The 55,580-nt window shown below is 37.3% G+C and overlaps 1 protein-coding gene, 1 long non-coding RNA gene and 1 other non-coding gene across 3 annotated transcripts; 2 read left to right on the plus strand and 1 right to left on the minus strand.

Annotated features, from left to right (window-relative positions):
• Positions 1–2,882: 2,882 nt before the first annotated feature.
• On the minus strand, positions 2,883–15,634 carry LOC124512597 (uncharacterized). Its single transcript, XR_006962166.1, has 3 exons — positions 15,529–15,634; positions 12,773–12,986; positions 2,883–3,025 (listed from the first exon to the last, which is right to left on the minus strand). It is a non-coding gene; the product is annotated as an uncharacterized LOC124512597 (long non-coding RNA).
• On the plus strand, positions 14,128–54,898 carry GTF2A1 (general transcription factor IIA subunit 1). The gene is made up of 9 exons (XM_047080282.1): positions 14,128–14,580; positions 18,507–18,608; positions 28,720–28,924; positions 30,682–30,746; positions 34,674–34,749; positions 35,906–36,039; positions 38,943–39,263; positions 44,787–44,876; positions 53,706–54,898. The coding sequence occupies exons 1-9, from the start codon at positions 14,551–14,553 to the stop codon at positions 53,811–53,813; spliced, it is 1,131 nt and encodes a 376-aa protein (XP_046936238.1). The 5' UTR covers positions 14,128–14,550; the 3' UTR covers positions 53,814–54,898.
• Positions 29,979–30,121, plus strand: LOC124512714 (small nucleolar RNA SNORA79). The gene has a single exon (XR_006962229.1). It is a non-coding gene; the product is annotated as a small nucleolar RNA SNORA79 (small nucleolar RNA).
• Positions 54,899–55,580: the final 682 nt, after the last annotated feature.

The following is a 55,580-nucleotide window of genomic DNA, read 5'->3' on the forward strand; positions in this document are numbered from 1 at the left end:
AGCCCCACATCAGGCTCAGCACAGAGCCTGCCTGGGATTCTGTCTTCCTCTCTCTGTGCCCCTCCCCCACTCTCATGCATCTGCTCTCTCACTCTCTCTCAAAATAAACCTAGTTTAAAAATATGATGAATCTTTCTTTTAAAAAAAAAAAAACTTTATTATTTTGAGAGAGAGACAGACAGAGCACCCAAGTGGGGGAGGGGCAGAGAGAGAGAATCCCAAACAGGCTCCACTCTGTCAGCACAGAGCTCAATGCAGGGCTCGATCTCAGGAACCCTGAAAATATGACCTGACATGAAGTCAAGAGTTGGAGGCTTAACCAACTGAGCCACCCAGGTGCCCCTATGATGAACCTTTCTTACCTCCACTCTACTCACCTGGATTTCTACAAATGCCTAATGTATAACATTTTACTTATTTATCTTGTCTATTGTCTATTTCATCAGTCTCATGAGCTTCATAATGGAAGGGGATTTGGTTTGTTTTCTCTTACACTAGTGCCCTCATAGCCTAGAATAGGGCCTGATTCTCAGTGAATATTTTTGAGTGATTGGAAGAAAAGTCTAGTGGGACTCAGACATGCAAAACTGAATCATAATACATTCTTTTAAATGGGAGTGTGTACAAAATTTAGAAAGGGGAATATTTGGAGATCTTGGGAATTAGACACAACTTCAGTCTTTCTTTTTGGATGAAAGAAAAATAAGCCAAGAACAAAGAACATTGTGAAAACATTTGTCTTACTTTTCCTTTTAGAATGTATGTTGAAGCAAGAAATTGTATCAAATATGATCACTTCCCAAATAATTTACAAAAATAAATATAGAGAAACAATGATGGGGGAAATAATGGAAGGAATTAAAGCTTCCAGGAGCTGGATTTTTCCAGAAAGGAAAAAAGGTAAGTGGAGAAAGACATTGTAAGTGTGCAATGTGAAGAAAGATATAGAAACAAATTTTTAAAAATTCCTTTTCCTGGAGGAATGAGAAAGGAATTGGTCTCAAGTTTACAGGACAGCTATGTGGGACCTTTATAGAGTCAGAGAGCTAGTGGGGACAACCCGTCCATGGATGGCTTGTGACTATCGACTAGTATTTAACTTGTAGAAATCCCAAGATCAGTCAACTTCATTTCTAAGACTCTATCCTACAAAGATAATTGCAAAAGTATATAAAGGTACCTTCACAAGGACATTGTTGTAGCAAAATTTAAAATAGCACAAAAGGAAATAGTCTATTCCTTTATGCACCTACAGAGGTGACTTAAAGTCACCTGAGACAGCATAACATTTACTGGTCTAGAAAGAGGTCTGTGATATACTGGGTATATGAAAAAGCAAATCGTATATAAAATTAAAGGCATGATTTCTTTTTTGTAAAAAACAAAGTGTAGTCATGTTTATCTACATATATATATATCCAGAGATGCTTTGTGGAAATAGGAAAAACATGTGATTGAGAGATATGATTGGAAAGACAGAAATACATAGATTTCATCTTTTATATCTTTATTTGATGGATTTGGGTAATCTAATTTTCTTGTTTTGTTGTGTTTTTTTCCTTCCAAATATTTTTTTAATGTCATGATTGCTTAAGGATAAAATTAAGAGGGCTAAATATGGAGACTAAGAACATACTGAGATTTTGAAAATGGTCTGTATTTGATAATCATTATCCATTTTTAAAAAGTCAGACAGATTTTGATTTGATTTTTTAAGCCAATAATGGAAGGATGAAAATACATGAAGGGCATTGAAAAAAGGCTATGTTTGGTATTCTGTAACTACTGTATTAAAGAAGAAGAAAAGGGGCAACTTGGTGGCTCAGTTGGTTAGGCGTCTGATTCTTGATTTTGGCTCAGGTCATCATTTCATGATTGTGAGATCAAGCCCCACATTGGGCTCATGCTGGACGTGGGGCCTGCTTAGGATTCTCTCTCTCTCTTTCTCTCTCTCTCTGCACCTCCCCTGCTCATGCATGCACATGTGTGCTCACTCTCTCAATAATAATAATGATAATAATAAGTAAAAAGGAAAGCAAAGGGACAAATGGAGACAATGAGGAGGCAAGAGGGAGGGAGGAAGGAAAGTAAACGAAGGGAAAGGGGGAGACAGAAAGAAGGGATTTGAAATTGTGTTGTTCACCAAAATCAGAGAAAAATTAAGAAGCAATTATATAATGAGTTCTATCGTTTGAAAATAAGACCATGGGGTACTTGGGTGGCTCTGTCAGTTAAGCGTCCAACTTCAGCTTAGGTCAAGATCTTGCAGTTCATGAGTTTGAGCTGTGCATCGGTCTCTGTCCTGACAGCTCAGAGCCTGGAACCTGTCTTCAGGTTCTGTGTCTCCCTTGCTCTCTGCCCCTCCCCCACTTACGCTCTGTCTCTCTCTCTCAAAAACAAATAAACATTTTAAAAAATAATAAAGAAAAGAAGACCATAGTTATTTATTACTAAGGAGGCTACAAAATCTATGAAGAAATGGAACACCACTCTAAGGGACTGTGGTTTCCTGGTTCTACGTTCTATCTGGGCTCAGGTGTATTTTGTCATCCTGTGTCCAAATAGCAGTATTGATTGTCTTTTATCACACACTACAGTATATCTGAGGGCTGAAAAATCTATCATTTCAATTTAACATTTATTGAGGAATGGTAATGCATTCTACACTTGACAAATGAGCAACTGTATCTCTTGGCTAGAGATTTATATAAGGCTTCTAGTTTTAAACAGTCTGAGTCATTTCAGGAAGTAGATGATTTTCAACTGATGTAGAAACAGAAATCAGTTATTCAAATGATTTAACCTCAATGAAACCGGTGAAAAATTTACTACTTTAGAGTGTAGTATGTGTTTCATCTCAAACTTGGAATTGCTTCCTTCTTTGATTCTAATTTTATAGACGGGGAAAGAAAAAAATAAAAAACCTTACATGTGCAGAAGATATATACAGCTTTGCTTTATTGGTGAACTCAGTTCAGAAATATGTTCTAATTTCTATTTGTTCCGCTCCACTGTTCAACATGATCTAGACAAAGACAAAATGGAACCCATTTAATTTTCTGTACCATCAATATTATTATTGTTGCTACGGTCTTCAATATTTACTAAGGACCTACTTTATGCCAGTTATTGTGCTAAGGGGCTGCACGTGAATCATTTCTTAATCCTCACATAATTATCTAAAGTAGGTAATATTACTAACCTGCCACTCTACAGATGAGGTCACTTGCCCATGGTCAGAGCAAGAACAAGCATGTTGGTCTACCTGACACCCGAGGTCACATGCTTGGATACTTGCTAGACCAGTATAGCTATCGATATATACTACCTCTTCTAATTTATTGTGCCATGACATTAGCACATGCTTAATTTACTTTTTTTATCTACTTATTTAGAGTTATGCCACTGGCTTATTAGATAAAATAGAAAGAATTCCCCTTCCTAATGTTCTACCTCTAAAAATGGTCATCCTTTATTTTCTTGTCTTATGAAAGCATTTAAAATGTAAGGATAAAGCTAGACATAAATGTTTTGATTATAGACAATCTTGCTAGAAAATGGCTGTTCTTGACAAATTCAAGAATTGAATTGAGTCATTCAACTGAAATGAGTAACTGAGTAGGTGCTATTTAAAATGGAAAATGGATGATTTTCAAGTGATGTAAAAACAGAGGAATTGATTATTTAAATTATTTAATAAATGCTTCTTGATGACACTTTTATGAAGGCAATTATATTTAATCAGGGCAAAGTCTTGGTTTCAGGGCTCAATGTTGCATAGAGTTTCTTGTCTCCCAAATGAAGTTTAACACATTATATAATTAACATATACTTGACAAACTTAAGGAGCGACATGATTCGATTCAAAACCGTTGCATTCTCCTGGATTGACAGCTTCTTATTTCTAAGACAGGTGGAAAGAGCCCTGAACTTGTACCTCTAAAATTTCACAAGTAAACAGCAATATGACCTTGGGCAAGTCACTGTTGAAGGTAAGTCTCAGTTTCCTAATCATAATAAAGGCATAATATTACTTATCTCATTGGACTGTTACAAGCTTTAAATGAGGTACTGTGTGATTAAAACTTTTACAATAAATCCATTGTTGTTGTTGTTGTTGTTGTTTCTTAGCTTGGCAGGAACACAAAGTGGCAAATTCCTCATCTTTTTTTTTTTTATTTCCATTTTTCCTGCTTAAGCATCTATTATTTTTTGCCCACTGGCTATCTCATTACTTTGAAGAAACAACCAATAACATTAACCCAGAGCTTTGTTTTCAACAAGTTATTTGAACTACACCCCTTGATTTTTCTCACAGAAACCCATTAAAAGGAAGACTAGCCCTCAGTAGTTAAGCCAATTCCTTACTTCCACTCTGGTCTGGAATCTATGATAATCTTTCTGCCACCTCCCCTTTTACAATCTCTACCACCTCTGCTACCAGAGGAAGGTAGATTCAGGAGAAGAACTGAAATGGATCCATCTAGTTCCAGTTACAGTAATAATTCTCTAAGATATAGTTTACAGATAAACTGCAGATTTATCTTCTATAATGTATTATTTTAAGCTTATTTATTTATTTGAGAAAGACAGAGAGAGAGAAAGTAAGACAGAGAGAGAGAGTGTACATACAGGTGGGGTAGGGACAGAAAGAGCAGGAGAGAGAATCCCAAGCAGGGTCCATGTTGTCAGCAGAGAGCCAGAACCCAACTGGAAGCTCGAACTCACAAGACTGAGCCCTGTGATGTATTTTATTATAAAGTTATCTATGTAGGGGTACCTGGCTGGCTCAGTCGATAGAGCATCTGACTCTTGATCTCAGGGTCATGAGTTCAAGCCCCACGCTGGGCATGGAGCCTACTTAAAAAAAAATAACAACAACAACAACAACAATAATAATAATAATAAAGAGGAGTGCCTGGGTGGCTCAGTTGTTTAAGTGTTCAACTCTTGATTTTGGCTCAGGTCATGATTTCACAGTAATGGGATCAAGCCCCCTCTTGGCTCCTGGTGTGGAGTCTGCTCAAGATTCTCTCTTGTCCTCTGTCCCTCCCCTGCTAGTATGTGTGCATGCTCTCTCCCTCTGTCTCTCAGAAAGAAAGAAAGAAAGGGAAAAAAAGGAAAGAAGCTTATCTATGTAGAATTACCTGTCATATCAGGAGGCTCTATCTGGATGAAGGTATATGAAGAAGATAAAGTTGGCATGTAAATCAAAGATAATTTCTCCACTAGAAGAATACTTACATAAAAACATCAGAGCACATTTTCAACATTTTTAATTGTCCTAAGGCACAGCTGTTCAACTTGTGAATCAAGATAAGGCACATGTAGGGCACCTGGTTGGCTCAGTTGTTAAGCATCTGACTTTGGCTCAGGTCATGATCTCATGGTTCATGAGTTCAAGTCCCACATCAAGTTGGGCATGAACCCCACATCAGGAGAGCCTCACTTTCTCTCTCTTTCTCTCTACTTCTCTCTCTCTCTCTCTCTCTCTCCCTCTGCCCCTTCTGGGATTCTCTTTGCACCTCGCTCACTTGTGCCCCCCCCCCAAAAAAAAGGCATATGTGGCTGAGGTGCAAAAAACAGAGAAAGAGAAAAACCTATGTAATTAAAGTGTTTAATATTAATTACATTTGTAACAATACCAGGCCTTCTTGGGAATATCAACTGTCTTTCGACAGAAAGACAAGTTGTCTGGATAAAGAATCATCACTGATTGTAAAATAAAGCTTCATTGGCTTATTTTTAATATTTTACATGAACAATTTCATTTAATTCAGTAACTCTTTAATTTCATCAAATATCCAATAAGTTCAAATTTCAAATTGTGTCATAATTGTCATTTCTTTTACAGTTTATTTGCATTGGGATCCAAATAAGTTCCATACATTGTGATTAATTGATAGGTCTCTTAAGTGCCTTCTAAAAAATTTATTTATTTATTTATTCATTCATTCATTCATTTATTTAGAGAGAGACACAGAGACAGGACAAGCAGGGTAGGGGCAGAGAGAGAGGGGGACAGAGGATCCAAAGCAGGCTCTGTGCAGACAGCAGAAAGCCTGATGAGGGGCTCAGCCTCACAAACCATGAGATCAAGACCTGAGCTGAAGTCAGACACTTAACGGACTGAGCCACGCAGGCGTCCCTCGTAAGTGTCTTTTAATCTGTAGGTTCCTCTCTCCCTGAATTTATTTGTTGAAGAAATTGGACCATTTGTACTATAGCTTCCCAGGGCTTGGCTTTTGCTGATTGCATTCCTGATATATAGTTTGATATGTCCTTGAACCCTCTGTATTTTTTGTGAATTGCTAGTTGGGTCTACAAACTTAGATTCTGGGTTTATATTTTTCGGTGGTAGTCATGAAGGTAAGACTACCTTATAGGTCGTGGCATGTTATCAGGAAGGCATATACCTCTGGTTGTTTCCCTTTTTGTAATGTTGGCAGATGTCAGTGCTTAACGCCTCCATCTCTCAATTCATTAGAGGTTGCCCAATGGTGATATTTTATCATTCTTTATTCGGTTATTGGCTGGAACACTTCTCTTTTTTTATGTTTATTTATTTATTTTGAAAGAGAGAGAGAACAAGTCGGGGAGGGGCAAAAAGGGAGAGGAGAGAGAGAATTCCAAGCAGGCTCCCCATTGACGCTGACCCAGTGGAGTTCAAAGGGGGGGCTCAATCTCACAAACCATGAGATCATGACCTGAGATGAAATCAAGAGTCGGATGCTTAGCTGACTGAGCCACCCAGGTGCCCCTAGATGGAATACTTCTTTAATGAGAAACTTCTTTTCATCTACTGTATTAGTTTCCTAAGGCTGTTGTAAGAAATAAGCATGAACTTGGTGGCTCAACACCAACAGAAATTTATTCTCTTGCAGTTGTGGAGGCCAGAAGTCTAAAATAAATGTATTTCCAGGACCACACTCCCCCAAGAGGCTCTAGGGAAGAATCTGTTCTTTGCTTCTTCCAACTTCTGGGGGCTACACATTACCTGTGGGTGCATTGTTACAATTTCTACCACTGTGGTTACATTTCCCTTTCCTCTTCTTTTTACTCACTTCTATGTATCTTTTTAAAAAATTTTTAAACATTTATTTATTTTTGAGAGAGGGAGAGAGAGAGGCAGAGCATGAGTAGGGGAGGGGCAGAGAAAGAGGAAGACACAGAATCTGGAGCAGGCTCCAGGCCAGAAGTGGGACTGGAACTCACGAACCATGAGATCATGACCTGAGCCGAAGTCGGATGCTCAACTGACTAATCCACCCAGGCACCCCTGTGTATCTCCTATAAGAACACTCACCATAGGATTTAGGGCCTATCAGGGTAATCCAGGATAATCTCATCACAAAACCCTTGACATAATTACACCTGTAGAGACCCCTTTCAAGTAAGATAACATTCATAGGTTTTGAGGATTAGGACATGGTCATTTTCTTTTGGGGGCCACCATTCAACCCACTGCATCTACTATTTGGTACTTGGTGGTACAGTTCATGTAGGGAAGGTTAGATAAATGCTTATTTTTCTCCATTTATCAATCTTCAAAATAATGAATTAATCCCTAGCATCCTCCAATAGTGACCAATTAGAATTTTCATATTTTGTTTTGTAGCGATATTATAAATTAATGGAAAGTGTCTCATCTTTGTCCAGTGGGAGCCTCTTCATGTTGGCTCCTAAATTCTTTTGACATGACAGTAGGAGTCTTTGATATCTTCTCTCATGGGCTGAATTGTGTCCTCCAAAAAAGAGATGTTGAAATCCTAACCCCAGTACTTCAGAAAGTGGCCTTATTTGGAAACAGGGTCTTTACAGAGGGTGTCAAGTTAGAATGTGGTCATTAGAATAAGCCCTAATCCAATATGACTGACATCTTTACAAAAAGGGGGACTTTGGACACAGAGACAGACAGGCGCAAAGGGAAAACAATGTGAAGACACAGGGAGAATGCCATGTACAGATGGAGGCAGAGATTGGAGTGATGTGACCTTAAGCCAAAGACAGGAAGGACTGCTGGCCACCACCAGCAACTGAGAAGAGGCAAGGAAGGAGTCTACTCAGAGTGTCAGGGAGAGCATGGTCCTGCTGACACCTTGATTTCAGACTTCTAGCTCCCAGGACTGTAAGAGCATGAATTTCCGTTATCTTAAGCCACCCAGTTTGTGGCACTTTGTCACCACTGCCCCAGCAAACTAATACATCTTCCTTGCTATCTGTATGAAAATATATTCTAGATTCAGTTTGTATTAGGTCAGGCAATAATTGGCAATTTCATTTGGTTCAAACTGATATTTTTCTTGCTCTAGTTCTGGAGTCAGCAATATCTGCAAGGAGCCTTGATTCCTTTCAGTGGAAAATGGTATTTCAAGATCATAATCTGGGAGCTAGAGATGCTCACAGTTACTAGATTGGTCACTGTGTTTAGGCTCTTTCAGAGCTATGTGTCTTTCATAGGCTAAAATATATTGGGTCTGGGTTTTTATTATTTAAAAAAAAAAAGACATTTCTTGTTCCTGATGTGGATCAGAATAAGACATTTATCCAAGGAGTGCTGCTCTTGAAAGGCCATAATCTATGTACTAGGTATACTCACTGCCACTGGGTTAGTTATTTCTAGGCTTCTTCAGAGGCAGGGGAAAAAATAAGACAAAATGCATCATGATACTTAAAAAAATTTTTTTTCAATGTTTATTTATTCTTGAGAGAGAGAGAGAGAGAGAGAGAGCGAGCACAAGCGGGGAAGGGGCAGAGAGAGAGAGAGAGGGAGACACAGAATCTGAAGCAGGCTCCAGGCTCCGAGCTGTCAGCACAGAGCCTGATGCAGGGCTCAAATCCACGAACCATGAGATCATGACCTGAGCTGAAGTCGGAGGCTTAACCTAATGAGCCACCCAGGTGCCCCTGCACCATGATACTTCTAATTCAGATTCAGGACTACAGAATTTTTACTCTTCCCGCTTCTATCTTATATCTGTATTTCCTTTCCCCCATGTTGGGAATCTCAGTTTTTAAGAATAATTGAGATAATGTAATTAGAACATCACATAATTACTCATTTTATTTATCCCACATGCCATTAAAAAAACAGGATATACAAACATTATCATCAACAATACAGAGAAGAGCAAATATTTTTTTTCACATTTGTTTTTAGAAAATATCTCACTAAAGATGCAGACTCAAATTACTGTGTTTTAAAGTCACTTGAAAAGGTTCCTTCCTCTCTGTGTGTTATGAAATACTGTTAGCTTTACTTGCTTTATTGTCTTTCAGTTTTGAGACTAATTAAAATTAATTTTATTTTATAAGTAATTTTATTTTATAATTAAATGAACGTTTCCAGAGTAAAATATAAAAATATATTTTCTATTTTCTATTCCTGTCATCATATTATTTTCTCCTTGTCTTCATAGGTAACCTTCCTTAAAAAAAATTATGGCTTATCTTTCTTTTTATTTTTTTTAACATAAACAAGTATGTATGTATGTACACACATTTTTATAGTTCCTCTTTTCTTAAACGGTAATATACAAACACTTATCCCTACTTGTTTTTTTCACATAACACACTATACTGAAAATTAGTCTAGGGTGCCTGGGTGGCTCAGTCAGTTGAGCGTCTGACTTCGGCTCAGGTCAGGATCTCACAGTTTGTGAGTTCGAGCCCCGTGTCGGGCTCTGTGCTGACAGCTCAGAGCCTGGAGCCTGTTTCAGATTCTGTGTCTCCCTCTCTCTGCCCCTTCCCCACTCATGCTCTGTCTCTCTCTGTCTCTCAAAAATGAATAAATGTTAAAAAAAATTAGAAAAAAGAGAAAATTAGTCTACAGTGGTAAATAGAGATATTTCTCATTCCTTGTTATAGCTGCATAGTATTTCACTGTGTGCAAATACCGTGGTTTATTCAACCTTATAAAGACATATAAGGGTGTTTCCTTTTTTTGGGTGTTATAAGCAGTCCCATAATGAATAGTCTTGGGCATACACTTTTCATATTTTTGCTACTATATCTGTGAGATAGAGTCCTAGAATTGGCGTTGCTGGGTCAATGGATAAATTCATCTGTAATTTGCTAGATATAACTGTACATGTGTGTAACCAAGCAACCTGATTAATTCCAATGATAAATCAACATTTTGCTTAAGGAATCTTATCTCATGACAGCATATATTATATTTATATACAAAAGTTACGCTATATACTAGCCACTTAAGGTATCAAAATTTAGCCAAAGGTAAATTAAGTAACGAAATTAAAGTAACAAAAAAAATTAAGGTAACAAATTTATTTTGTGAATAAATTCATCATCAACCACGGCATAATTATTAAAATCTCATACTAGTGTTCTACAAAGTGAGTTAAAAAGACCTTCCCCCTACGTTGATGTAGCTGTTAATACACTTACCATTAATAATAAATACATCCACCCAATACTTATCAAAACACTTTCTAGTACCCTTGATCTTCCTAACAATCATAGGTGGTGGTTACTATTTCATCTTATCAGCACAGAGAGGTTTAGTTACTGCAGAAGGTCTCACAGTAAAGTAATCGCACTGTCAAACTTGATTGCACAGACTCTGCACTAAGTTATTTTTGCTAAGCCGCCACTAACTGACTTATATTTCCATATACAAAAAAGAATTGCAAGTTAGTTGCTGTTTTAAGATATGGAGTAGCAATTTTAAACTGCAAGTTACAAGGGAGGGAGAGAACATTAAAAAAAAAAGATTTAAAAAATCTCCACCTCATGTGTATAAAAGTAATTTGTGTGAACAGTAATTTCTTTTTATATACTACATCAAACATCACTGCATATGGAAACCAACAGGTTTTTTGTTGTTGTTGTTGTTGTCTTGCAAAAGCCTAAAAAATAGGTGAACTCTGAATATTATTTTTTTGGTAGGACTGAAATACATCAGGGCTTCTAAGATCTTGAATAAATGCTGTAACTATGCACTAACTTTACAATAGGGGCTTTCATTAGGATTGGTAAGCTTGAGCAACAAGATCTTTCCTCTTCACTTCTATATTCTCCACAAGCGCCCAAAATTATTGAGCATATAAGGGCCGTGTGATGCCTAAATATGACAGAATTAGCTTTACCGATCTATTATTTTAAGAACATGGAGACTGCAGGTAAGTTATATAATGAGATTTTAATGCAATCTAAATTTCCAGGCGCAATCTTTTTAGATTTTTTTCTTTCTTGGCATTGTTGTTAAAATAGTCATGTGGACAGTAAAACATTTTAATGTTTGGACATACAAGGTTTGGTGTCATTTTGTTTAATATTAAAATTCATGCACTACATTTTTCCTTTGCTTTTGTTGTTTGGCAGTTATCCAGTGGTTTAGGCAGAATATTAACATTAAAAGAAGTAACTTTTTCTCATCCAGTAAATTTTGAAAAAAAAAAGATTCATCACAAAGAAAGAGAGCACTATTATGTATCTGTTTAAGTATATAGTTGTTACAAAGTATGAGTTTGCAAACTGATAATCCAGTATAAATACTTCATATATGGTACAAGAAGTACTAAAATTAGAAAAGATATTTAAGCTCTGCTCCTCCCCAAAAAGTTCATATAAAAACAATTTAAAAATAATGCTAAATCTAGTCTTACGTGAGAAGAGATTTCTGTTCACAGATTTCCAGTTTTGTGAATTAAATGGCTGTGGCCTTCAAATTATTCACACCGACTATTTTGGTGCAAGATCAGGTAATATCTCTTCCTGAAATTAAGCTGGCTGGCACACATATATAGTGATTGGAGGCATATTACAACTAAATGAGCATTTGGAAAACAGTAAACTGGAACGGAATACATGGTGGTTACTTAGGTGCCGCACACTGGAGGGAAAGGGAAGAGTTCTAGGTAAATATTAGCCAAGTGCTTTTAAAATGTGTGAAAGAGGCCATCTCAGAGCCTCTAGGAAGTATGAAGGTCTTAAGGAGTGCAAGGCTGGGTTTTCTGCCTTTTTAATCCAAAAACTATATTTTGTTACTTCATAGATGAGACTCAATCAGAATATAACTGTCACTAATACCCCTGGGAATAAGTCCATGGAGAGTAAATCTAGATTCTAACCCACGTTCTGTATACAGTGGTCTTAATCTTAACTGATGGCAAAACATCTTATCATTTAGTTAATACCAAATGGTTAGGGAAGAAAATGAGGTGGAAGGAGAGGGATTCCATGTGCAAATTACTCGGTAGTATGTACACATAATGAGGTAAAAAGGAGTCCTCTTAAAATAATAAGCGGTAAGGGGCGCCTGGGTGGCGCAGTCGGTTAAGCGTCCGACTTCAGCCAGGTCACGATCTCGCGGTCCGTGAGTTCGAGCCCCGCGTCGGGCTCTGGGCTGATGGCTCAGAGCCTGGAGCCTGTTTCCCATTCTGTGTCTCCCTCTCTCTCTGGCCCTCCCCCGTTCATGCTCTGTCTCTCTCTCTGTCCCAAAAATAAATAAACGTTGAAAAAAAAAAAATAATAAGCGGTAAAATTTACCAGGGTCTGTACTGTTTAGAATACCTTGTCGGGCTAATGTTCACCTGAATATTAAATGAATTACAAATATTGATGGAACCCCATTTTTATGTATCAAGAGCACTGTTTTCCTACGACTTTTTTCTTTAAGTTTCCTCAACAAACAGGCAGCTGTTTAGGGAACTGAAATGCACCTGAGTGTTAAGGCAAGAATTTAGGGTCAGGAGGTTTTAAAAGAAATCTCAAAATTATTTGATATTCTCTCTGCCCATCACAAACATACCGACAACTTCCCATTTTCTGAGTATTAATGGCTCTGCTTTCTCTAAGTTCTTCCTTCAGGTCCTGGCAGGTCGCATATTTTCCTCTCTGGTAAGCTGCCTTTGATATTCTCCAAATCTGCATTCAGAGGCATATAACTGTGACATTTCGTTTTGCTTTATGAGGATAAACTCCTTCACTTGTCCAGACTACATTCCGCGTGTCTCTCAAAATTCCTACGGACAAGAGAATTAGGTACTGTGAGTTCTGCCTTCCAAACAGAGCATTCTCTGTTCTGCGTGAAATGTTGCCATAAAGGCGTGATTTGCCTGAGCAGAGCAGGGCAAACGCCTATTTAATTACACTCCAAGACATGGACTTTTTCTGCCGGCTCTCTCACAGCGAGAGGCCACGAGAATTGGTGGGTCAAGGGCAAGTATTTTAGGTGTTAGTCACTGCACGCAGTCCACGTGGAATCACAGAATTTGGGCAGTATTAACAAAACAAAACAACGAAGGGGGGAACGTTATGGTGCTGTCATAATCCGATGGCTCATGTTTCATTGTTGTGTGTTTCTGGCATTTCCACTACCGCAACAAATCACTTAAAGTACACGGTCTACTAGGTGGACTAACCTTGAGGGAAATGAAACCCAGAGACTTTTAGCTGTACTGGGGGAGACAACTCAAACGGTTTCAGAGGTTACTAATTCTGCAATGTGTTAACAGTGGGCCCAAGCCAGCTTTCCTCCCCTTTAGGAACAGGCACACAATTTCGCAGGCCAAAGGCCCAACCTCCGCAAGTCGACCGAAAGCCTCTGCGCTCTAAGTACAAGACTAGCTCACTCCCTTGAGATGACTCCGCATTTAAAACTCTGCCCGGAGTCCGAGCGCCTCCGGGACCGGAAGTGGGGTCACGTGACTAGTCATCGGCCGCAGCCATTGCTAGCGAGGCAGCTTGCCAGTGCCCCTTCCATATTTCTTAGCTCCTCCAGCTCAGGGAGATGCAGAAACACGTGACAAGAGGGGTCCCAGGTAGCTTTGAACTCGACTGTCACCAGAACTCACGTCGTTTCCAGCAATACTTTAAAAGCCTCTTATCCCAAAAGAGCTGCCGGACACTTCCGCCTGTGGGGGCCACCACGTGATCACGCGAGACTTGGGAAACCTGCGGGGCGACTTCACTACTCCAGGCCACAAGGCTCCGCCCGCCCAGCGCTCTCCACGGCGCGTGACGACGCGGCCCAAGGTGGCCTCCGCCCCGGCGCGCCTGCGCACGCGGCTCTCGCGGTGTCTCGCGCTCAGCCCCGCCCACCTCTGCCCCCGCCCTTTCCGCCCCTCCCTCCCCCTCCGCCCTGTCTCTCGGCGGCAGCGGCGGCGGCGGCGGCTCGCGCAGCTCGTTGGCTCACTATATAAAGGGGAGAAGCGGGCGGACCGGACGGCTGGAGCTGCAGCCGGTGGCGGCAGCGGCGGCGCGGGGAGCGGCGACCGGTGGTGGTTTCCCTCCTTGGCGCGGGGTGGGGAGCGGGCAACGCCCCCCGGACCCCACGAGGGTCGTGGCTTTTTTCTTAAGGGCGATTCTCGAGGTTTTTTAGCTCCGGGAGGACTGCCCCCCTCCTCCTCCTCCTCTCACCGCTCCCCTCTACTCTTTCAGGATCCGATTTTGTTTGAAATTTTTACCCCCAGTCTTGCGGTGGCTTGGGCCACCCTCCGGGTGTTTTGGTTTTCTTTTTCTTTTTTGGTTTTGTTTTTATCTTGTTTTCTCGGGCTTGCCCCCCTCTTGTTTGTGTTGTGTGTGGAAATGGCGAACTCGGCAAATACAAACACCGTGGTAAGGACGTGGTTTGGTGGCCGGCGGGGGCTTCGTTCAGGCGGCAGCAACGGCCGGACCGGGCGGGGGCGGGGACGGCGGCGACTCCCGGCCTCTACTCTCCTCAGCCGCCCGCGCGGCCGCCGCCGCCACTTCCCGCCTCGGGCGGAGCGGGCCGGGGCGGCGGGCGCGGGGGGGCGCCTCGGGCTCGCGGCGGTGGCGGCGGCGGCGGCAGCGGCGGGGAGGGCGGGGGCGCCGGCGGGGCCTGGGGCCGCCGCGGGGCGGTCCGGGCCTCGAAGGCCGTTGGGCCGGGGCGAGCGCGCGGCCCTGGCCCCAGACCCCGGCCGCCGGGAGGGAGAGAGGGCGGGTGGGAAACCGCCGCTTCCCCCCGAGACGGGTCCGGCCACACTGGCTCGAGAAGGGCTCCCGGAGCAGCCTCAGAACAAAAACCGCGTCTGGGGAATTGGGCGAGTCCCCAATACCCACCGTGGTCCACTTCAATGCGGTGGAAGGTGAACGGCTACTTTGGGGGTTACTTGGGGTGTTTCTGGCGGTTGTGCTTAGGGAGCCTTCACTGGGGCCATTTTATATTTCTTTAAAAAAAAAAAAAAGGACGAAGGTTGAAAAGCACTTATCTCGGTTCCTTCCGAATCGGTAAAATGGCGAAGGGGAAGCAAAACCCCCATCGTATCTTCCACTAGCAAAAGCACCAAAGCAAACAAAAAAAAGCCTACAGTGGTCAAAGTGCCCCCGCTTTCGCCTTGAAATTTGCCTACTTCTCCCATTGACCCTTTTTGGTTACTTGCGATCACGTAGGTTTGCAAAAAGCAGTCACATAAATAACCTTTTCAGTCACGAACGCAATATGATCACTAGTCCACCCCACTCTTATTTTTATTCTGACAATAAAACACGTTTTTGCCCGGTCCCAAATGCCGCAGACAAGCCCGCGGCCGCCCGACTCCGTACCGTTGGCGACTCGGGTCGATCCATCATGGCTGCGGCCGCTTACCCTGCTTTTCAGTCCCTGAGCCTTGTGGTCCTCCTCCCTTTGGCTGCCCTGTTTATATAGAGCCATTGCCGCTCTCTAATATAGACTCTGCCAGGATGGGAAGGTGCTTTTCAGGCCTACGTCACCGCCTCTCCATTTAAACACTAGATCCGGCTTTAAATAGTGAGAGCTGCTGAGAGCGGGGCTGGGAGGTGCGTGCTCCCGAGGCGAGAGGCAGGAACGTACAGAGCTCAGTTTATTTCTAGGTCCTTTCCTTACCCTGTTATTTCGCACCCAACAGGGCCGCTCTCAGAGCCCCAAGTTTTTTATTGTTTTGGTGCAGTAGCTAGGATTTCCTGTCTTTGTTAGGGGAAGATAGAATTGGTGTCCATTCTTTTCATTTTTATTTTTGCTTTTAAAGAGAATTGTAGCTCAGATGTCAAATCGTTCTTGTATTGGAAAATAAGTGCGTTATTGACGGGGATTAAAAAAAATGCTTCCTACATTAACGGCTTCAGGGGACTTTGGTAGTGTTTTGATCATTAAGTATTCAGAAAATATGTTAGAAACAAAGCTTCTGATGTGTCATGTTTTTCTATTAAGTGTTGGAGACAAAAAGCTTTTCGAAGAAATAGTTAAGTGCCTAAAAGCTGCAACATAGGACCTTATGGCCACGGTACATTTACCTATAAGGGAATTGTAAATAGTAAGAGTGAAGAAGTTTAGTGCAAACCGGATTGAAAAAAATTAAAATTCTAAGTAGATAGTATTTTCTGTTTCATTGCATATCGATATCCCATACAGAAGTTAATCCAATTTATTTCCCAGTATTACCCCAGGAGACGAACACTTTTGAAAGGAACCTTCTAATTAATCATTGGGTACTGCCACTGTCTTGGCTCTTTCATTTACCAGTTTTTAAGTTTGGAATATCTGTGTTAAGAAAACCAGGACAAACCTAAATTACTTGGTATTTTGTAGAAGGCAAAAATTTTGGCTCAAGTAAGGTTTAGCATTTTAAATAGTAACTTGGAAATTGCTTGTTTCAAATAGTGTGTTTGTACCTCCATGCTTTTAAAAACATCAGTATTTTGAGGACTTATCAACTTATGAACAATAATGCTAAATTATTCTCTGTGTGTTTATACTTCATGAAGAATACACATTTCCTTTCAGCTACAGTGCTTTTAAGAATCCTTTAAATGGTCAGGTTGTGGGTGATTTTGCACATGAGCAAAATCCTAAAACAGAATGGTTTCATTAAATGGGGAGTACCTGAAGAAAACAAATTTTGTACTTGTAAATGCCTGGATCTCCAAGCTGGAGATTTTTAGGAGTGATTGACTTCAGAAAACACCAAAGTATCCAGTTGGCTGAAAAAATAATTTTCATCATCAATTTAAGATTCCGAGTACCGATTTAAAGTTTCACCACCTCTTTATAATGCTTTAAGGATCATTGCTGGCTTAAAATAAAACGGCTTTTTAAATGTTATTTTTGTAATTCAGTGGTTAAGTCACCATGGATAAGGTGATACCCATAGTCAGTTACACTTTCCTTATATGTAGAATCAATGTTAAACATAAGGAGGCCCTGTAGAGTTTTACATTTTGCATGTGAAAATTTAAAGTTCACAGAGGCAGATTTGGCAAAATAAAAGGTTAGTGAGTGGAATAGCAAAAGTGAGAACCCAGATATGTGAATTGTTTTTCTGGTTGTAATGAAGAGGAACGAATAATTTTTAATAGTTGAGGTAAATTGTACAGTGGAACTCATTATTTATATTTTGGGCATTGCAAGGACACATTTTCTTAGAGGGTTCTCCTGTGATAACCATGTTGTTGATAGAGATGCTAATGAAACATTTAAATTTGTTTGAGCTTTGGTTATGAGAGCAAACCCTTGGTTTTATTGGGTAACCAGTAATTTTTACTATAAGCAGGATATAAAACACAAATGACAAACATTAAAAGGAAAAGTCTGATAATCTTAACTGTGTGTGATAATGGGTAGGATTTATAATGAGGCACCACTAGTTTTGTCCCACTGACATGCAAACTTTTTGCCTAACATGTTAAAAATAGGATGTGGGTTGGGCAAATTACTGTCTATCACCTTTTGATTTTTAAAAAATACTTTATGCTTTTGAAAGTGCTTTCACATCTGTTTTCATTTTATTCTTCTGGCAACTTTCTAGAAGTCATCTTTCCCCCCAACCCTTCCCAAGAAATAGCAACAATAATAGTAATAATAATTTAAAAAACAAACATTGAGGCTGTCCATGATTCCATTTCATAATATCATTTGGGCAGTGGTTGAAGGAAAGAAATCTTGGGAAAGAGATCAGTGTGCCTTGTTTCTCTGGGACCCCTGAGACCTGTTAGTGTGGGTGTATGAACAGTATAATGGTGTAGCTTAAAGGCACAGACTGGTTAATAACAACAACAACAACAAAAAATTAGGTGATACTTAAATTTGAATGTTTTTTAGGTTGCAGATGTCACAAATAACTGTAGGATGAAGGTTCTCTAGTTTAAAGCTTAATGAGGAGGTTCTGAGATAGAAGAGGAGTCAAACAAAGGAAAGAATAATGGGAACCAGACATAGCAACCCATAAAGCTGTTATTGGATCACATTAGGTGCTTTGAGTATAACAACATAGGAAATTATAACTGGAAATTGTGTGGACCTTATATGTGTAAGTATCTTCCCTATACAAATTACATTAAGTAGTCTACGCCTTTTAAAAAAATATGCAGTCATGAAATAATTCATTTTAACTGAAGCAAATGAGGTTTGTTAAGATGGTGATATCTTTAAAGTTGTATCTTCTAAAATAAGTTTTAGATATTTGGAGAAATGATTATATTTAATTTGTTTTGAATTTGTGAAAACGTGTCATACATTTAATATGTAAAAAATGATCTTTTTCAAGTCTTTTATTTTTCCTTTAAAGCCTAAATTGTATAGATCTGTGATTGAAGATGTTATTAACGATGTGAGAGACATCTTTTTGGATGATGGAGTTGATGAGCAAGTTCTGATGGAACTGAAAACTGTGAGTTTGCCTCCCTCTTTTTGTTGTTGTTTTTAGTAGTCATACTTTTTCCTTCCTCCCTTAAAGTACTCTCTTCAATCCGCGACTGATCCCTAATTTTTCCATGGGATGAACGTTCAACTTTGCTGCAGGAGGCAGTATAAAGTTAGGTGAAGGGTGCTAGTTTTAAATACCAGCTCTACAGTCCATCCTCCCTCTGACTTTAGGCACATTGCTTATATTTCAGTTTCTTTGTATGTGATGTGGAAATTAGTAGGACTTACCTTTTTTTTTTTTTTTTAAGTTTATTTATTTTGAGTGAGAGAGGGAGAGAATCCCAAGCAGGTTCTGTGCTTTCAGTGCAGAGCCCAGTGTGGAGCTCGATCTCACAACTGTGAGATATAACCTGAGCCAAAATTGAGAGTCCGAGGCTTAAGCAACTGAGCTACCCAAGCGCCCCCTTATAGGTTTGTTTTAGTCCATTAATGGATGGTTATGGTCTAATTATTTGGCAGTTTTTTTTTTCTTCCTTATTTCTATGGTTTTAATGTACATATATTCTAAAATGTATTTATGTTGTAGAAATTAAGTGCTGGGTGAAAGAAATTCACGTTCTTAAGTTTTTTTTTTTTGTTTTTTTGTTTTTTTTTACATGGGCCAAATATTGGGTTTATAATCTATTTTACTTTGGAACTGGTTTTCTGTCTCTTGGATTTTTTTGGATTTAAGCGGAAGCAGTTCGATATTCTTATTTAGCATTTATGTTTTCTTGGTATTGTAATGACTCATGAAATAAATCATGCAATCTTTTTGCCATATTGCTCAGAACAGTGGTTCTCAAAATAAGGTCTGTGGAGTCCTGAGGTTTCCTCACAGATTGTTTCAGGGGGTCCATGAGGTTGGCCAAATGCCCAAGTCTGGAAATCATAGTTTGTCATATTTCCAGTAAAAGTTGTGTTCTGACAAGTGGCCAGTTAAAGTAGCTACTCAAATGCACAAGTGCTTTTCCTTGAGGTAACTGTTTCATATGCACAGTGCTTTATGTATGCATCCCATTTTGATGCAGTGAATATTAAAAAGATGTTTACTTAAGGGTCCAGAGGAGATCACTGTTACTATTAAGAAGTGCCATTATTTGATACTCTTTAATGAAATGTATTAACATTTGGAATATCTGCATAATTCAGTGAATTTGTATTTTCCAAATGACCAATGCATGATGTTGCAAAATCCTTTCAAAGTGAAAGATAAATTAATGGATTTTGTGTATGGTTTCAGATTCCACATTATAGCTAACTTTTAAGAAACCATAATTTAAAATACTTTTTCTTTTCCCAACTGCTTAGCTGTGGGAAGACAGATTTTCTTCTACTTCAACCAAAACAACAAAGTAGATGTAGAAGCAGATAGGAGAATCCAGCTATTTTTTTCTTTCAGCTACTTGTCAACTAAATTTGATCTGGAAAATATGGTTATTTTTTTTAAAGATATGTTATTTATGTTAACATGTAATGGATACATTGCTGTTTTTAAATGCATTCGTAAACATAAAAAAAAAAACAACTTAGTTATAATTTCATAAAAGCTTTTTGAGGTCCTCAGTAATTTTTGAAAGGAATAAAAGATCCTGAGACCAAAAAGGTTTAGAACTGCTGGCTTAGAAATTGGATATTGAGTTCCTTGAGGACAGTAATCACAATGCTAAGAACATTTGTTTTGGCATTATTTATCCATTCAGTGGAAGTGTGGAGGCTGCAGCTTAGCAACTTATTTTATTATTTTTTAATTTTTTTAATGTTTATTTTTGAGAGAAAGAGAGACAGAGCACAAGTTAGGGAGGGGCAGGGAAATGGGGAGACCCAGAAACCAAAGCAGGCTTCAGGCTCCGAGCTGCCAGCACAGAGCCTGACGGGGCTCGGACCCAGAAACTGTGAGATCATGACATGAGCCAAAGTCGGTTGCTTAACAGACTGAGCCACCCAGGTGCCCCTAGCAACTTACTTTAAATAAAGCAAACCTCATATTTATTATGGTGATAAAATGTATCTTAGGGTGTTTAGGCATCTGTGGGCAACTTCTGTAGAGTTTTTAACAAGAATCTGCCTGTGGGAGGAAGGAAAAATATATAGATTTAAGTGAAATGAGGAAATTTTTATTTACCTTGAGAGAAATGTAATGGTTACTAAAAGTAAAGAGTAAGTATCCAGAATTGCTAGTGAAAGGACACCAACTCTTGAGGCATGAGTTGGAAGAATAGCAATATGAACTACTGAAACAGCATAAAGTATCTCAGGGTATGAATAAGAAAAGAGTAAGATTAGTTTGATTCCTTTGTGTTCTGTGGAGCAAATACTTTGCTGTTTACATTACACTGGTATAATGGTTGACCTTAAAGTACTTTGAACTTATTTAGAAGATGCAACATTTTTAAATGTAGGAAATCAGCCCCAAAGACTTACCTTAAGTCATACTGGCAGTTAATCCAGGTTGTTGGTTATCTACTCTTGCTTTTCACAAAGTGTGGGGAATTGGTTTTTCTGAATGGTTCCAATAGAATCAAGGCATTCTCTCAAAGAGAATGAGTTGTCTTTGAGATTAAATAGCTCTACCTGTATTTTTATTATGTTTGGCTGTTTAAATATATATTAGTGTAATCTATACAATGGAGTATGTAATATATTGAATAATATATATATATTTTGCACCTTTTGTTTGTTTAGTGGCTAGTTTTTAATAACAAAAATTGTGAATTACTCATCTTTGAATCCCTAGCCTCTAACACAGTGCTTTCCATATGTGGTTGGTATTCAGTAAATATTTAATTAAATTGGTTAATAACAAACATGACTCCATAATCTAACTGAACAAAGTACTGTAATATTTTTACTGTTTTTCCAAATGGGACATACTCTTCTTTTCTAGATTGTCACTGGATTTAAAAATAAACTGTTAGACTAAACTGAGTTTATGTTATTTTAATTCTCTGTACTAAATTTCTTCAGAATCTCATTAGAATTTCCAGAATGTGCCCTGTCTGTGGTGATGAAAACATTCCATGTCTGTGTTCTCCAGTATAGTAGCCACTAGCAGCATATGGCTGTTAAGCACTGGAAATGTAGTTAGTGGAACTGAAGAACTGAGTTTTTAATTATAATTCCAATTTAAATCACCATGTGTATGTGGCTAGGGGATATTGTATTAGATTCTACAGGTTTAGACATTCTTGCTAATAAAGACTAACAATTGATTTTGTGTTTTATGTTTTACAAAGAACTTTGTCATTAGTTCTAGCCCCTCCTCTCCTCTTTTGGGCTATTTCACAAACTTTTATCAAAAATTTCCCTACTGCTGTGAAGGATACATGGTGAATAGATTTTGAATTAAGATGAGTTGTGACTGTGCATGTAATTTAAAGTTTAACTAGATAATGCTGGAAGGGAAGTGATGGGGAAAAAAAAATCAACCCGGGCACCAGGGTGGCTCAGTTGGTTAAGTATCCAACTCTTGGTTTCAGCTCAGGTCATGATCTCACAGTTCATGACTTTAAGCCCTGCATTGGGCTCCACACTGACAGTGCAGAGCCAGCTTGGGATTCTCTCTCTTCCTCTCTCTGTCTCTGCCCCTCCCCTGCTTGTGCATGCTCTCTCTCTCTCTCTCTCTGTCTCTCAAAATAAACTTAAAAAAAAATTCAACCCAATTTTCTAGGTTATCTCTTGAAACACTATAGGCCTACTTTAATGTATAAACTATGGGAAATTAAAAAAAAACACCACAGTCTTGATTTTTGATCTATCTATACATACATATTTTAAATATATGTATTTAAAAAATGTTTTTAATGTTTGTTTATATGAGAGAGAGAGAGAGAGAGACTGAGCGCAAGCCGGGGAGGGGTAGAGAGAGAGGGAGACAGAATCTGAAGCAGGCTCCAGGCTCTAAGCTGTCAGCACAGAGACTAGTGCTGGGCTCAAACTCAGGAGCCATGAGATTATGACCTGAACTGAAGTTGGATGTTTAACCAACTGAGCCACCCAGGCACCCCTTAAATATATTTTTTTACTGTTTATTTTTGAGAACTAGAGACACAGAGCACGAGTGGGGTTGGGGCAGAGGCAGAGGGAGAGGGAGACACAGAATCTGAAGCAGGTTCCAGGCTCTGAGCTATCAGCACAGAGCCCGACGCGAAACTCAAACCCATGAACCGCGAGACTGAGCCAAACTTGGACCCTTAAACAACTTAGCCACCCAGGCGCCCCATTTTTTAATCTCTATTTGAATGTAAGTTGTGATTTGGATTGGTGAGTGATTATGGATGGGAATGACAGTCTAGAAATCCTCTTTAAAGTGAATGATAAAATCATCTTTCTTTCTACACTGTCAGAGCTCCCCATATCTCAACAGCAAATACTATGGGAGATATAAAACATGGCCTCTCCTAAAGTTAACAACTCAGGAAACAGCAGATGTTGGCAAGGATGTGGAGAAAGAGGAACACTTTTGTACTGCTGGTGGGAATGCAACCTGACACAGTCTCTCTGGAAAACAGTACAGAGGTTACTCAAAAAATTAAAAATAGAACTCAGCAATACACTCAGCAATACACTAGTAGGTATTTATCCAAAGGTTACAAAAATGCTGATTTGAAGGGACACATGCACCCCAGTGTTTATAGCAACACTATCAACAATAGCCAAATTATGGAAGGAGTCCAAACGTCCCTCGACTGACGAATGGAAAAAGATGTGGTTTGTGCACGTGTGTGTATGTATGTTTATGTACACACACACACACATATATATAATATTCCACACAATGGATTATTACTCAGCAATCAAAAAAATGAGATCTTGCTGTTTCAACAACGTGGATGGAACTAGAGTGTATTATGCTAATAAGCGAAGTAAGTCAGGGAAAGGTAGATATCATGATTTCACTTATGTGGAATTTAAGAAAACAGATGAACATAATTGGATAAAAAGGGAGGCAGACCATAAGAGATTCTTAAATATAGAGAAGAAAGGAAGGGTTGCTGGAGGGGTGTTGGGTGGGGGATGGGCTAACTGCATAATGGGCATTAGGGAGGGCACTTGTTGGGATGAGCACTGGGTGTTACATGTAAGTGATGTATCACTAAATTCTACTCCTGAAACCATCATTACACTATATGTTAACTAACTTGGATTTAAATAAAAAACAAAAACCATGGCCTCTTTTCTCAATAAAACCGCGAGAAAAAATTTTCTCGATTGGAGACAAATCTGAAACTCACTTTGTCTCTAGATCAGGTTTCTCAACCTTGACACTTCTGTCATTTGTTAATTCTTTGTTGTAGAGGGCTGTCCTGTTCATTGTAGAATGTTAGCAGCATACCTGGCCTCTACCCACTAGATGCCAGTAGCACCCTTCATTTATGACAACCAAAAATGTGTCCATGCATTGCCAAATGTCCCTGGGGGCAAAACCACCCCTGATGGAGAACGATTATTCTAAATATATTCTAGTTATATATAAATACTTGGGTCATAACTTGAACAATAATCCATTATTCCACTTCATTTGTCCTTGTGGAAAACTCTGTTCCCCAACCCCAGTTCAAGAGAGCCCGTACGTAAATGAATTTGTCTTATGTTTTATTCAGGAGCTAGATATTTTGTGAAAGTAGAATCCTTCAGAATTTCTAGCCTAGCAGACTGCCAGGAAGCGGTAGATTAATAAAAATTTATAGGTCAAAAAATAGACTTGGAGAGAATATGCTTTGACGGGGTCATTTATCATGGGCTAGAGACTTGAACCTAGGCCTTTGTCTCCAGATGACGTTCAATACTTACCAGTAAAAAGAAGGTACCAGAGTTGTGACTAGGCCTGCTCTGATAACAGGAATATAGTGTAGAGTTTAGAAACTTGGACCAGAGCTGGGATTAGGGTGAGGCAAGCAGGTTGTCTAGTGTGCCTGCTCACTCTCAGAGTCCAGCCCTGACTGGAAACAGTGGAGTCAGGCTGCCTGGATTGTTCTTCATTTTTGCCTGCTTTTAGTTGGTGGTCTTGGATAAATTATATAACTTCTTGTTCCTTGGGTTCTTTTGCTGTAAAAAGGAGCTAGTAACAATGTCAGTGTTCTAGGATTTTGTAAAAATGAGTCTGTACCTATAAAGTACTCACAAAGTGCACAGTTAGAATACAGTATTAGTCTAGTTAACATGATACACAGGTGTATATCTGAGTCATTTGGGGAACAGAAAAAGAATTTTCTCCGTGTCTAATTTCAGAGACCTGGCAAAGGTGGCTGAAGTAGGATTGCCAGAAATAATAGCTACTGTGTTGGAGGGAAAATAGTATTATGAAAAGGAAGAAAAATAGTTCTTCCTATTTCCTTAGCAAAATAAATAAATAAATAAATATGTAACAATTCAGTATTCTTGGTTGTTGTTAGTATTAATGTTATCTCTGTTGATGAAAGTAGGTATTGTTTAGTTTAAATAGCTGATAATTTAAAAAATAGAATATTTTGATAAATACAATTAAAATCATATAAAAAATGAAATTGGAGAGAAAACATTCAGCCAATTTCAACTTTATATTATGTGATGTTAAATTTTATGTTAAGTATTTAGGGTACTGTATTTGTATTTTTTACATTACCTAGTATTTGGTGCTTAGTAAATGGGGATTCTTTGTGGACTACTCCCATCACCCCTTTCTTCTGTCTTCCCCACAACCCCCAGCAGTTGGAAATGTATGGGGCCATGTTTGCTTGTCTTAGTGACTAGTGGACACCCTTGGCATTTAGTAGGCTACAGCCAGGAATGCTGTATTTTCTGTACACTTCCTATGGCACTACCCTGTGTGATACAGGGTACAGTACAGAAGAAATATTTCTAGGGTATGGAGACAGTCAGTGATTTCATTGAGGCTGTGTGACTTTGACATTTGCATTGTTTGGGGAATTGTGAGGAAAGACTGTCAGAGGGAGTAGTTTACTAAGATTTAGACATGAGATAATGTATGCTGTATTCTGGGAACTGCAAGTAGTTGGACACTGTTAGGAAAATAGAATACAAGTTATAGTAGCAGCTAGGAGAGGTGACATATTCTGTACTAAGGAGCTTGATTTTTTCTTAAAGTGAGAAAGATTCTCTGGGATGCTAGTTAAATGCAGATTTTTGGACTTCTGCTCCAGCGAGTGACTTGATAGAGAGGTAGTCTGACATTTGCTTTTTAATTCAGTTATATTTACAAAAAAAAAAAAAATTAAATTTTAACAACCCACTAAAGGGCTGCAGTATGCAGTTTGAAATGCATTAGTTTAGACTTTAATAGCATGCATTAAAGTGACCTGGACAGACTATTAAAACAGATTTTTGGCTCTATCCCCAGAGTTGCTGATTCAGTGGGTCTGGGGTGGGGCCTGAGAATTGGTATGTCTAACAGTTTCTCAGGTGATGCTGATGCTGTTTGTCCTGGGACCACATTTTGAGAACCACTGATTATTGTAATAGAGGATAGATTGGAAGAACAAGTTTTCACTAGAATTTAGTCTCTGTGAGGAGAAGGATATTTATCAGGTTTGTTCACTGTTCTCAATGCCTCTACCAGTGTCTAGTAGATAGGAGATCTCAGTAATTATTTGCAGAATTTATGACTTGATGTGGGGAGCTCAGAGGACTTAGTCATTACAGTTTACAGTAGTGCTGGTGGGAGGAGAGGACTTGAAGCAGGCCCATAACAGTAAACAATCCTCTGGAAAGGATAGTGACGGTAGTGATGAGGTGTTGGGTGGATTCTGACCCATAGGCCGTTGACTTCAGAGGCTAGGTGAGTAGTACCCAGCCCTTAGCACATGATACATAATTACTAATATTTGCCATTACCATGGAAGTTTCACTGAAGTAATGTGATGGATCAGATTGCAGTGGGTAAATCAATTGGAGGTGATAAAACTGAAGCTTTCAATTTAATAAAAACATGGATTAAACACAACTGTTTCTTAAAGCATTAATTAATAGTACTTTTTTTACCGTGATTTTTGGCTCACCAGAGACCAGGTTTTGTTTTGTTTTAGACTCTTTTTTTTTCTTTTTTTTTTTTTTTAATGTTTCTATTTGAGAGGGAGGGGAGGGGCAGAGAAAAAGGGAGACACAGAATCTGAAGCAGGCTCCAGGCTCTGAGCTGTCAGCACAGAACCTGACATGGGGTCGAACTTACGGACTGTGAGATCATGACCTATGCTGAAGTCAAATGCTTAACCAACTGAGCCACCCAGGTGCTCCAGTTTTGTTTTAGAACAGACAAAAGTGTAGGTTTGGGTGAGTGCAGACTGTTTGGAAGCCTTACTATATGTTAGTTGGAATGTGTTTTATTCAACGTGTAGGTGTCCATTTTGCTCTGCGTGCTATGCTAGATGCCCACTTCATGGAGATGAACCAGATGCAACTTGGGCTCCAAGAAAGTCATTCTTTGTTACCCTAGAAAGAACTCTAGCTGTTTTCATTCTGAGATTTTTCAGAGACTTAGATTTCTTAGCTGAAAGTGAGTTTAGAAGTAATTGAACTTGTTCTCTTTTTAGATGAGGAAAATGCCCAAGAAAGATAGGTAATTTGTCCACAAAGCTAAATAGTGGCCAGACTAGGACTAACTGGATTTCTGACTTCTGGTGTCCTGTTCTGTTACACAATTAATAACCACCACCACCATAATAATGAAAATAACATTTATTAGTGCTGACTTTATGCTAGACTCTGATAACTACATGAATATGTTATTTAGTCCTCACAGCAAACCAGGAGATAGATACTGTTACTATCTCTGTAAGAATAGTCTTCAGGCAAGTCTAAATACTAAGCCTGTTAGGGGAATGGTTGCTTTGGGAAATTGACCATTAATTTACTTTTTCAGCAAGCCATTAGAGCTATGCTGGAATTGTAATTAGCATGTAGCTACAAATATAGAATTTCTAGAAGTTGGAAGTGTCGGGAGATTATAAAAATCTTTGTGAGTATTGGTAAAGGGAGCTTCTTGAAGGATCTGATAGAAGCCTCAGGTGAGTTAGGCAATATTCCAAGAGCATATCTTAGGGGAGAAAACAAAGTATGTGTAGGTGCTTGTGTACAAAATGACTGAATTAAATTTCATTTGTATATTTAAAGAACAGTTTGTTCCTTTCTTGGGCAGTTTCTTATAAGGGTTGAGGCTCTCTAGATTGAACACAGTCTGGTAGAGAGGAAATGTGTTAGGAAGAAGGATGAAATAGTCATAAATAACTTTATTTTCTGTGTTCCTTTTGCCCATGTCTTGATCTCCGCCCCCCATCATAAAAGCTGTCCTATGGTGTGATGAGAAAAGAGAAGGGGAAAAGCAGAAAAGGGTTGTCATTTCTTGTCATGATGGAAGACAGGGGAATTTCAAAAGGTGTAGAGGGTTGAGCGTGCCTCTAAAAGCCTTAGGGCATTGCTGCTGCTTTATCCTTGTGTAGGATTGGACAGATGGAAAGTTACCTTTTTCTAACTTGAGGATTGCCTGTATAATGTTTCTCGTTGTTCAAATCAAGAGAAGATGAATTTATGTTTTGCATATATAATTTAAAAGGTATTTCATTAAAGATTTCCATAAAAATAGTAATTGATTTTGGTGTTACAAAAGGATAATCTTTGATTATTAAAAACTTGCTTCTGTGAAACTGAGTGGAATTACTAAGGAATTACTGTAGAAAGTTTGAAGATATAAAAAGAAAATTCTCCAGTACTCTAAGATAGCAAAAAATGAAATTTGATACTTTCTTTAATGTTTTTTTGTTTATTTTGAGAGAGCATATGGGCATGGGGGGGACAGAGAGAGAGAGCTAATCCTAAGTAGGCTCTGTTCTGAGACTGTAGACCAATCCGTGAGATCATGTCTTGAGCCAAGAGTCGGATGCTCAACTGACTGAGCCACCCAGACCCCCCTGAAATTTGATACTTTAAAAATTAGTTTTGGTTATTGCATACACTTGGATAAGAATTAGGGGTTGGTTTATTTTGTGGTTGTATCAGTTTTGAAAATGGAAGAATTTTATGAACAGACTAATAAAATATGTCTTGTCCATGTCTGGATTTATCTTCCTTGATGTTCACTTAGAATGTTCTTTTCTTTACCTTAGTTGTGGGAGAATAAACTAATGCAGTCTAGGGCAGTCGATGGATTTCATTCAGAAGAGCAACAGCTTTTACTGCAAGTTCAACAACAACATCAACCTCAGCAACAGCAGCATCACCACCACCACCACCATCAGCAAACTCAACCACAGCAGACGGTACCTCAGCAAGCGCAGACCCAGCAGGTCCTTATTCCTGCCTCACAGCAAGGTGAGGCTGGGTATATTTTTCTACTTACAACTTGGAATTGAAATTTGTCATTTTCAAAGAAGAGAAATACTCTAGGTTTTTCCTTTCTATTGGCGGAGGGATTGGTGTATATATATTTGCCGACAGATTTTAAAAAGTAGATTTTATTTTTGTAGTAAACAACTGGTTAACTAATTGAGAGCCTAAGATGATATTCAGGTAAGTGTATTAATACTTTTGAGAAGTCTACATAATGCTGGATTTCCTACAATAAGTCAAATCTATAAAGGTTTATTTAAGGGTTTCATTATTTTATATGGGAAAATCATCTACTTTCGTAATGAAATTGATTTATTCCTCCAAAGACCTATTTAAGTTTAGTTTTTATAAATATATCTGAAACATTGGAGAATTTTTGTAATGATGGCAATTGGAAATTTCAATTTCCTAGTAATTTAGTAAGTGTAAATTGACTGAATTAGATTTCTTTTAAGCGAAGAGTGTATATATAACATATCTTAATTTATATTACTTGGTTTCAAGGTAAGAAAAACCAAGTATTTATAGATTGTGTCCATAGTGCTTTGTACTGTGCAAGTAATTTCATAGATTTTGTGTCACTGAAGCTTTACAAAAGCTTTGGGAAGTAGCTCTTCGAACATTTCAATGCTCAGGAAAATTTGGGCCCTGAAAAGGCTAAGAAGCTTGGCCTGTTGCATATAACAAGTATTTTCTGTCATGACAAACGTGTTCAGTTATGAAACTTCCGAGCATTTGAGTTTTGTAAATCTTGTTATTGGAAAGGAGAATGAAGGTATATGAAAAATTTTATTTCAAAGTAACAGTTTAGTTACCCATATGCCTCATTTGAGAGTATCTGAGAATATACTTAAGACTTAAAATTGATAGTGATATATGGTAAATGATGTACAGTAGAACTGTCTATTTGGGTTATTTTACTGTTATGCCAAATATGACTTTTAATATTTGATTTTATTCTGTATCTGCATCAAATAATTTTATCCTTTTAATCTTTTTTTGTTTTTAGTTTGTTTTTATTCCTTTTAATCTGTTTTGATGACTGTTCCTCCTATTGCCTTCAGGTCTGGCACTAGGATTTTAGGTCATCATAAATTAAAATTTGATTTTCTTCACTCAGAGAATATTAGGATAATGGGATTATCATTTATTCTCTGAAATTTGCGGAATCAAACACTTAATTCCTTTTATACTTCTGTAATATTGCCATTATTTCTGATTTATATTTTTAAAAACATTGTTGGAAGTAACTTAAGATTCTGGCAACTGTCAAATGGGACAAAAGGGCTCTGTAGGTTTAAAAAAAACTAGAGTTTTTTTTTTAGCTCATTCTTAAGGGGTTAATAATTCATTCCAACAGTAGCATCATTATATCGATAAAATAGTTCATGCTGAGTTACCAAGACAGGATTAAATTGTGTTTGATGATTTCCAGTTTAAGAATGCACAGAGCTGTATACGTATACATATTAGGTGTCTCACTACTTCATGTTCCCAAATTCTCTTGTGTCCTTATGTATTGTTACTTAATTCTTTTTTTCATTGATGTTTTCTAGTATAAGATGGGTATGTCACAGCTGTTATTTATAGATATTTATAACATTCTGAGATATCAAGTGGGTGAAGGCATTTGAATGCAGAAAATGTGAAAAAAATTTTCAGCATTGTATAGCATTCTTAGGATTATGAAACATGGTTCCTTGTTTGCATGTGTCTTTTTTTTTTTTTCTTTTTACTAGCTGCTGCACCACAAGTTATAGTTCCTGATTCTAAGCTGATACAACATATGAATGCATCAAACATGGTGAGACTCAAAATGTAGCACTTTGCTTGGCTCTACTTTAACTCAAAATTGTGATTATGCCTGGGTGTGTTTTGTATTAACAGTCTGAAGTTTATTCAAAACTTGAGCAAAATGGCTGTTTTATTTAGTTTCCTAAATATTGGATTTAGCAGCAAATCTAAAGTTTAGCTTGATACTTAGACATTGAGGTTCATAAAATTATACAGTTTTCTGTTGAAAATACCAAAAGAATGGTGCTTTGTGAGAGCTGTTTTATTCCATGCTATTTTTGAAAATAGGTTTTGAGACCTACCAGACATACTGTGCCAATTATAGTTCTGTTTCAGAAGATCCATTAATTGCAAGAGGTCAGGAATGCTGAGAATTATAAGCTCTAAAAATGAAAATGAACTATTTGCATAGTTCAAGATAACTTTTTAAGATGAAACTTTTAAAAAGTTTTGCTCTGATTTAACCATAGCATAGCCTTTTAAGATTTATTACGACGTGTATGTTACTACTTTAAAGTGCATTTTAACCAGTTGAGTTATGTATTAGTCTTTTGATATTTCTAAGGGATATTCACTGAACATAAGTCCTTAAATTTTCACATTTCGTTTAGGGCATACAGTATTTCCCATCAAATACAGTACCATATAACTAAAATTCAAAAAACCTTTTCAGATCCTTAGAGAATCCTTACCTATACTTAAAGCTTTTTTTTAGTAAAACATTAAAATGAAGTCTTATTAGAATAGTTACTCCAGCACTTTCTTATAAATGACTTTTCTTCTGTTTACAATATATAGACTGTTAGTGGTGTCTCAGTTCTAACATTTCATTCTTAAATTCAGCCAGATCTTTTATTTAATGATTAAAGAATCATTAAATGGTTATCACTTAATCATAAGAGTCATTTAAATGATTAAAGAACCATTTTAAAAAAAAATCTTAGCCTAACGCCAGCAATGAGATTTTTTTTCAGATAGTTTTTTTTTTTAAATGAAAAAGGAGTATTTTAATTTTTTTTTTTTTTAATGTTTATTTTTGAGACAGAGAGAGACAGTGCATGAGCATGGGAGGGGCAGAGAGAGAGGGAGACACAGAATCTGAAGCAGGCTCCAGACTCTGAGCTGTTAGCACAGAGCCCGAGGCGGGGCTTGAACTCACGAACTGTGAGATCATGACCTGAGCTGAAGTCAGACGCTTAACCGACTGAGCCACCCAGGTGCCCCTGAAAAAGGAGTATTTTTTAAAAAATCACTTCTGTTTGGTGAGTGATGAGTAGTTAACCTCAAACTCATTTGTGATTGATAAGCCAGATAGGAAACAGGGCTCACCTACTAAACAAATGATTCCTTTTAAAATATGCCAGCCTTATAAATTTATAACTTGACAGAATTGCAAATTTCTGCACTATAGTGGAAATTACAGTTTTTAAATTCACAAAAAAAATCAAGCATATCTATTTGTACTTCCAGTTAAAGTTGCTGGAATTAATTTTTTCTGCATGAAAATCACAAAATTCCAGTCTATTATGGAATCACAAGAATTTTTATCATTCAAAAATTCCATTTCAGGGGTAATACCCCCAATTATTTTTTTTTAACCTCCACCCTTAAAAATAAAAGTGTAACTGTAGGATATATATTGCAGTTGGTACTATTGAGACTGTTTCCTAGGGAATAACTTGTGTCATTTTAAAACCAAGTTTTGTAGAATCACTTGGAGTAGGCCCATCTTACTTAGACTTTAAGAATTTTAAGTGTTTGCGAGAGAATTTTGAATTAAAATTGTGTTTAAAGAGACTGGGGAAAAATCAGTAGCCCATCTCTTACCTGTTTTTTACATCTCCTTGATTTCAAAAAGCATGTATTTAAACAGATCATGGGTCAGAAACGTCAATCAATAAAATGCCTTAGCATATATGTGTATTTTAGTATTTTACTTGATGTTGTCAGTCAGTATTTGCCTCATACATTTTATACGTTCTGAAACATAATCACTGTGGGCTCCTTACCAATAAAAGGTTTTTGGGTTTTGTTTGCATTATTATTCCTGATTAGAAGATAGCCATTAAACTGGGTGGCTCAGTTGGTTACGCATCTGACTCTTCGTTTGGCTCAGGTCGTGATCTCACTGTTTTGTGAGTTCGAGCCCCATGTCAGGCTCCATGATAACAGTGCAGAGTCTGCTTGGGATTCTCTGTCTCCCTCTCTCTCTCTGCTCCTCGCCCACTTATGCTGTCTCTGTCTCTCCCAGAATAAATAAACTTAAAAAGATTTTTTTTTAAAAGTTGTAATTTTTTTTTAAAAAATGATTTTATTTTTAAGCAATCTCCACACCCAGCATGAGGCTTGAACTCTTGGGTCACATGCTGTACTGACTGAGCCAGCCAGGCACCCCAGTTTTGATTTTTTTAATAGTTATGCATGCTTTGGAAATGAACACATTGAAAAGTAAAGTAATTCAGTAAGAATGGAAGATAGTGGTAATATATTAGGTAGAAAGGTATTTCAGAGAAATTACAAAACAAGACCAGGGTACCAGGGTGGCTCAGTTGGGTATGTGTTCGACTCTTGGTTTTGGCTCAGGTCATGATCTCCTAGTTAGTCAGCTCAAGCCTCCATCTGTCAGCTCTGTGCTGACAGTGTGGAGCTTTCTTCGTATCTTCCCTCTCTCTGCCCTCCCTGCTTGTAGTTTCTCTCTCTCTCTCTCTCTCTCTCTCTCTCTCTCTCTCTCTCTCTCTCAAAATAAATAAACTTCAAAAATATTAAAAACAAAACAGGATCTTCTATCAAACCAGTGTTGCAGGTTCTCTTTATGAAATAATTGCTCTAATGCATTATTCTAATGCTATTTCATATAATACAAGAATAAATTTTCAGTAGATATCAATAAAGGATGGTTTGTGTATGGTATGTCACTCCAGAAATATTTATTGGTAGCAGCTTGAACGTGTAGAGGTGTGTAGGTGGTCATTGTGTCATGTATGATGTGTAGAAACTAGAGTTGTCACTTTGCCAGTATAGGGAGATCTATTAATCTTATAAAATATGAATTATAAGCCCTTAATATGTTTTTTTAATGTTTAGTTTGAGAGAGAGAAAGCGAGTGGGGGAAGGACAGAGAGAGAGGGAGACAGAGAATGCGAAGCAGGCTCCATGCTGTCAGCACAGAGCCTGACATGGGGCCTTAACCCACAAACTGTGAGATCGTGACCAGGACCGAAGTCGGATGCCTAAGCAACTGGCCACCCAGGTGCCTCTAGGCCCTTCATATTTCTAAATAATATTTCTCAGTAGTAAATTGCTGTTAACTTATTCCTCAGACTTAGATTACCTTTCATTTGCCTATACAGACAAGATTTATTAAAATAAATGAAATGCAGAACCTGCATTTCATGAAGAGAACCTGGTGGGGCTATAGCTGTATTCTGGGGACATAGTGGGAATTTGAGGCTTTAGGTGTAGAAATTACTTAGGCCTATTAAATGACAAGAAGAAACACATTTTCTTTTTCTTTCTTTTCTTTTTTAATGTTTATTTTTGAGAGAGAGAGAGAGAGAGCACTGTGTGAGCAGGGGAGGGGCAGAGAGTGGGAGACAGAGGATCCAAAGTGGGCTCTGTGCTGGCAGTGAAGAGGGGCTCGAACCCACAAACCATGAGATCATGACCTGAGCCAAAGTCAGACACTTAACTGACTGAGCCACCCAGGCGCTTCATATTACTCAGTTGAAGTACTTAAGCAAAGCATTTAGGCTAGGTAGTCTTTATTGTATCATTTTATAAAATGGGATTTAGTCTCATTAGAACTTTTAGTATTAGTATACACTAAACAATAAACTTCCAAATACTATTAAAATGTGCCAGAGTTAAACTGAGGTACTCTTGTGCCCATATGTGGTTTTGATTTTTTTCCTTTGCTCCCCCCCCCCCCCCCCCCCAGAGCGCTGCTGCTACAGCTGCTACCTTGGCACTCCCTGCAGGCGTGACTCCTGTTCAACAGATATTAACAAATTCAGGTAATTAGGAATAACAGCACCATTATTTATATGTATAACTCAGAAAATTGTACCATCTAGTCTTTGTTTTGTCCTCACTGAAAAAAATCAGTGTTTCTTTTGTGATTTAGCTTATTAGGTTATTAAAATAAGATCAAGTACTACTGCACATTAAATGATAATTATTGCTGAGGATGCAGTAGGGAAGATGAAAATTGCACTTGAGTTTTTGATCTGTGAATAAGAATCCTATTTATTGAATGAAGTATAATCATATAGAAATACATAGGTTTTTACACCTTTACATAGATTAATACGTACATAGATTTAATACTTACATAGATTAAACACCTTTAACTTGCCAAATAAATTAAACTTGACTCCTTTGAACAAATTTGTGATATCAAACTAAGTACTCTGTTTTATATAGCATGTCTGCATAAACAAAATTTACTTGGGATTTTTGGCATATTAACGTTGGAAGAATTTATGTGGCTTTTAAGTATTCTTTCTGTAATCGTAATTATATAATTTCTTATTATTTTGCCAATAAAATTCTAAATTTGTAAAGAACTTTCTACATATTTTTAATGTGTAATTGTTGCTTTTTAATTATTTGAAGATTCTGCATCATCTAAAACAACAAAGAGAGGGATTCACTTCTGTGTGTATAAGCCATGCATACAGTTAGGATTATGTGGCAATGATAATTGGTTAGCAAGCTTTGATTGTTTTTAAGCATTTTGAACTAAGTACCCTGGTGCTTTGGCTCAAGATACTAACGAACTGTTACACTTTCATGTCTTTAAGCTTTAAAAACAAAGAGCCCCTGAAAACATCTGATCTTGCTTATTGCTCTTTCATGACTCCTAACATGTTAGTAAAGATAATTTAAACTTCTAATCAATTCTCATAATCTGTTGTTAAAACTTTATTGGAAAAGAGTTTTATGAGGATAAGTAATGAAAAGAAAACATTTTAAAACATTTATAAAACATGGAGAAAAGTGAAGAAGGTAAGTTTGCTGTGTATGGGTGACAACGCTTAATAAAATCGTTAGACTTCTTATTTGAGAATTAATAGGGCATTTTGGTGGTTTGACATTTACCATGAATTCATTTATTTTGAGATGGTTACTGCTAAAATGGTAACTTGTAATATATATGTTTTGCTTTAGGCCAGCTTCTTCAAGTAGTCAGAGCAGCCAATGGTGCCCAGTATATCTTCCAGCCTCAGCAGTCAGTGGTTCTACAACAACAAGTTATACCACAAATGCAGCCTGGTGGAGTACAAGCCCCTGTTATACAACAGGTAATAGAGTCATAAGTTATGATCACCATGGGGTTCTTTTTTCTTCTTCTGTTTGAATTCTCTGGGTGGTTCCCTTTGTCTTTCTCATGGCTTTGTCTATACGAATGCTTAGACTATTCTCTAATACTATACATCCTGTCATTCTAAATTACTCCTGTATACGTCACAGCTTAACTTATATTCAATATGTTTAAGACTAAGTTGTCATTATCCTTGCTTATCTTTCATCATCCCTTCGAACATGTTTTTCAGTCAGTGGCACCACTCTCCAGCTTCCTAAGCCTCCCAAGTTATCTGGTATTCATTCAACAAATATTTACTGTGTGGCTGTGTATCAGGGTCTTTGCAAGGGACTAGAGATTTAAGAGTGAACAGGGCAGGCATGAATCTAGTTTCATGAAGCTTATACATTTTCTGGAAGTGGGTGTGGGGTGTGGGATCCTCCCCCTCCTTTACCTTTAATATGCAACGTATCACAAATTCCTACCAATTCTTAATAGCTCCTTTTTTTCAGACTGCAGTTTTAACATGTTTGCAGTTCCTTAATAGGTTTGAAACTAGTTTTCTTTTCTCAGACTCTCTTATCATTTCCTTAGTTCATGCTTTATTAATTTCTCACTTAAAATACAATTATCCTCTCAATACTATATATATATATATATATATATATATATATATATATATATACACACACACGCTATATACTATGTGTAAAATGTGAGCGGGGCACCTCGGTGGCTCAGTTGGTTAAGCGGCCGCCTTCGGCTCAGGTCATGATCTCGTGGTCTGTGAGTTTGAGCCCTGCATCAGGCTGTGTGCTAGCAGCTCAGAGCCTGGAGCCTGGTTTGGATTCTGTGTCCCGCCCCTCCCCCAGTAGTGCTCTGTCTCTCTCTGTCTCTCAAAAATAAATAAATGTTAAAAATAAAATTTAAAAAAAATGTGAAGGTGTGTGTATATACATATGTGTATGTGTATATATATATATATATAAAATTACACACACTATGTACATATATATACACACTTTAATACTATATGTTATCCTCCTAATTGATTTCCCTGACTCTAGTCTTGTGCCCTCCTAACCTGTTACTCTGTATTTGTAGTTATTTTTCTAAAATCCTTAAAATAATGATTTCCCCTTGCCTATTGGAAAAAGTCTAAACTCCTCAGCATGGTTGACAGGATCTTTGGGTTTTTTTGGATCTTGTTTTTTTGTTCTCTTCAGGTTTATTTCTTGCCATGCTTCTAGTTATCTGCTTCAGCTGCTGTTTAGATCAAAGTTAAATATTTGTATCTACTTGTGTGCCAGGTGTTAAACTCTTATACTATGAAGACAAAGAGGAAAGAGAAATGGTTATTTTCTTGAGGAACTTAGGTACTTTAAAAAAGAGACACATAAATACATAATGTTTGCATAATAGTATGAAGATAGAGGTAAGATCAGAGAAGCATTAATCCATCTGATTTACAGCTTTCCAGATTTTCTCCTGCTATTGCTTTTGGGTTTCACTTGATACTACTCTTCTACTTAGATCTCCTTTGGCCTTCGTTCCAGCAACTTCCTCCACTCCCGCTGCCCCCCAGGCAAACCAACCAACTGACCAAATGGAAAAACCTGGCTAATCTTCCAAGCACAAATGAACTCAAGTATTAACCTATTAGGAAGGCTTCTCTGACCATACTTTGTCCCTCAAGCTGAATTTAATACTCTGTCCCGTGTTTTCATAACATCATATCATACTTCTGTTACACCTTCTGTCTTTTTTTTTCTTTAAAGTTTGTTTATTAGAGCGTGCAAGCAGGGGAGGGGCAGAGAGAGAGGGAGAGAGAATCCCAAGCAGGCTGTGCACTGTCAGCATGAAGCCCAGAGCTTGAACTCCGAAACCAAGAGTTGGACACTCACCCAACTTGAGCCACCCAGATGTCCTTAAGCCTTCTATCTTCTTGAGTTGTTTTATTGCTTTGCCTATGCACCATTAATCTGTAAACTTCTTAAGAGAAATATTGTTTTATCTTGCATTCCTTGAAACTAAAGGCAAGTAATTGCCATTCATTGTTTTTATTTATCACTAGGAAGTCTCTGCTTTTTATTTATTAAGAAGTATAATTATAAATATGTTTATTATAAAAGATATAATTAATATTTGTTGGTATGTTCTTTTTGAGTTGTGGTTTACCTTAGAATTCCAGATGCTGAAAGGAACTTGAGAAATTGATCTGGTGTGGTTGCATGGTGAGAATCAGCTGGGGAGCTTTAAATGATTACATTTCTGCTCACACCAGTTAAATCAGAATAATAGGACTGGGGCCCAAGTACCAGTATTTTTTAAGTTACCAGGTGGTTGTAATTTGCAGCCAGGGTTGAGAACCATTGATCCTAGTATAACAGTGAAGTGACAAAAGCCAAGGGAGGTTAAGTGACATGCCTCTGCTACATCTCTATCTGGGATCTTAGACAAAACTAGGACCTAAGACTTCACATTTCCAGTGCGGTGTTCTCCACAGGGAGGCAGTGTAACATAATAATTAGAGCAAAGTCAGAAAGTCTAGCTTAAGATTTTGCCTTTTAGTGACTGGCAGGTTGGTGAGTTACTATACCTATCCATACATCAAATAAACAAACTTATATGTAACTCTTAGTCCAGAATCTGCCATGTACATATACATAGCAAGTGCTCAGTAAATGAAACAGTTATTTTCAGAAAATCTTTTTTCCTTCAGAAATTTGGTAAAATGGAAGTGGATCAGTATACTAAACATTCCTTTTATGCCTTGGTAGTTTTAACGGTGTGAGATACGGTTATTTTTGGTGACTCTTCAGCTTTTAGGTCTGTGTACCACATGAAACTGAGCTGCTTGGTCCTCTGACTAGTTTCTAATATGGGTTTCTTTTGCCTTAGGTACTGGCCCCTCTTCCTGGAGGGATTTCACCACAGACGGGTGTCATCATTCAGCCACAGCAAATCTTATTTACAGGAAATAAGACTCAAGTTATACCTACAACAGTGGCTGCACCAACACCGGCACAGGCACAGATAACTGCAGCTGGCCAACAGCAACCACAGGCCCAGCCTGCTCAGCCACAAGCTCCATTGGTGTTACAGGTTGATGGAACTGGGGATACGTCATCTGAAGAAGATGAAGATGAAGAAGAAGACTATGATGATGATGAGGAGGAAGACAAAGAGAAAGATGGAGCTGAGGATGGGCAGGTAGAAGAAGTAAGTTTGTAGTAAAAGACTTGAAACGAGAAACTATTAGTTTCTTTTACCCGGTGCCAAACTGATGAATTATACTCTATTTTTTTCAGAGGCCGTTGGGGTATTATACAATACAGATTTTAATATAAAGTTAGATTTTTAACCTAATAAGGGTTTTAGATTTTTCTGGTTGTATTTATCTTCATGAAGTATTGTTTCATATAGCTGACAATAAATGTGTATCAAATTGAGTTGTATTTATAAAGGGGGTGGAGACAGTGCACGTAATGCTAGTTTTCTGGCTTATGCATTCACGATATAGTTTAAACATACGACATTGGTAGAACAGATAAATATGGTTGATCTTTTGCTTCAGTAATTAGAAAGGTATGGCAACATTTGGGAAGAGAGGAAACTTGAGAAAAAAGCTGAATGTGACTTCCCTTTGGTCTGTATTCCATATCAGTTCCTTACATCACTTTATCTACTCTTAGTGTCCATCATGAGTTAAGCAAAGTATTCTTTCTTAGTCTTTCTTAGTTATGTATTTCTAGAAGCGTATATCTTTGTTTATATATCTTTGTTTTCCTTAGTGTTCTTGCTTAGTTACTTGTGTTCAAGGTGACATTTGTCTTAACAGTTTTCGTTGTTACTGCTTTCTCCAACCTAAGATGTAAATTTGTTTATCCTCGTACAAATTTCTTTAAATTATCTAATGTTTTTTTTAAAAAATATTTAAGATAAAAACATCCTTACATCCACCTCTAGTTAAAAATAATCCTATACTTTGTTCAAGTCCCCTGAGTGTCTCGCCCCAATCCCCATTCTCTTCCCTCTTCCTTCTGTCATCAGAGTAACCATGCTCATGAATTTTGTGTTTACCATCTGTATTTATATTCCTGAAGAGCATATTGTTTAATTGTGAATGCCTATTTATAACATAAATGGAGTAATTTCTGTATTCTTCTGCAGGTTGACTTTTTTTTCCCTCAAGGTGGTATTTCTGAGGTTCACCTAAGTTACTGCATATACCTAGAATTATTTTCACTGTTGAATATACCATAGCTTATTTATCCATATCTGATGTGATGGGTTGTGTCTACTTGTTTACTGTTATAAAATATTTTGGAGTGTGTCTTCTGAGGACACACGCATGACTTTCTTTTAAGTGTTATACCTAACCATTGAATTACTAGATTCTAAGGCATGCACATCTTCAGCTTTACAATAAAATGCCAGATTGTACTAATGTCTTCACTGATACTTGATATTGTTAGGCTTCTTAATTTTTGGCAGTCTGATAGGTAGAAAGTGGTGTTTCTTTTTGGTTTTAATTTGCATTTCCTTGATTAATCATGATATTTATCATCTTTGATTCTTTCATGTTTTCTCAATTGACAATTAAATATTAAAAAGGGCAGCTTTTCTTACCTCATTGGCTAAACCTTCCAGAACAATATTGATTAAAAATAGCAGGCACCCTTATCTTGTTTTTGTTTTTTTTTTTTAAGTTTATTTATTTATTTTGAGAGAGTACGTGCGTGCAAGCAGGGGAGGAGAAGAGAAAGACGGGGAGAGAGAATGCCGAGCTCCACTGAGTGTGGAGCCACGTAGGGTTCAATCTCAGGACCCTGGGATCATGACCTGAGCTGAAATAAAGAGCCACATCAAGAGACGCTCAACCACTGAGCCACCCAGATGCCCCTTTCTTATCTTATTCTTAATCTTAAAGGGAACCCTTTCTATGATTCACTATTTAATATAATGTTTACTATAGATTTTTTTATGGATATCTTTTCTCTGGTTAAGGAAGTTCTCTTTTATTCACATTAACTAAGAGCTTTGCTTTATTTTTTATATAAATAAATATTGAATTTTATTAAACACTTTTTCTGCAACTATTAGATCATCATACAATTTCTTATCCTTAATCTGTTATTTATAACTAATTGCACTAATTGGTTTTCTACATGTAAACCAATTTTGTATTCCTGGGATAGCATGACTTGAGTATTCCCCTTTTTATGAATTGCTGAATTACTTACACTTAGTTCAGGATTTTTGCATGTATATTCATGAACAATACTGTCTGATTTTCTGTTCTCATACTCTTTTTACTAGGTTTTCAGGTTTATGATAGTCTTATAAAATGAATTCTGGCAAATATTCCATCTTCCTTGGACTTTTTTTTTTCTAAGATTATACTTAATTGTTCTGTGAATATTTGTTAAAGTATGCTGTTAAAAATATCTGATGCTAGTAATGTCTTTACTCTGTTCAAGTATCTTTCTTTTTGAGACTGAATAAGTTACATTTTCTAGTATTACATATTTAAATGTTTAATTAGCATAAAGTTAATGATAATCTTTTTGGTGTCAGAATCATATGTAGTCATTTCCTTTTTTTTAATATTCTCATTTCTGATATTATTTGTGTCTTCTTGCCCTTCTTTTCTTGTTCAGTTTTGCCAGAGGCATATTGATTTCATTGATGTTTTTTAAGAATCAACTTTTAGCTTTATTCTCGTTAGTGTATTTTTTTCTATTTCATTAATTTTTGTTGTGACTAAACTGTTTCATTTGTAGAGAATATGATCTGTGTGATGGGACTTGCTTTATGTGGTCACTATTTGCATATGCTTCTGTATATTTGAAAAGACTTTTCTGCAGTTGTTTTGTTGTCTTCTGTATGTACCATTAGAATTAGATTGTTAATCATTTTCTTTGGATAGTCTACTTACATATCTAAGGTAAGATATGTCTACCTTACTGAAATTTTTTGTGTGCTGACACCATCATTGATTACTGAGTGAGATATGTTCAGATCTCCTACTATGATGGTGGATTTGTTTTGTTGTCATTATGCTTTTTATAATTTGAACCTAAAAATGGATGTACATAAGCTTAAATATGTGTTTTCCAGTGAATTGAACCATTTATGATTATATAGTTTCCTGTTTTATCTACAATTTTTTTCCCCATACAGTCTGTTTTGTGTGACATTAATAGAGCCATATCAACTTTGTTCAGTTAGAATTTGCCTGCCTGGTATGGCTCTATTCATTCTTTTACTTCGACATTTTTTTGGATCCCTAAGTTTTAAGCGTGTCTTTTTTATGTGAAATACTGCTATGTATGCTGTCATGTTACAAAATTTTTATATGGGCCAAGACTATTCAGTAGGAAAGAATGGTCTTATTCAACAAATGTAGCAACCAAATATCCATCCGCATGAGAAACAGTGAATTTGGACCCCTACCTCACACCATATACAAAATTAGCTCTTAATGGGTCAAAGACCTAAATGTAAGAGCTAAAACTATAAAACTCTTAGAGGAAAACAGGACAGAAGCCTCACAACACTGATTTTGTTAATAGTTTCTTAGATGGGACACCAAAAGCACAGGGAATAAAAATAATAATAATAATAACATGGACTTAATAGATTAAAAACTTATGTGTGTCTAAGGACTATGTCCAAAAAGTGAAAAGACCGTCTACAAAATAGGGGAAAATATTTGCAAATCACATACCTGATTAGAGCTTAATATCCAGAATAGAGAGCTTTTAAAATTCTACAACAAACAACTCTATTCCAAAATGAGCAAAGGACTTAAATAGACATTTCTCCAAGGAGGATATACAGATAGCCAACAAGCCTGTGAAAAAATGTTCAATATTACTGTTTATTACAGAAATGCAAATCTCCAAACCACAAAGAGATACCACTTGATGTTTACCGGGATGGCTGTAATCACAAAAGAAAAAAGGGAGACAGATGTGGGGCACGCCTGGGTGGCTCAGTTGGTTAAGTGTCTGACTCTTGATTTTGGCCGAGGTCATGATCTGACAGTTGTGAGATCAAGCCCCGTCTCAGGCTCCACACTGAGCCTGTATGGGATTCTCTGTCTGTCTGTCTGTCTCTCTCTCTCTCTCCCCCCCTCCCTCTCCCTCTCTCCCTCTCTCCCCTCCCCCCACTCCCATGCACTCTCGCAGAAAAAAAAAAAAAAAAAAAAAAACGCTAATAAGAGAGAGACCAGATACTGTTGGAGATGTGGAGAAATTGGAATTCTTGTGCATCGCTGATGGAGATGCAAAATGGTGTAGCTGCTGTGGAATATGGTTTGGGAGTTCCTCAAAATGTTAAGCGTAAAAATACCATATGACCCAGCAATTCTTCTAAGTATATGTATAGGAAAATTGAAAATAGGTATTCAAACAGAAGCTTGTGTGTGAATGTTCAAAACTGTTTACAAAATCCAAAAAAAATGTAAATAACCCAAATGTCTATCAGTTGGTGGAGGGACAAATTAAAATGTGGTTTATCCATACAATGAAGTATTATTTAGCCAGGAAAAGGAACAAAGTACTGGCTCATGCTACAGCATGGATGAACCTCACACATTATAAGTTAAAGAAACCACAGCACAGGTTATATGTGTATATTGTATGTTTCCATTTATATGAAATATCTAGAGGTAAATATATAGTGACAGAAAGCAGTAAGTCGGGGGCTGGGAAGAGGTGGGAATGGGGAGTGACTGCTTAATGGTAAAGGTGATGAAATTATTCTGGAATTAAATAGTGGTGATAATTGCACACATTGTGAATGTACTAAGTATGATTGGTTGTACACTTTAAAATGGTTAAAGTGGTGAATTTTATGTGAATTTTACCTCAATAAATTGCTTTTACATTTACGTTGGTGATATCTATTTTAAATGAAAGAATACATATACATACACATATATGTGAGATACAGGGCTAGTTATAGACATAGACTTAATGTCACCTTATTTTCCTTTCCACTTTTATTTTGTCCTGTCTTCTCTTTCTCTGTTAATTAAAAATCTGGGTTATATCTTTTATCCTCTCAAATAACTGAGGTCAAATTTAATATCTTTGGTCATTTTATACACTAGTTAGATCTTGGTCTTTAATTCTTTTGGGGACTGAGATCCTTTCCCACCCTTCCACACATCCCCTTTTCATTTGAATGCCTTAGGTAATTATACTGCAAGCCTCCACCATTACCATCAGAATGGTAGACCTGCTAATATTATAAACAGTCTTAGTCCTCAGTGTTGTATACACAAGCCAGACTCCTAGCCTGTTTTAGAGCCCCTTTTTCCTCCAACTTCACCATTTTTTTCCCCTTTTACTCTGCTACTTCTGGTGGTACATAATGCCATTATCTCATTAAACCTTTGTATTTTCTTAGGTCCCCTTCTAGGCATTTAAACAGTTATTGAAGAGAATAATCATGTGCTATTCTGAAAGAATGAAGGAAATAAAATCTCTTTTCAGACTTTAAAGTTATGTAGCTTAACTACTTTAATTTTTGGTTTCTTGCTGGCATTTCAGTAACCTTGGCAAAGTCTTAACCATAGCTGATTAACAATATGTTTGTGGTGTATATGTGTATGTGTGTATGCTTCTATCTGACCATTCATTCTCGAAGAACATCAAAGTCACTGTGTATTAGAAGGGGCTTTTTCTAGTAACACGTGAAGTACAAATAAATCCTGTTCTTTCTTATTTGTAGGAGCCCCTCAACAGTGAAGATGATGTGAGTGATGAGGAAGGACAGGAACTCTTTGATACAGAAAATGTTGTTGTATGCCAATATGATAAGGTAAGGATTTTATCAGATTACTGACATTTTTTTGTTATGATTTCTTCCCTAAATATCTGTTCTACCTTGTTCAAACATTTGGGCAGCTAATTGATGCCTCTTATATTCAGTATAAACAGTGAATGAAAACATTGTTATAGTTGATTATTTTAATAAAATGAGAAATTATTTATGTAGCTGTACATTTGAAAAATGTTACAGTAAAATCATGAGGAGAGGTAGGCGTTTTCCAATTTACTCTGTCTTCCACTTGTTCACAAAGTAAACAGAGCCACTTTGAGGTTGTCCTTTAACAATAATCTAGTGGAATAACCCCATTTTCCCTTTAGCTTCAACTACTTTAAAACTAAAAGGCTTTAATTGAATTCTGTCACTGTTTTTATTACTAAGGACAGAACTAGGGCAATAAGCAGGACTGATAACAAATAGATGTGTTTTTACTAAAAATTATTTAAAAAGTTATTCAGCTTTGCTTTATTTTGGTAGCATTAGGTATTTTTAAACTAGGTGTGTGAGAATTGGTTATTGAATCTTTGTTTTCCTAGTTCTCCAGAAGGATGCTACCATCCAAGTATCTTTGTTGTAGTTATAGGCATTATTGTTGAGATTTTGTTACTTACTGAAACATTTAATTTGGAATAAAATTGTTTGCTGATTATAATCATTAAATTTATAATAAATCTACAAAGTATATTGCATTTATAATTTAATTTCAGCAGTGGTCTTTACAAAATGATGAAAACCCTAACCAAAGCAATTGGGTTTTTGTTTGTAAGCACCACTCATTCATGAAACAAATACTTACTAAGTATCTACATGTGCCAGGCACTGGAGCTGCAATCATGATTATGCAAAATTTGTGCTCTGCATGAATTTCCTTAACAAATGATGAAGAGCTTAAATTTGTGTTGCTTCTATAGAAATGAATTTCCTAAGTAGCCATGCTTATTGCAAAGAGAACTGTAGGGAAATGTCAAAACAATGAATCTTAACATTTTGTAATGAAAAGGTAAAGTCAAACCAGTTAACTTATCAGAGAGATTATGGAATAAAGTCCGTGAGGCCATTGATACCGAATTACCAGAGCATCCACTCTTGTACTGTGTGACTTTTGGATAAGCTTCTTAAAACCTTATGTTATAATAAATGTAATTTCTTGTTACATTTATGTAGAGGAAGAGTATTAAGGTTAAAATAGATACCAATAAACCTTTGTTGTCAGGAAATGTGAAAGGAACCTCATACAACTAAATTATACAGAACACAATTTCTTTTTTTTTTTTTTTTTAAATGTTTATTTTTGAGAAAGAGCTTTCAAGCATGCAAGCAGGGGAAGGGCAGAGAGAGAGGGAGATAGACAATCCCAAGCAGGTTCTGTGCTGTCGGCGCACAGCCTGACGTGGGGATCGAACTCATGAAACATGCATGAGATTATGACCTGAGCTGAAATCAAGAGTCAGACGCTTAACTGATGGAGCCACCCAAGCACCCCCAGAACACAATTTCACGATGACAAGAGGTCAGATTTATTGGGCTAGGGAGGCCTTTACCCTAGCTAGATTGAAGAATATACTTCTCAGTATTTTCATATTATAAGAATGGTTGTATTCTCCTTTGTTATAAATTGTGCATATAATATTTGAAATGTTCAAATTGGTTTGATTTGCTCCTAAAAACATTTTAATGTTTTAAACAGAAACTCAAAATAGCTGTAAATAGTATATTGAATGATAAACAATTGTAAAGTTTACAGAGATCTAATTTGTAGAATCAAATGAGTTCTGGAGGGCTGGGCTTGATGTTTTAGTCAATGATAAAGAACGCTGGTGTTCTATGAATTTGTTAAAATAGGGTTGGATATAGTTTGAGCAACTTGTATTTTAGGATTTTATATTTGAAGCCTAAACTTTAAATTTCAATAATGAGTCAATTTTAGAATACATTATCTTATTTATAGAAAGAATAATGAGGAGCGCCTGGGTAGCTCAGTCGGTTAAGCGTCCGACTTCAGCTCAGGTCACGATCTCGCGGTCCGTGGGTTCGAGCCCCGCGTCAGGCTCTGGGCTGATGGCTCAGAGCCTGGAGCCTGCTTCCGATTCTGTGTCTCCCTCTCTCTCTGCCCCTCCCCCGTTCATGCTCTGTCTCTCTCTGTCTCAAAAATAAATAAACGTTAAAAAAAATTTAAAAAAAAAAAAAAAGAAAGAATAATGAAGTCAATGTTGCCAATCAAAACCATAGTTAAACCTAATAATGAGGCAGAGTTCTCTCTTATTATGAATAAAGACTGATGGCATTAGGTGTTGAGGCTTCAGCTTTATTGGTAATTTTATTTAATATGCTTGAAGTGTTGAGTATATGGACTATTATTTGATCCTGAAACTTTTCTACATTTGCTTTTTGCATGTTGTCTTACAGCAGAATGCCATCCATTTCTTTACTTGTCTGGGGAATTTCTTTTTCTGGGCTACTCATCACTTTCTTGTTTATATAATCGCATTGTCTTTCAGGTTGCAGTCACTTGCTTCATGCTGGAAATAAATTTGTGTACCCATTTTTGGATAGCTACTACTTTCTCTGTAGGAGTGGTAAAGAAAAGAGGAAACAGACGTCTTTTCATTCAACAGAGTGTCTATGATGTACCAGGAAACTGTGCTAGGAGGTTGACATACTCTAGTGAACAAAATAAAACAGTTCCTTCTATTAGGAAGTTTAGTCAAGGGAAACAGATGCTAAAACTTAATAATAAATTATTATGGTATGTTAGAAGCTGATAATTGGTATGGGTAATTGGTAGGAAAGGGACAGGTTACAGTTTTTAGTCTTATTAGATCTTTTGAGAAAATAACATTTGAACAAGACTTGAAGAGAGCTGGGGTGCCTGGGTGGCTCAGTTGGCTGTGTCTCTTGATTTTGGCTTAGGTCATGATTTTCAAGGTAATGGGCTCGAGCCCCACGGAGTGGAGAGCCAGCTTGAGATTCTCTCTCTCTCTCTCTCTCTCTCTCTCTCTCTCTCCCTCTCCCTCTCCCTCTCCCTCTCCCTCTCCCTCTCCCTCTCCCTCTCCCCCCCCCCTCTCTCCCTCTCTCTGCCCATCCCCTGCTCACACTCCCTTTTGCAAAATAAATAAACTTAAAAAAAACAACAACAACAACAACAAAAAAACCTCTTGAAGAGAGTTAGCCTTGTCATTATCTGGTAACAGAGCCTGCCTGTTGTGTGTGAGGAGTGGCACAGGGGCCAGACCAGAATTGTTGGACTGGGGATGCAGGGGAGGGGATATAGTAGTAGATTAAGTCAGAGGTAAGTGGGGGCAGGTGGTGTGGAACTTCGCAAGGATGTGGGTTCTTGTGCGTGAATTGGGAAGTTACTGGAAGGTTTCAAATAGATAGATGTAGTTATCACTTACATTTTAATTCTAAAAGGATTACTTTGCTTTCTTTATTGAGAGTAGATTGTGTAGAGGAAGCAGAGGTGAAACAAGGAGACTAACAGGATGTTGTAATCCAACTGAGAGACAGTGGTGAGTCAGGCTTGGGGGATAGTGTTGGAAATGGTGAGAAGCAGCTGAATCTTGGATATGTCTTGAAGGCAGAATCAGCAAGATTTTCTCTTCCTGGCTATGTGGTAGAAAAGAAAAAGAGGAATCAAGAATGATTCCCAACATTTTTTGATGAGGACCCAGAAAGAAGAATGGAGATGCCATCAGCTCAGAAGGGAAAGGCTGAAGATGGAGCAGGTTTGGGAGAAGAGAGTGATTGGTTTGGGATTTAAGTTTGGTATGTCTTTTGGAATTCAAATCATCCATCTTTTTTTTTTTTTTTTTTTTAATTTTTTTTTTTTTTTTCAACGTTTATTTATTTTTGGGACAGAGAGAGACAGAGCATGAACGGGGGAGGGGCAGAGAGAGAGGGAGACACAGAATCGGAAACAGGCTTCAGGCTCTGAGCCATCAGCCCAGAGCCTGACGCGGGGCTCGAACTCACGGACAGCGAGATCGTGACCTGGCTGAAGTCGGACGCTTAACCGACTGCGCCACCCAGGCGCCCCTCAAATCATCCATCTTAAGATGTGAGGTTTAACATCTTATCTACATAGTGTATTTTTCAACCAGAGCTATAAGACCACTTAATGCAAGAGTTTCTGCCCAGTCTACAGTTTTAATTTTATGTTGCTCTATTTTCTTGTACTAAGTAAGAAAAATTTGGTAAATATTAAATGTGTATATAGTTTAACTCAGTGATCTAGGGGAAAAGTATGACAGTTTTCAAATACATGAAGGGTATATATATATGCGTGTGTGTGTGTGTGTGTGTGTGTGGGTGGGTGGGTGGGTGGGTGTGTGTATTTTGTTTGTTTTTTGTTTTTTTAATTAAGTCCCTGAAGGTAGAGTTAGGATCAGTAAGTGGAAGTTTCGAGAAAGCAGATTTCAGTAAGCGGTAAAATATGAAAGACTTGTAGAGAGCAACCCCAGAATGGAATAACTTAATTTGCAATTCTTTGACACCCCCCCCCCCAATCCTACTTAAGCAGATAGTGAACAGCAGTTTGCCAAGAATATGCTATGGAAATGTTTGCATTGGGAAGTTAGACTGTGGAATTTTAGGAATGAGTTCTCAGAACGTATCTGTACAAGTGAACATTTCTGGATAATTATATGAAATGACCTGATTTAGTAAAAAGTGTGTTGGACCAGAACTTGAGAATCATCTTTGTCACTTATTAGCAATATACCCCTGGTCAACTCATTGAACGTCTCCAGGCATGATTTCCTCTTTCGAATATGAAAGCCTAACCTACTCAATTTTGAAGTCACTTTAAACCAGAGAAGAGGGAGAACGGTTGGTCTTTCTTTGAAGATGTGGAGCTTGAACCGAAAATTGAATGATACATGGGACTTGGAAAAGGAAGAAAGGTCATTTCAGTTGATTAAATTTTGTGACTTCTTTTTCCCCTTAAATCCATGAATTGCAAACAACTAAAAACTATAAATGAAAGTAAAGATGGGAGTGCCCAAGGTCTGGTCCAGTTTGAACACTGCCATTCCCCCTTTGGCTTAATTGCAGATATACATAGTTTTTGAAATCTAAGTAATCAGATATATTTGTTAAATACTGCCAAGCATAAGGTTCCACGTTAGGTCTTAAGAAAACGATGTTTTACTTTGGTAGGAGAAAATAATTTATATATATATATATATATATATATATATATATATATATATATATATACTTAGAAATGATACTAGAAATGTGTTTAGGAATACCACTGAAAATTAACAATTAGACTACTTTTTGAGGCACCTGGGTGGCTCATTTGGTTATGCATCTGACTCTTGATTTCAGCTCAGGTCATGATCTCATGGTTCATGAGATTGAGCCCCGGATAGGGCTCTGCGCTAACATTGCAGAGCCTGCCTGGGATTCTCTTGTCTCTCACTCCCCCAACCCCCACCACGTGCATGCATGGTGCTCTCTCTCTCTCTGTCTCTCTCTCTCAAAATAAATAAAAAAAAAAAAAGTACTTTTAGCTGATGTGATTAGGGAAAGTTTTGAGAATAGTTATTTTTGAGGTGGATCTTGAAATAGGAATTGAATTTGTAAAAATGGGAGCAAGGGATGAGACTTCTTTTGATTGAAATAAAGTCTTTGAGAAATGTGGAGGTAGGAAATAAGCTTGGAAGGTGAGTCGTTACCAGGTCATTTAGAAATAGAAATAGTCAAGCAGAGGTGATTGGTTTTTTTTTTTAGGTTTTTTTTTTTTTTTTAAATGTTTGTTTATATTTGAGAGAGAGAGATAGAGTGGGAGTAGGGGAGGGACAAAGAGAGGGAGACACAGAATCCAAAGTAGGCTCCAGGCCCTGAGCTGTCAGCACAGAGCCCGATGTGGGGCTTGAACTCACGAACCATGAGATCATGACTTGAGCCAAAGTCAGACACTTAACTGTCTGAGCCACCCAGGTGCCCCTCGAACTCTTGTAAAACATAGAAGAGGGAACATTCTACTAAAATCATTTTGTAAGTTCAATATTACCCTGACACCGAAACCAGACAAGGACACCACAAGAAAATCATAGTAGGCCAATATTCCTAATGAACACAGATGCCAAAATCCTCAATAAAATAGCAGCAAGCTGAATTCAACAATGTATTGAGATGATCATATACCATGACCAGGACCAAGTGGTCTTTATTTTAGGGGATCCAAGGATGATTCAACATACACAAATCAATCAATGTGATAAAAAAATTTTTTAACTTTTTTAATTAAAAAAATTTTTAAACTCTTAAGATCATTTCAGTAGATGCAGAAAAAACATTTGGCTGAATTCAGCATGCATTTATGATAAAAATTCAACAAAGTGAATATTAGAGGGGCTGTATGTACCTCAACATAATAAAAGGCACTCATGACAAACGTGCAGGTAACATACTCAAAGATGAAAAGCTGAAAGCTTTTCCTCTAAGATCAGGAACAAGATGGGTGTTTAATTCTTGCCATTTTTATTCAACATAATAGTAGAGGCTCTAGCCAGAGCATTTAGGCAAGAAAAAGGAAATAAATAGCATCCAAATTGGAAAGGAAGAAGTAAAACTGTCACTATTTACAGATGACATAGTATTACATATTATATATAGAAAACCCTAAAGACCCCACCAAAAAAACTAGTAATTCAGTGAAGTTGCCAGGTATAAAATCAATATACAAAATATGTTTCATTTCTGTATGCTAATAAACTATCAGGGAAGTCAAGAAAACAATCCCATTTATAATTGCATCAAAAAGAATAAAATACTTGGAATGAATATAACCAAGGAGATGAAAGACCTGTGCACTGAAAACTGAGACATTGGTGAAAGAAATTGACGAAGACACAAATAAATGAAAAAATATTTGTGCTCATTGATTGGAAGAGTTAATATTAAAGTGTCCATACTATGTAAAGTGATCTACTGATTTAGTTCAGTCCCTACCAGATTTCCAAGGGATTTTCATAGAAATGGAACAAAAAATTCTAAAATTCAAAAGATCCTGAAAAACCAAAGGTAACTTAAGAAAGAAAGAGGCATCATGCTTTTTGATTTTATTCTATATTACAATACTGTAAAAAAACAGTATGGTATTGACATAAAACCAGACGTTCAGATCAGTGGAACAGAAGAGAGCCCAGAAATAAATCTACATATACGTAGTCAATTGATTTACAATAAAGGAGCTAAGAATATACAGTAGGGAAAGGACAGTCTCTTACATGAATGGTGCTGGGAAAACTGGGCAGGCACATGCAAAGGAATGAAACTGGACTGCTATCTTACAACATAAGATGGATTAAAGACTTGAATGTGAGATCTGAAACCATAAAACTAGAAGAAAACGTGGAAGTAAGTTCCTTGACATGGGTCTTGGTGATGATTTTTTAGATTTGGCACCAAAAAGCAAAGGCAACAAGAGCAAAAATAAACGGGAATACATTAAACTAAAAAGCTCCTGCACAGCAAAGGAAACCATCAACAAAATGAAAAGGCAGCCTACAGAATAGGAGAAAATACTTGCAAATTATATATCTGATAAAGAGTTAATATCCAAAATGTATGGAAGCTCACTCAGGTCATGATCTCCCGGTTTGTGAGTTTGAGCCCTCTGTCGGGCGCTCGCTCGCTCGCTCTCTCCCTCTCCCCCCCCCCACCCCCCCTCCTCACTTCTGTCTCTCTCAAAATAAATAAACTTAACAAAATAAAAAGTAAATAAAACATGGGCAGAAGAACTGAATAGATGTTTTTCCAAAGAAGACATAAAATGGCCAACAGGTACATGAAAAGGTACTCAACATCACTATCTGTCAGAAATACACATCAAAACCATAATGAGATACCACCTCATACCTGTTAGAATGACTATTATCAAATGACAAGAAAAACAAGTGTTGGTGAGGTTGTGGGAAAAAGGGAATCCTTGTATACTTTCGGTAGGAGTGTAAATTGGTATAGCCACTGTGGACAACTGTGGAGGTTCCTTGAAAAATCAAAAATGGAACCACATATGATCCAGCAGTTCTGCTTCCTGGGTAGTTATTCGAAGGAAATGAAAGCACTAACTCTGAAAGGTTTATGTCCTCCCATGTTCATTGCAGCATAATTTACAGTAGTCGAGACAAGGAAGCAACCTAAGTGTCCATCAGTGGATGGGTGGATAAAGAAAACATGGTATATGTTTATATACACATGATGTATTTGTATATTATTGTATGCAGCCATATAAAAGAAAGGAGGCTTGTTTATGACAACTTGGATGGACCTTGAGAGCATTATGCTAGGTGAAGTAAGTCAGAGAAAGGCACGTACTGTATTATTTCACTTATTTGTGGATTCTACAACAACCAAGCAAAAATAAACCAAAAAACAACTGAACTCATAGAAACAAAATGGTCATTGCCAGAGGCCAGAGGTTGGAGACTGGGGCAAATGTTTGTGAAGGGGGTCAAAAGTACAAACTTGCAGTTATAAAATAAGTAAGTCCTACAGGTGTGAAATACAGCATGTTGATTATAGGTAATGCCATATTATATATTTGAAAGTTTTCCAAGAGTAGATCTTAAAAGTTCTCATCACAAGAAAACAAATTTGCAACTATATATAGTGATGAGTGTTAATTAGACTTATGATCATTTTATAATACCGAATCATGTTGTGCAGCAGAAACTAATGTTACCTGTTATCTGTCAATTAAAAATAATTTGTAAATGCAATAATGTACAAGACAAAAGTTTTTTTGATGTGAATGGGTTTTCGTTTCCTATCTTTTGTATCTCTTACGTTCTTTTTTTGTTTCTTTAGATACACAGAAGTAAAAACAAATGGAAATTTCATCTCAAGGATGGCATTATGAATCTTAATGGAAGAGATTATATATTTTCCAAAGCCATTGGAGATGCAGAATGGTGAAGAGTTGGTTCTTTTATTTTATAAATAAACAAAAGAAACTTAAAAAAAAATTTTAAGTGGACAGTTTGAAACTTGGGACATACACCAACCAAAACTTAACTTCTGCATGTCAGAAAAGTGCAGTAGAATCAAAGCTACTGGAACAAAGAGACCTTGACAACATAGACACTACTTCTAACTGGCAAGCCATGGAACTGTAGCACCTGGGGTTGTTGGGGTGGGGGAGGCTGGGGTTTTGGAAAACCATAATTGTCGATTTTAAATACAGGTACCTGCCACCAGTAATTAGCATGTAAAGCTTTGTCTATATTCCTTCCTCCAACTTGGGTTCAATCAGAAGATATTTGTTGGAACGAACTGAAGAAAATTCCCTTTTGATAGATTGACCTGAAACTGCTTATTGTATGTGGTTATATTTGGTAAAAATTGCGTGTGAGCTTTTTACAAAAGGGTAAGAATTATGGTGTTGAATTTTAATTCACTTGTATAAGGAAACAATTTAGAACTCTCATAATAGGTCTTAAATATTTTTACTAGCTATTCTCCCTCAGTAATATATACCTCTTCCTTCCCTGCTTTATGAAACATCTGTTTAAGAGTTAAAGGAAGTAATGAGTGATCACAGTTTGGAGACAAAATTTGACCCAGGAATGGATATTTATTTTAATTAGGTTCTCATTAAATGTAATTTAAAGACTTGGGTCTCATTGAGTTGAGCAGAATTAAAATGATGACTTCGGTTTCCTTCCAGAAAAATCATATTTGTTTTTTTTGTTGTTTTTTAGTCCCATACCTTAAAAAGAAACCCCGGAGTGGCTCCTCAGGAATACAGTTTTAGTTCACAGAGGTACCATCTAGCTGAAATTACATACACATGAATAGATAGATTTTTTTTCCTGTTGGACTGAAGAATATGCTTATATATGTGTTTAATCTTTAAGCTAAATATTCAGATAATTCTCTGTATTGATTGAAGCATTCATTGGGCAGGTGGTGAGGACCTGGATTTTTCTTAAACGATTCAGTAACTATTAAAGTTTCCTGTATTTACTAGTAAAGAATTTAAAAACTCTTCTAATTGGGGGAAAAAAAAACACTTTTAATTGCAACTTTGTAATTTGAGGGGAAATTTTGGGGGTTAGAGGGGGATGGGCCACTAAGTACATATTTACCTCTCTTTGATTTGGTGGCCCTTCCAGGCCATTGATAATGTATACATGGGCTCCAGTTTGCACATCGAGAAGAAAGCATAGAAATTTGACTTGTATATTAAGAATAATAGAAATTTAATATGTATATTAAGAATACACAGCTCTGTATTCTGTAAGGGGCTCTAAAGAACAATGTGGCAGTGCTGTGTTCCGTGTGAACTAGTTGCCTGGGAGAACTGTAGGATCACTTGTCTTCACCTATATTTTCTTATAACTAATTCTTTTCATGGTCTATCTTGGCAAAATTCACATGTGGTAAAGTTACTCATATATTGATTTTTTTTTAAGTCTTCCATTTTTGTCTTCCTTTTTATTTGCCTTTATATGTGTTTCTAGAAGTAACATAGAAACGCTTTACATTGCAAAGAGAAACTGTGAGCTATTGTATGTTTGTTTTTTTAACACAGATCTTTAAACTTCTCAAAAAGGCAAATCAATTTGTGTGTGTGTGCGTGTGCGTGCGTGTGTGTACTTACTTCCCACCCCACATACCATCTTGGACCCTTTAACTTATGTTCTGAACTTTGGTGTAAATGATGGTTTCTAGCATGCTAGT

This window comes from Lynx rufus, unplaced genomic scaffold (assembly GCF_022079265.1).
Source record: "Lynx rufus isolate CCGP_SWC_20201006 ecotype Redwood Valley unplaced genomic scaffold, mLynRuf1.p SCAF_17, whole genome shotgun sequence".
Classification (NCBI taxonomy): domain Eukaryota; kingdom Metazoa; phylum Chordata; class Mammalia; order Carnivora; family Felidae; genus Lynx; species Lynx rufus.

Excerpts from the sequence above, each read along its gene's own strand:
- GTF2A1 (XM_047080282.1), top strand. The coding sequence starts at position 14,551 with ATGGCGAACTCGGCAAATACAAACACCGTG. Across the intron at positions 18,609-28,719 it reads TTCTGATGGAACTGAAAACT|TTGTGGGAGAATAAACTAAT; the intron begins GTGAGTTTGCCT and ends TCTTTACCTTAG. Across the intron at positions 36,040-38,942 it reads AAGCCCCTGTTATACAACAG|GTACTGGCCCCTCTTCCTGG; the intron begins GTAATAGAGTCA and ends CTTTTGCCTTAG.